This window comes from Xenopus laevis, chromosome 4S (assembly GCF_017654675.1).
Source record: "Xenopus laevis strain J_2021 chromosome 4S, Xenopus_laevis_v10.1, whole genome shotgun sequence".
Classification (NCBI taxonomy): Eukaryota; Metazoa; Chordata; class Amphibia; order Anura; family Pipidae; genus Xenopus; species Xenopus laevis.
Genome location: NC_054378.1, coordinates 51,057,195 through 51,118,142, shown reverse-complemented (window position 1 = coordinate 51,118,142; position 60,948 = coordinate 51,057,195). Strand labels below are relative to the sequence as shown.

General features: G+C 40.2%; 2 protein-coding genes, 2 long non-coding RNA genes and 2 pseudogenes across 8 annotated transcripts in view; 4 read left to right on the top strand and 2 right to left on the bottom strand.

Moving 5' to 3' along the window:
• The first annotated feature begins 404 nt into the window (after window positions 1–404).
• Window positions 405–4,502, top strand: LOC121393286. The gene is made up of 3 exons (XR_005960945.1): window positions 405–748; window positions 2,138–2,755; window positions 4,267–4,502. It is a non-coding gene; the product is annotated as an uncharacterized LOC121393286 (long non-coding RNA).
• Window positions 4,503–6,329: 1,827 nt separating this feature from the next.
• On the top strand, window positions 6,330–17,524 carry LOC121393279 (protein kinase C delta type-like). Of its 5 annotated transcripts, XR_005960938.1 has the most exons (10): window positions 6,330–6,660; window positions 9,336–9,448; window positions 10,505–10,663; window positions 12,584–12,675; window positions 14,307–14,369; window positions 14,506–14,644; window positions 15,751–15,942; window positions 16,430–16,558; window positions 16,894–17,018; window positions 17,193–17,503. XR_005960938.1 is itself a non-coding variant. In XM_041561231.1 (9 exons), exons 1-9 carry the CDS (start codon window positions 6,480–6,482, stop codon window positions 16,936–16,938), a joined length of 1,110 nt encoding a protein of 369 aa, XP_041417165.1. In that variant the 5' UTR covers window positions 6,330–6,479; the 3' UTR covers window positions 16,939–17,518. The 5 variants fall into 5 exon arrangements, 4 of the variants coding, with proteins under 4 accessions (XP_041417165.1, XP_041417164.1, XP_041417163.1 ...); XM_041561231.1 differs by having other exon boundaries at window positions 16,897–17,518; XM_041561230.1 differs by having other exon boundaries at window positions 16,894–17,510.
• A 504-nt stretch (window positions 17,525–18,028) lies between these two features.
• Window positions 18,029–19,085, top strand: LOC121393284. The gene is made up of 2 exons (XR_005960943.1): window positions 18,029–18,743; window positions 18,873–19,085. It is a non-coding gene; the product is annotated as an uncharacterized LOC121393284 (long non-coding RNA).
• Window positions 19,086–24,923: 5,838 nt separating this feature from the next.
• Window positions 24,924–29,102, bottom strand: LOC121403684 (annotated as a pseudogene).
• Window positions 29,103–34,611: 5,509 nt separating this feature from the next.
• LOC108705741 lies at window positions 34,612–47,547 on the bottom strand (annotated as a pseudogene).
• A 5,076-nt stretch (window positions 47,548–52,623) lies between these two features.
• The window catches only part of LOC121393281 (protein kinase C delta type-like), a 9,699-nt gene continuing 1,374 nt past the window's right edge, over window positions 52,624–60,948 (top strand). The window contains exons 1-6 of the mRNA XM_041561234.1: window positions 52,624–52,656; window positions 55,091–55,203; window positions 56,257–56,415; window positions 57,879–57,970; window positions 59,617–59,679; window positions 59,816–59,954. Of these exons, the coding sequence (XP_041417168.1) occupies window positions 55,132–55,203; window positions 56,257–56,415; window positions 57,879–57,970; window positions 59,617–59,679; window positions 59,816–59,954 (525 nt within the window). The 5' untranslated portion in view covers window positions 52,624–52,656; window positions 55,091–55,131. The remainder of the gene's footprint in view (window positions 52,657–55,090; window positions 55,204–56,256; window positions 56,416–57,878; window positions 57,971–59,616; window positions 59,680–59,815; window positions 59,955–60,948) is intronic.

Sequence of the window (60,948 nt, the reverse complement as noted above, 5' to 3'; positions counted from 1 at the left end):
ATTTTACACAACAGTTAAATATAGAACTTGTACAAAATGAAACATGTTAAAGAGCAAATATTTTGTGATTTCTCATCTGTTAAGGAGTAACTATGGTCAGCATAGTATTTATATCCACCGCTGCCCTAGGCTTGCGCACATAGACTGAAAACTCTTTGGAGCAGGCACTCAATAAAGGCAATCAAAGTAAAATAGTTTATTGTGTCCACAGCCTTACGCGTTCCTGTTACAAACACTTAGTCATAGCCTCTGACTAAAGCTCCTCATAGACGAGACGATTCTTCTTGCCAAACGACCGGTTTTAGGGAAGCCCGACCAATCCTTCGAAATTATCGTGCGGTTAGTGGGATTCGAACGATCGTACATCTTACGATTTTTCGGCCGACATCTGTCAGGAAATTGATCGGCCAGGTTAAAAAATCTTTGTCGGTCCCAATGCAATCTATCTATGTTTGCAGGGCCAAGCAGGCAGCTCCCCTGATGATGAGTGTGTGTGTCTCCTACATGGTGTGCGCATTTATTACAACAACAGCGCGTTCCCCTGGAAGAGAATGTAGATAAGTGGCTGCTTCCTGCAATGCACCAGTGACGTAATATGGCAGGCGGAGACTCCTGTTCCTGTTCTGGCTGATTTGAAATATGGCGCCTTTGATAGCGATAAGGCAGAGAAGCTATGTGTACAATTTAACCCATTGTGTGCAGTACTACAGGAGGATATGGAAACAAAGGCAGTTTTTTTTATTTAAGGGTAAGCCCACTGATTGTCAGCATAGCTTGTCTGTAGTACAGTGGTGGGAAAGTATTTGGGAAACCTACAGCCATTCGATCTTTTTCTGGACACCCCATAGTGCAGTGTTAATACAACTGTTTCATTCCATTGATGCAAAAGGCTGTAGTGGGCCTATTTTGTGAATTTTTGTGATTAATTTGACATCTGTAGCTCACATAATATGTCAAATTATGTAATCAAAACTGATATTCTACCTTAGCAATAAAGTATCTTCATAATGTCATATTCTCAAACACATAATTTACATAATTTGTGTTTGTTGTTGTTGTAATTGACACCGTACCATCTTGCTCAATGCCTTGTAAGGCTATACTTTTATTGCTATTGCTACATTTTTTTATTCAGGCTCTCTGCAATTCATATCCCAGTCTTTCATTCAAATCAATTTATAGTTGCTAGGGTAATTGGACCCTAGCAACCAGACTGCTGAAATTGAAAACTGGAGAGCTGCTGAATAAAAAGTTATATAATTAAAAGACAAATAATAAAAAATGAAAACCAATTGCAAATCGTTTCAGAATATCATTCTCTACATCATGCTAAAAGTTATTTTAAAGGTTAACAACCCCTTTAATGAACAGGGAGCTCCACAGTTTCACTACTCAGATTTATGTTTTCTCAGAGTTGCTTCTCTTGGCTCTGCTTTACTGCCAATCTGCCACAAGCACAGACAAGGTCACAGAGACTTTCTGTTCATTGGAAATGTTTTAGTCATCTTACTTACTTGTCTGGGATCAATGGAGTGCTCATTGGCCATTTCTACAGTGATTATACTGTAACAGCTAGGGTTAATATGCTAATTTTCCATTTTTTTGTAGTAAATGTATAGTCAGATCTGCGTACAATATCCTGATTATCCATTTAATACTGGCATGACAGAATAATGTTTTTTTAAATGGGTGTGGTATTTAGGGGTGTGGCCAAAAAGGGGTGTGGTTTAAAAATATTCAGCACGCTGCGCGCGCCATGTTTTTCCGCCCCTCCCCTAGAAGGGGGCCCTGTGGAAAGTGTAGCCTAGGGGCCTCGCATGTCCTTAATCCACCACTGGGGAACCCCTTGTTAAACTCTTGATTTATTTCTCAGAGGCAGCTTCAAGCTGTGATTACAAAGGAGGGAAAGCAGGAAAAGGTTATAAAACAGAGAAGGCAATAAGACAGCAGGTTGCCTGGACAGCCATGGGTGCCAAGACGATCCTATTTAGTAGGCATGCCGATATGTGACGCATACAACATCCAAAAATACAGCGGGAGAGAGGGACAAATTATCTTCCAAATGCTGTTACTGGTTCAGTCTGACCGGAGGCTTCTCTGGATCACATAGTACATAATAATTGCGCTTTCTATACAGGTCAACATGGCAATGCCTCCATCCATCCTCTCCGAAAATGTTCATCTGCCTAAATGAAAAATCCTGCGCTCCGTGACTTTCTCACACCCAAGACTATATTCAGGGCCTATTTTGAATCTCAGTCCCATCTGCAATTGTCTCACATGAAATTGAAAGGGGCAGAGAACACCTATTTATTTTTAGCATTACCAGATTTTGGGCTCTGTCCGACAGTCTCCTGTCACTCAGTGTTTTTCGGGCATAAATCCAATGTGCACATGGGCAGAACATTTTCAGTGACAACAGCGGAGTAATATGCGCAGTGCATAATCTTCAGGCTTCATGTGTGCATGTGCATGATGTTGCTTCCAATGACAAAATTATCAACAAGTCCCTCTGTGACAAATTAAGAAAGTTGAAAGATCTGCACACACACACCCAGGGCCACCATCAGGGGGACACAGGGAGTAACAGTTATACTGGGCCTAAAGGGGTGCTGCTCTTTCCGAATTAGCAGGCTCCCCTTGGCAGCCTTTAAGCTGAATCCGAAGTGCAATGTCCCAAAGACCTGGAAACCCGAAGACACAAAGTCCCGAAACCATGAAAGGAGGCAAAGGAAACAAGAAAAAAGAACCTGAGGTAAGTTCTAATGAACACCAATGTATTTTTTTAATTATTAGTTTTAGTTATTAAACCCTTGGCCACCAATGTAATATTTTAATACTCTATAGGCCCATGGCCACCAATGTTTATTTAAAATATTTTATGGGGCCCTTGAACACCAATGTTTGTTTTTTTGTAACCTGTAAGGGGAGGGCCTGGCCACCAATGTTTTTATTTTACCTCGTTGGGGGGGGCCCTGGTCACCAATGTTTTTTTTAACTTTTATGGAAGGCCCCTGACCAGCAATATTTTTTAACTTGTAGGGGGCGGCATGACCACCAGTGAAGTTTTTTTTTTAACTTTTATGGGGAGTCCCTGACCACCAATTTTTTTAATTAAATTTGTACCACCAATAAGTTTTTTGCGCCCATGTTTGTTTGGCTTTTTTACTGTGGTATAGGGGGGATGGGGTCAGGCCCAGACTGGCAATCTGTGGGTTCTGGCAAATGCCAGAGGGGCTGCTGTAAGATGCCATAGACAGTCATTATTTAGTGGGATGGTGGGGGGCTGTTTCGGCCTCTGTGTACCTGAAATGCCAGGGCCTGTTTTGAATCCCAGTCCAGTCCTGTGTGGGGTCTATGGTGAGGCTTGTGGTGGAGGGTAGATCCCAGAATTTTTGTTGTTGCTCGGGGGCCCTCTGATGGCAGCTCTGCACACATCCCAAGATCTCCTGTCCCCAGAGAGCAGTACAAGCTTGATGCTATAAAGGTGTCAATTAACAGTCAATAACTCATCACCCATGCAAATTTTCTTGCTCTAGAATTAACACCGTTGCAATGCAATAAGTCGCGTTATTTATACAAGCGGTTGAGTTATTTCTTGCAAATTGTAAGGTTTTTCGTGCAGGCAAAAGGAATAATCTGCTATAAATATTGTGAATTTTTCATGGTGCCACTGCAAATGCCCACACTTATGGGCAGCCATGGAAAATTTTCCAGTCATCAATCAAAAACAACTTGTTTTATTCTAGATCAACACTGTGGAATGCAGACCCGGCCTGGCAATCTGTGGATTCTGGCAAACTGAGCCGCTATCAGTGGGGTGCATGGGGAACAGTCCCGGGCCTGGTGGCTTTCGAGTCTTAAAGGGGCTGGTTCACCTTTAAGTTAACATTTAGTATGTTATAGAATGGACAATTCTAATCAACTCCTCAATTAGCCTTCATTATTTATTTTGTTATAGTTTTTTTAATAATGTGCCTTTCCCTTCTGACTCTTTCCAGTTTTCAAATGGGGGTCAAATGTATTGTTATTGCTAATTTTTATTACTCATTTATCTGTTCAGACCTCTCCTATTTATATTCCAGTCTGTTATTCAAATCAATGCATGGTTGCTAGGGTTATTTGGACCCTAGCAACCAGATGGCTGAAATTGCAAAATGGAGAGCTGCTGAATAAAAAGCTAAATAATTAAAAAACCACAAATAATAAAAATGAAAAACAACTGTAAATTGTCTCAGAATAACCCTCTCTACATCATACTAACAGTTAATTTAAAGGTGAACAACCCCTTTAAGGAGGTCCTGGTTGTGCTGCATTTGCCGGATTAGCCACCGGAGAGAGCGGAAGAAGAGGAGGAGAATGAAGAAGAACACACACCAAACTTTAAAGGTAATTTCCATTGAATGCCAATGGGCTTTTTTTTATTTAAACCCAGTTTATGTTGTTTTTTTTAAAACTTTTATGGGGGGACCCTGGCCACCAGTGTTTTTTTTAACTTTTATGGGGGGAAACTGGACACCAGTGTTTTTTTAAACTTTTATGGGGGGACCCTGGCCACCAGTGTTTTTTTTTTTTACTTTTATGGGGGGACCCTGGCCACCAGTGTTTTTTTAAACTTTTATTGGGGGACCCTGGCCACCAGTGATTTTTTTTTACTTTTATGGGGGGGACCCTGGCCACCAGTGTTTTTTTAAACTTTTATTGGGGGACCCTGGCCACCAGTGATTTTTTTTTAACTTTTATGGGGGGACCCTGGACACCAGTGTTTTTTTTTAACTTTTATGGGGGGACCCTGGACACCAGTGTTTTTTTTTTAACTTTTCTGGGGGGACCCTGGCCACCAATGTTTTTTTTTTACTTGTGGGAGGCACCCTGACCAATGCATTTTTTGGCTGCCACTGATCTTTTTTTAACTTTGAGGGTGGGCTAGCCACCAATGTTTTTTATAAATTAGGTGGGGGGGCTGGCCAACAAGTTTTTTCTCTTAATTACAGGGGGACCTAACCACTAATGGTTTTTTATAACTGGAGGGGAGGCTGACCACCAATGTTTTTTTCTTTTTGACCAATGGATTAAACCAAATGGCTCTTATTTGTATATTAGAAATAAAGACACAATTTAGAACTAAGTGCAATTTAGGTTAGTGTTGGTACCTGCCTAAAGAGTCTACCTGGACGCGGTGGCAGGCTTAATAATCCTTTGGCCAACTGTTTTTACTGTTTTAGTGCTCATGTTTGTGTGGCCTTTTTACAGTGGTGTGGGTGTGATCTAGGGCAGGGCTTGGGGACCAGGCTGGGGAGAGCGGGGCATAGAAAATGTTGTTGTATTGGGCCCTGTGGTTTCTGATGGCAGTCCTGCTGGCCCCTATTTCTAAACATCAATCCAATGGTGTAATTTGTATACTACAGACTGGGGGACCTGGACCTCCATTCTACCCAAACTACACCCCCTTCATTGTATTTGTGTTTGTGTGTCCCCAAAGTCTTGAGTGCTTGTCAGAAAACGATGTGCTGATACCGAGTGCCACTCCCACACCTTGTGTATTACTCCCTTCCCTTTAGAGTGTAAGCTCTTTCTGCATAGGGCCTTCCTCACCTTTTGTACCGATATTGATTGTGATGAATGTAACTCCAAATGTTCTATGCATATAATTCATGTGATTTAGTTGTATAATCACATTTACTTTACAGCGCTATGCAATATGTTGGCGCTTTATAAATACATGATTATAATAATAGTTTTCTGTCTTTTTTTTGTGGCTAATTCCATGAAGGAAATAATTTGTATAAAAAGAGTAAAAAAATGTCCCCTTGTTTTTTTATAAAGAAAATCCAAATAAATGGCCAACTGCTCATGATTAATGAGGCTATATACATTAAACATGGGAAGCTATGTAATACATGTCCCTGTATAACTGTCATTAAAGGAACAGTAACGTCAAAAAATAAAAGTGTTTTAAAATAATGAAAATATAATGCAGTGTTGCCCTACACTGGTAAAACTGCTGTGTTTGCTTCAGAAACACTATTATTGTTTATATAAATAAGCTGCTGTGTAGCAATGGGGGCAGCCATTCAAAGGAGAAAAGGCTCAGGTTACACAGCAGATAGCAGATAAACTCTGTCTGTCTAATGTTGTTATCTGTTTTCCATTAGTTAACCTGTGCCATATAGCCATTTTTCAATTACCGCCATTGCTCCACAGCAGCTTGTTAAAATGAACTATAGTAGTGTTTCTGAAGCAAACAGATCAGTTTTACCAGTGCAGGGCAACAGTACATGATATTTTCATTACTTTAAAACAATTTCATTTTGTTGTGTTACTGTTCCTTTAACAGTAGCGTGCACACGGCCAAATCACAGTTGCTGAATGACAGTTGACCATAGAGCTGTCTCAGTGAATGGTTCACTTTCACAGCGTCTCCCCAGTGAGAAGCGATTTTTCTATATTTTAGTCATTTTCAGGATATATCAACAGCTATGGTTAGATCCAAAAATTCTCCAGAATCCCGTGGGCTCACGAGGAAGAGAACCATCAAGGAGAAGACAGAAGGGGCACCTAAAAAGACCAAGCTTATGGGTAACAACATGGAGGAGAAAAGCTTGCGTCAAGTAGAGCAAGAGGTGCTGAAGAGAGAGAGAGAGCGAGAGCCAGCAGAAGGTAAGAAGTACCAGATTGGTCATAAACGTAATTCTCAAATGTTATCTGTAATATGACTATGAGGATTTTCATTCATAGTTATCTGTAACTCATCCTTCCAAGAAAGTTTCCCTGCACCCTGCTAGTTTGTCAGTTGGGCTCAACTTACAGTTGGGGGAGATCTATGGAGAATGCCCATTTGCTTTCCTAGTTACATCTGGAAACCCAACTGAAGGGATATTAGGCTATAATTTGAAGGACATTTACTGCTCTACTACTTAGAGGTTGGTTATCTGTCATTGATGTTAAAAAATCACCAAAATCCCATTTGCAAGTATGTTTAAACAGTCCACTATACGTTAGAAAAAGGAAACAAAGGTCTGATTATTTTTGTGGACAACAACACTGGTGACATTGCTATCTATGCTAAAAGTGCAGCCTCAAAAATATATCTATGGCAGTTAAACCTTTCTCACTGATCCACTCCAGCTTGTATCATTTACTAACCATATTTTCTGCATGTATGTATTTATAATTTGTTCATGTAAATAAAAAGCACAGCAAACAAGTGTCCGCCCCAAAACTCACTCTAATTGACCCTTAGAATGGACTTCCATAAGTAGCAACAGAGGTTATGTAAAAAAAAAGGTGCTAATAAAAAAGAAAGTCTAGTTATCTAAGACAACCAATCAGCAAATGGCATTTATTGGTCACCTGTTTAAAAGCAGACATCTTATTGGATACTATAGGTTACTTTGTGTATTTAATTATGTATATGGGTTTATAGGGTAAAGCTGTTGATATGAAGCATAAAACTAGTGTTGTACAGGCAATATCTTTATTGAATAACTAAAATGATAAACACAGCAAGCTTTCAGAATATTTCAATTCCTTTTTCAAAGCTGATTGCAAAGATGCTATGTTGGCTCCTACTGGTGTATTATATTGTGTGGTGAATGGTCCTTTTTCTGAGGCATTCTCCATCTTCTCCAATGTAAATGCCTTCACCAATAGGGTTTATTGCATAAAGCACATTTATTGCATAAAGCACATTTATTGCATAAAGCACATTGGTGGATGAGCAAGTGTAGTGGTCGTACCTCTGGTGTGCCAGGAATTGGCACATTATCTGAGAAGACGATGTGTGGGCATGTTTTGCATCTCTTCCTTCCACATGGGAGGGTTCCATTGCTCCTGGGTCTTTTTATAATAAGTCTCCTCAAGTTTGGAGGTTGTCTAAAAGTATGTAGGGTATTGGTATTGTCTTTGATATAAATCCAGAAAGGGCCGTGTAGGCTCATTTAAAGGGTGGTTCACCTTTAAGTTAACATTTAGTATGTTATAGAATGGCAAATTCTAAGCAACTTTCCAATTGGTCTTCATTTTTTATAGTTTTTTTAATTATTTAAGTTTTTCTTCTGACTCTGTCCAGCTTTCAAATGGGGGTCACTGACCCCTTCTAAAAACAAATGCTGTGTAAAGCTACACATTTTTTTGTTAATGGTACTTTTTATTGCTCATTTTTCTATTCAGACCTCTCCTATAAATACTCCAGTCCCTTATTCGAATCAGTGCATGTTTGCTAGGGTAATTTGTACCCTAGCAACCAGTTTGCTGAAACTGCTAACTGGAGAGCTGCTGAATAAAAAGCGAAATAACCCAACAACCATAATTAATAAAAAATGAGGACCAATTGCAAATTGTCTCAGAATATCACTCTCTACTTCATATTAAGTAAAGAGTGAACAACCCCTTTAAGGTTGGGTGAAAAGTATTTACTTGTTATTGGAACTGGATGAGCTTTTTCTCAGTGTCTGCCCAAATGATAAAATGTCATCAATGGTGCAGAGGTATGTTAGTGGTTTGGTGGTACTGTACAAATAGATAGGAAATCCAGTTCTAGTTTAGCCCTAAAAACTGCAGCATACTGGGGTGCAAACCGCATTCCAATCTGGTCCCATCTGCTGTAGGTACAATTTTTGGCCAAATGAGAAATAGTTATGTGTTAAAGGAGAAATAAAGCTTAAATAAAGAAATAGCTAGAAATGTACATTATGATTTGGATTTATGTACTAGCCCAAGGCAACCACAGTCCTTTAGCAGTAAAGATCTGTGTCTCCAAAGATGCCCCAGTAGCTTCCCATCTTCTTTTCTGCTGATTCACTGCACATGCTCTGTGCTGCTGTCACTTACTGAGCTTAGAGACCCACTCACAATATACAGTACACATAGAATAGAAATATCACAATATAAGGCTGATTAGTACTTAATACAGATAATTTACTACATGGCAGCACAAAAACCAGTGCAACTAGCATCAGAATTTAATAATCAGCCCTGTAGCATCAGCTTATATTTCAGTGAAACTCAATGAACTCTGGCAAGTAATGGTGGTGACATGGGGCATCACTAAGAATGCAGAAGGGACCATAGCCCTAAGACAACTTGTGAACCTTGTGAATGTTAGAAACATGGAATATATATATATACAAACAGGCCTGCACATCTTTTCATCTTATAAACCATGTGCCAATCAGATTTGGGGTTTCTGCAACTTTCCAATACATTTAAAGCAATGCACTGATGCTCAGAGGCTCATAAATAAAAAAATATCTTCTCGCATTAATTCAACACCACAGAAAGGTGTCTTCCAGGGTATGTTAACATTTTGAATGATTAATATTCTTTCCTCCCAGCAGGAAGAAGTGGAGCGAGTAGGCCTTGTGTTGAAGCTCAGATGCCTAAAAATCCTAAAAACATCACCAACTACAAGTTTCACAAGGAGCTGGGAAAAGGAAGCTTCGGAAAGGTGAGTGTTTGGCTTCCCAGGTACCGGTATATTTAGGTGTGTTTAGAAAATGCAAATTTGAAGCAACTCATGCAGAAGCTACTGATAAACATGTAAAAAATGTGCCAATTTTAGAGAAAGCAACAGGGAGCTATTGTATGTTACAGAAAACAATTCTGCCTATTTTGTGATGTTTTCCCTTAAAAATAAAATACAAAGCCATCAGAACAACTACAGACAATTTGTGTCTGTTCATATCTCCAGACATTTTGGAAATAAAAAGAGGGGAAAAAAACCACGCCCATTTTGTGGCCGCCCCCCCTAATTACCATGTTCATTTTACAAAATTTGGCAGGTTATGAAAGTTTGAACATATTTCTTATTACTGTTTTGCTAATGAAGGTGAATTGCCCTTTAAGCTGTGAGTGTAACTTCTTCCAAGAGACCTGTTATCTTATATTGTTACAATTACTCATTTGCTTATCTCAAAATTGTTGCAAAAGTATCTGCAGCTGTGGCTGTTCTGGGCTGTCTGACAAAAGCCAATTAAGTTAGAAACTTTGTTTCTTTTTCTGCCTGTTCAGTGCAGAGAAAATCGGGACTTTCCAGTACAAACGCGGGACTGCGGGTTGGGCTGTCAAAAGAGGGACTGTCCCTCTAAAAACGGGACAGTTGGGAGGTATGTCTGTTTAAGCCTGTAGCATAATTAACTCTATAACATCAAATTCAGAAACTTGGAGCTAAAGGAGAGGTACACTTTAATTCAAATAATGGCTTTTTTTTTTGTATAATTGTATAATAAAAGAGAATGTAAATTCCAGTGCATTACACACGTTATCCTCCATCTCAAGTCTGCTAATCACAAAACATTGAAAGTATGGTGAGAATCAGAGGCCCACCATACAACACAATTTTTCAGTGGTAGGGCAAGAGTTTGCAAGACAGACACTGCTTTAATAGTAATTATTAATAAAGTTACATTAATTAAAATGTGCAATTAATGTGTAGTTGTATGAGAATCATTTTGTAAGTGTATACTTAAAAAAACCCGCATATTGTTTATTTTGTCATTCTCAGGTTATGCTGGCGTCGCTTAACAACTGCAGAGATCAAGTGGCAATCAAAGTGATTCGGAAGACTACGAGTGTAGAGGACATCCTGACGGAGGCGCGCACTCTCAGAATCACTGGAGCTTGTCCCTTTCTCTGCCATGGATATGGAGCTTTCCAAACGCAGGTACAGCACAGAGCCAATAGTACCATGCAGTTTATGTTACTGTTTGCCTTATTTAAAAGCTGCTACTGACTTTACTTAAGACACCATATTATACTTCTTTTCTTAAAAGGAAATTGGGCACCCCAATGATTCTAGTCTCTCACCCCTTAGCCAGAGCTGCTGCTTCTCTGCTTCAAAAACTCAACTGTGGGTAGTGTCTGCTCCTGTTCTCCAAAAACTCAGCCCAGGGTAGTATCTGTTTAGTACTAGATCACTTTTAGGGGTTTATGTAATTAAAGGCATTAAGTTTGCCCAGGGGCAGTAACCTATAAAAAAACAATCAGCAGGTAGAATTCCCTGGTCACCTGTTTAAAAGCAAGCATCTTATTGGTTGCTACTGGACAAACTTTGTGCCATATATTACATATGGGAGTTAGTCTGATGTAGTGTGATATTCTGAGACAATTTGCAATTGGTTTTTATTTATTTATTTATGATTTGTGTTATTTAGCTTTTTATTCAGCAGATCTCCAATTTGCCATTTCAACACTCTGGTTGCTAGGCATAAAGTTACCCTAGCAACCATTTAGAATAAGAGCTATTTAGAATAAGAGACTGGAATATGAATAAGAGAGGGCCTGAATAGAAAGATGAGTAATTAAAGGTAGCAATAACAATACATTTTTAGCCTTGCAGAGCGTTTGTTTTTTAGACGGGGTCAGTGACCTCCTTTGGAAGGGAAATCAGAAGAAAAAGGCAAATAATTAAAAAACTATAAAAAATTGAAAAGTTGCTTAGAATTGGCCCTTCTATAACATACTAAAAGTTAACTTAAAGGTAACCCATAACATACCCATATCTGCCTGCAGCAGGATTAACCTCTCCTTGTTCCATACCAACCCTCAGCAGTGCAGGAGATCTTTGGGCAATACATTTTGGGAGTTGCTTAGGCGAATCATTCCTCATGTGCCGAGAGAAGGAGCAGAAGGCACAACTTCAAGACTAAGTAAAAGAAAAAGGGAGGAAAAAAGTTAGTCTTTTTTAGTCCTGTTAACTCCTGCCGGTCCTGCTTCAGTCTCTACAATGTAAAATTCCTTCATAAAGGAAAACGGATCAGCGCCTCTGACAACGGAGAGAACAAAACACAAAAGCAAAAAGCACAATATAGTGTAGTATTTTCAAAATAATCCAATTAGACCCCATGGGGCAGATTTATCAAAGGTCGAATTTCGAAGTGAAATATACTTCGAAATTCGCCCATCGAAGTCAAAGTTTTTTTTTAACAGAATTTGACCGTTTTGTTGTCGAAGTAAAATCGTTCGATCAAATGATTAAATCGTTCTAACTGATCGATTCAAACGATTTCTATGATCGATCGAGCAATTTTACTTCGACTACAAAAAACCTAGAAGAATGCATTAGAAGGTCCCCGTAGTCTAATATAGCACTTCGGCAGGTTTAATATGGCGAAGTATTGAAGTCGACGTTTTTTTAAAGAGACAGTACTTCGATTATCGAATGGTTGAATATTCAAACTATTTTTACTTCGAAGTAATTCGAAGTCGTACTATCCTATTCGATGGTCGAAGTATCCAAAAAATTACTTCGAATTTTGAATTTTTTTACTTCAAAAATTCCCTCGATTTCACTTCAACCCTTTATAAATCTGCCCCTATGTGTTAAAGCAGGGAAGTAGGGATATATTCTTTTATTTCCCCTTTACATATTGTTCTCCGTTGCCAGAGGCGCTGATCTGTTTTTATTTGTGAAACAACTTCAAGACTAGACAGAAAAAAATCCACTGCATTTTTGGAATTGTTTTGCTCTATGATGTTTAAATGTGATCCCTGTATTTGGTTCTGCTTTAAAATTGAATACAGTTGTGCTCTAGTAGTCTTGTTTTAACAGCTCCCATGTTTCGCTCTCTTCTCATTTAACCAGATGCATGCGTTTCTTATAATGGAGTTCATGAGTGGAGGGACCCTGGAACAGCTTATAAATAAGAGAGGTTGCCTGAACAGGGACATCATACAGTAAGTGACATCCCAAGATCTATATGGAGTTGCATGTTATTCCCAATCTTCCCTACCTGTTAGAGTATTTTTGCCACCCCAGGTTTTTTTATGTTTCATGTGAAAGGGAGATTTGAATGGGTGCAGTTTCTTGTGGGGTTTCTCCCTCCTTCAGAGCGAGAAAGAGGTGGTATGTCCCATCCCTCAAACTTTATATATCCGTATCAGCATCTTTGAATAGAGAGATTTGGGACACTTGGGCATTTAGGGACCACTAACCCCTGTGCTGATATTAGTTAGACACAGTATTGGGCACTGTTCAGGTGTTATGCTCCAACTCTTGGTGCATTTTACACGTAACTCACTTAATCTTATGTTGTTGGCACCACAGTGTTGTACCAAGGGAATGTCAGAGGGGGAAAAAAAAGCAAATTTGTTTATAGCAATGGCCTAGGCTGTTGCACAAGAAGCAATTAGCATTTCATAACTCTAATCTCCTCCTCAGCAATTTTTTAATAGAATCCAATATTGCGCGCACTTTCACGGATCAGCAGACAGTGATGGTTTTAAAATGGCTTTATTTCCCCAACAGATTACCTAACGCATTTCATGTGTCATTACACGTACTCATAGGCATAGACACTCATAGTGCCTGTGATCACGTGTGATGACACACGAAACGCGTAAGGTAATCTGTTGGGGAAATAAAGCCATTTTAAAACCACCACTGTCTGCAGATCCGTGAAATTGCGTGCAATATTGGATTCTATTGTCGTGTCTACCAAATCTGCGGGTTCAGGGCGATGTACCTGGGCCAGGGACTTCAAGCGGTGAGTGACCTGCAAATATTGAATGCCTGTGATCATAAATGGAATAAGCGAGAGGTCCAGGGCATTTGCACTTGGGCCCACCCAGGTGGCAACAATTAGCCCGATTAAATTAACTTCACAGAAGGGGGGAATAGAGTTTGCAACCAATTTTTTGTTGTATAGTTTATGTACTTTTCTTTTGAATACCTTATGTTTATTATATATACATATATATATATGCTCTAAATGAGTTACCCCCAGCACTCTCAAGCAGTGTCCATGCATCAGTCCTATCCAAGTGAAAAAATAAAATGTGTTATCTTTGGGGGGAGAAAGACCATACCTGATTTTCTCTTTATTTGGCATGATCTATAGCATGACCAAAGATGACCTTTATATGTGGGTGCTCCAGCGTTACCAAGGATTATATATATATATAGATATATATATATAAAATCACAAAAAGGGGATCAGCAATTAAAACTTAAACAGAATTTATTTAGTAAAATAGCAGCAGACTGACGTTTCGGCAGACTTCTCAGCCTTGACTGAGGAGTCAGCCGAAACGTCAGTCTGCTGCTATTTTACTAAATAAATTCTGTTTAATTTTTAAGACCTGACTAGTGCTGATCCCCTTGTATGGAGATGTTTGTTGATCGTGCACCCAGGCAACTTATTGCATCTTATCGAGAGTGCCGGCTCCACATGGCTTTATATATATATATATATTTTTTGAATTTTATATATATGTTAACTACTATTTGCTTATATATTGGATTAGAATCCAAGATTATATTATTAAAAAGATGCTTACATTATTCTTCTTTTTTTTTTTTTCCATAGATTCTATTCTGCAGAGATGATCATCGGTCTACAGTATCTGCATTCATGTGGTATTGTGCACCGGTAAGTACAAGTTTTCAGTCTTGGCCCTAATTCCTCACTACTTTTCCACTATTACATTCATCATTATTAATTACTACTACCCATAGCTGAATACAGTTGCCAGGCCTATGTCATGACTTTTGTTTCTTTATTCCAGAGATCTTAAACCACCAAACATCTTACTGAGCGCCGAGGGGCATATCAAGATCAGTGATTTCGGCCTAGCTGTAGAAGGGATTTTCGGCAACAAGAAGATGTACGATCTAGTAGGGTCCTACCACTACATGGCTCCAGAGGTGAGAAACTTCTTTTATTTACTATCAGGAATTCATTTACATCTGTAAATTAGCTTTGTTCAATTATTTTGTTTAAAGAAACAGTAATCAAAAAATGAAAGTGTTTTTAGTAATGAATAAATAATGTAGTGTTGCCCCGCACTAATAAAACTGGGGCGTTTGCTTCAGACACTCTATTATAGTTTATATAAACAAGCTGCTGTGTAACCACGGGGGCGACCATTCAAGCACAAGACAAATAGTAGATAACAGATAAGCAATATAGAATCGCATTGTATACTATAGAGCTTATCTGTTATCATCTGTTTATTCTGTGCCTTTTCTCCTTTTTCAGCTTTGAATGGCTGCCCCCATGGCTACACAGCAGCTTGTTTATATAAACTTTAGTAGTGTTTCTGAAGCAAACCCACCAGTTTAACAAGTGCAGGGCAACACTACATTATTTATTCATTACTTAAATCACTTTCATTTGCAGGCCTACAGTGCATTATAATTTAATTAATTTAATACACTTCCACTTGTTGGTGTTACTGTTCCTTTAATGTATGTTAGGTTTGCTTAAATGTTCAAACTATGCAAATATGTAACCAGTATGTGCTGTATTAGAATGCGTTGATTGAGCTTACCGCTGTACACACACGCTCCAGACCTTCAGCAAAGGGAGCAGATACCAGGAAACATCGAAAGAGGCTGGCACAAGCCTGGACCCATAAAGTAGTAAAGCCAGAGTCAGATTGTAAGAGGTTCTCCATAATTAAGAACCAATGCCTGACACGTTTCGTGTCTACCAGGGACACTTAGTCATGGGCTGTGTCCCCGGTAGACACGAAACGCGTCAGGCATTGGTTCTTAATTATGGAGAATAAAATTTAAGCCTTTTAACCTTTAATAATCTGACTCTGGCTTTACTACTTTGTGGGTCCAGGCTTGTGCCAGCCTCTTTTGTTTAAATGTTGTTTATCCTTGTCCGACACAAGGAAGGGATCTCCTGCCCAATGTAGCATCTCTGTTCCTAAGGCTTCTGTGAGAATGATGTACAAACTTATTCCAGGAATGCTTCCCTAAGAAATGTAATTATCTAACAAAAGATCTTTTTTATTCTCTAGATTCATCTGATGAGTGGATATGGCGCAGGAGTGGATTGGTGGGCATTTGCCATTATTCTGTGCCAAATGGCCGCCAGAAGATCTCCATTCCACGAAGGCTTGACACTGCTCAACATCATCGAATCAGTCACCTTGAAGCAGCCTTCCATTCCAGAGGATATCAGCCCTGATCTGAAAAGTCTGATGCAGGAGGTGTGTAGGAGCATGTGCCGGGAAATAACAGACCCTTAAAAAAAGGACAGAATCTAAGATATAAAAATGAATGGGCCAATGAGATGGTTATCTTTGCATTCCTACAGATTTTCATTTCAACTTTAATACAGGAAATCTTGGAAATGATACAAAACTGAGGTGGGATGGGATAGTTACGTGCAGAAATCCCAGATAAATGATAGAAATATTAACTTGAAGGAAATATTACGGAGTGATCATTTCTTAATGAGGACCCTGGGGGTGAGGAGCATAATATGAGCTGTGTATTCAGTATGGGAACAGCCTGCATGTCGCTAGTTATGTTACACAACAGCAGAGAAATTGCAGACACCCTCATCATACATATGTACTCACTGCTGACATAATTCCTACTATTTGCTGTGGAAAAACTTAGAATAAACCCTCCTGGTAATTGTGTAGCCACTTATCCATTTGAACATCTGTTAATGAGTTTTTTTCCATTTAGCTCTTTGAGAAGAATCCAGACAAGCGCCTGGGCACATCGGGGGATATAAGGAAACACCCGTTTTATAGATCGGTTGACTGGGCAGCATTGGAGAACAGGAAGATTCCACCTCCTTTCAAGCCACAATCTGTAAGTCCATCACTGCAGCAGCTCTATCTGGAGGAAACATCATTTTCTGCACACCAAGTATCAGGTTTATTCTGGTGGGATACGACCTGGGCATAGTAGGCATTTTACTTTAATGGAGAATTCAACCGTTTTCAAAAAAAACAAAAAAAACTACCAATTGAGTCTCAATGTATTCTTTCACCTTTTGCCCACTTCACCTATTGTATTTCCCCAGGTCCCTTTATTACAAGTTCAGTAAGTGTATTGTGCTCATGATGTGGCTTCCTTCCATTATAGAGACATTTTCATTTGCCTTCTCCTGAAGTAACCAATCATTGCTATTTTCTGTAATTCAGCAGGTCCTTTCTCCTTCAGTGCTGTGGCTGGAGGTATATTCTTGAAACGCCAAACCCCCATCCCCTTAGCCAGACTATGACAAATGTGGTTGGTGCTTGGCTGGTTCTGTTCTGGGCAAGGCAGGGTAAGAGTTAAGAAAGCCTCTTTTTTTAAGACACTGTACAGTACATGCAAATATACCCGCACACTCCTAGCTCAGTGCACCTGGGGCTGCCACTATATTGGTTTTTAGTCCGAACCCTACAAATAGTAAATAGTATGAGAGAGAGCAAACAAATGTGTATATTCCTTCTTGCAGATTCCGACTGTGGATGTCAGTGCAGTCTGTGAAGAGCCCCTGTCATTCATAGAAGAGCCAGGCTGCATCAACCCATCAGGTGGTATAAAAATGATTCAGGGTCTGTCATTCCTGAGTCCCAGTTGGGAAAGATCTGCGGGTCCCTTTTGCCTCCACCCTCTGCGCTCTCCACCTAGGGCCCCCGCCATCGGCCCTCCTATACTCAGACCTCTGCCATCAGCCTTCCCCACTTCTGCCCCCCCACCTCTGGCCCCCATCTTTCCCCCCCCATCATTCCCCCCCACCTCTGGCCCTCGCCATTTCCCCCCCCACCTCTGGCCCCCATCATTGCCTCCCCACTTCTGGCCCCCGCCATTCCCCCCACCACCTCTGGCCCCTGCCATTCCCCCCCGCCTCTGGCCCCCGCCATTTCCCCCCCCACCTCTGGCCCCCGTCATTCCCCCCCACCTCACCCCCGCCATTTCCCCCGCCCACCTCTGGCCCCCGCCATTGCCCCCCCACCTCTGGCCCCCGCCATTCCCCCCCCTCAGGCCCCCGCCTTTCCCCCCCTCGAGCCCCCGTCATTGCCCCCCACCTCACCCCCGCCATTTCCCCCGCCCACCTCTGGCCCCCGCCATTCCCCCCACCACCTCTGGCCCCTGCCATTCCCCCCACCTCTGGCCCCCGTCATTGCTCCCCCCACTTCGGGCTCCCATCACCCCCCACCACCTCTGGCCCCCGCCATTTCCCCCACCACCTCTGGCCCCCACCATTTCCCCCCCACTTCTGGCCTTCGCCATTTCCCCCCACCTCTGGCCCCTGCCATTTCCCCCCCACCTCTGGCCCCCGCCATTTACACCCACACCTCTGGCCCCCGCCATTTCCCCCCCCACCTCTGGCCCCCCCGCCATTTCCCCCCCACACCTCTGGCCCCGTCATTGCCCCGCCCACCTCTGGCCCCCGTCATTTCCCTCCCACCTCTGGCCCCCGTCATTGCCCCCCCCACCTCTGGCCCCCATCTTCGGCCCTCCCACCTTGGGTCACCTGCCATCGACCCTGAACTAAGGCTCTCTATCTCTGGGCCCCTGGCTTTTCCATCTCTAATTGTGGGTGGCACTTAGTATTGAGCTGGGGGCAGAGCTGACTGTGATGTCAGGTGACTAACAGGGCGCAGGATGAAACTTGTGGCGCGTGATGATTCCATGGGATGAATTCATCTCTACTGCTGATGCCACAAGCTTTAATGTCCCTGGCACCTCGAAGGCTCACCTTTCAGTTCACTTACTATGGGCTATCTGCATTATTTCTATCATACATTCTTTCTTATGCTTTTCAGCTGGTGTTTGATCTTAGGAAAATGTGGAGGTAAATATCTTCTTCATAAACGTGGTGCAGCCTTTGTATAGTTGCACATAAATAGTCACTGTGTTTTGTTACTTGTTTTTGAGATTTTGCTAAGAAATCTGTGAACCTATTTCTTTCCTTCAACGCCCAACCACGGACTTCTTTGAGGAATTGTGTCCAGAATTCAGCATATGGTAAAGCAAAGACGGTGCCTCTACATACCAAAAGGTAATGTTTGATTTGAGAGAACCTTTCATCTTGCTCCCGAGTCTGTTTTAGAAAAAAAGAATTGAAATGTACTGATTAATATTCTCTGTGTTTTACTCCCGGACTGCACTGAATCAACTCCACGTGGAGACCTGGGTCTCATGTTCCAGTTAGAAGAAGTAGGAAGCCATCGATCAAGACTAAGAAGCTGCTTGCACAGTGAATCCCACGCAAAACCCGTAGAACTGACTCTCCTAATACCACAGACAGAGATGGAAAATGGCTTCTCTGCTCTATTTTGCTCTTCTTTTTTTGCTGTAAAAACTTTGAAAAATGAATAAAAAAGGAATATATGAAAAAGTATATGAGTGACAGTTTCTTGGGGGGATAATAGTTACATGTTAGTTATATTGTAATAACCCACAGGCTTGTTTATTCATTTCACTGTGCTGTAATATTCTATATTCTGGGGGAGGGTCTCATGCACAAGAACAGTTGGTTCTCAATACATACTACTTTTGGATTTGGAAACATCCGGGCTTCCGGTAATTACAGTAAATAATATTTCTATGTAAAGAAACTTAAAATACATAGAAAGTTCTCAAAATGTTATTTATATTTCACACAAAATGCTCCAGTAAAATTACAATATTCAGTGTATAAAATAGGGATGCACCGAACCCAGCATTCAGTTCGGGATTCGGCCAGGATTCTGCCTATATTAGCAGGACTCGGATTTGGCCGAATCCTTCTGTCTGGCTGAACTGAATCGGAATCCTAATTTGCATATTAAAATTAGGGGCGGGGAGGGAAATTGTGTGACTTTTGTCACAAAACAAGGAAGTAAACAATGTTTTCCCCTTTCCACCATTAATTTCCATATGCAAATTAGGGTTCGGATTCGGTTCGGTATGCGGCTGAATCTTTCACAAAGGATTTGGGGGTTCGGCCGAATCCAAAATAGTGGATTCGGTGCATCCCTAATATAAAATAATAGATAATTTCCCTGGTTTTATACTTACCAATTACTTCAAGCAGAAGAGCTGAGTGGGTGTGGCGGGATGTCTGACACTGTGCTGTTTGGGATGGGAGTGGACATGCTGAGCAGTGGTGTAACTACCGGGGGAGCAGGGGGTGCAGTTGGGCCAGGGCCCCCCAGCAGCTCGCGCGCCACGGATTCCGGGCGTACGGAGGGGGCCCAGCTTCGCGTCCTGCGCCAGGGCCCGTTCCCCCTGTAGTTACGTTGCTGATGCTTAGGATCAGTGCTAGGGTAGCACCGGGCCAGATTTCTTCTTTTTTTTTGTTGCTTTTTCCCCCAAAAAATTAATAAAACACTCAGGGAAACAGGTGGCAGCAGAAATGGTGCAGAGTACATCCCAACATAGAAGATGCAACCCATACATAGTGAAATCGGGTTGAAAAAAAGACCAAAGTCCATCAAGTTCAACCCCTCCAAATGAAACCCCATAATCATCTTCCCCAGCCTTGGTTCTATGGGCAGTTTAACCAAAATTCTTCCTAGTGGAGATAACTCATAACTGGAGTCCAGTGCATCCAGTTCTCGTAGAGCAGTGATCCCCAACCAGTAGCTCGCGAGACACATGTTGCTCACCAACACGTTGGATGTTGCTCCCAGTGGTCTCAAAGCAGGTGCTTATTTTTGAATTCCTGGCTTAGAGGCAACTTTTGGTTACATAAAAACCAGGTGTACTGCCAAACAGAGACTCCTGTACCAGACCATATAAGGGCTACCAAACAGCCAATCACAGCTCTTATATGACATCCCCATGGACTTTTTTCATGTTTTTGTTGCTCTCCAACTCTCTTTTACATTTAAATGTGGCTCACAAGTAAAAAAGGTTGGGGACCCCTGTCGTAGAATATGCTCAGTTGTTATTACTGTACCCAAGGGGGAGGCCCTATAGCAGTGATCCCCAACCTGAGGCTCATGAACAACATGTTGCTCACTAACCCCAGGACTGGCAATCTGTGAGGCGCGTGTAGGCGCTGAACGCAGGTTGAGACGCAACATGCTGCATTTTTCCTGTGTTCGGCGCCTACACGCGCCTGTGTGAGTACAGCCCCATTGGAAAAAACTGTAATGTGTCTATTCCTGCGCTCCCCTGCGGCTGAACGCAGAAGAACGGAACGCAGGGGAACGCAGCTACAACCGCTCGTGAGTAAGATCCCTAAATTAGTCTTTCCAAATACTCTGTAAGGCTACAAATGTATTGTTATTGCTACTTTTTATTACTCGTCTTTCTATTCAGGCCTCACCTATTCATATTCCAGTCTCTCATTCAAATCAATGCATGGTTGCTAGAGTAATTCCGACCCTAGCAACCAGATTGAAACTGTAAACTGGAGAGCTGCTGAATAAAAAGCTAAATAACTCAAAAATCACAAATAATAAAAACCAATCACAAACTGCCTTAGAATATCACTCTCTCTACATCATACTAACAGTTAACTCAAAGGTGAACAACCTCTTTAAAGAGTCGGCAACCCCCCCCCCCCCCGAGCTGCTTTATAAGGTGAAAGACATGTGCCTCTTCTACCTCTACCCCTACTTCCAGCTCTGATTACCAGTCTCCTGTATCATAAATCTGATCTTCAGAAATATAAAGTGATCCCCTTTTCCCCTGGTTTGAAACCATGGCTTCTGTATAATCTGCACTCACTTAGAAAGATATATTACACTCATTTTGCATTTGATTATGTAAACATGACCTTATTTCCGTAAGAGGCATCAATGTAAAATGCAATTCATTTTATTGATATTTTCACTTCTAATAAATCAAAGATACTAGTGGCTTCTTTTTGGCACTTTCAATGTCAGAGCCAAGAAAAGCAATCTAGCAGCAAAATGGTAAAGAAAGTACAGTAGACTCCGAATGTTAACAGCCATGTCTGGGAACAACAACAAAAGAAAAATAATTGTTTCAAGTAATAAAACAGCAGTCATTTTGCTCTCAAAATTCTTGGCCATTAGGATAAATATTTCATGTTACTTTGCTGAATCCTGTAACCCAGTGTATCACTTACCCATTATTATTGCATTGTATGCATTTGTATAGCACTGCTGAGAGCATCAAATCATGGCACTTTAAGGTCACAAAACAGTCCCCTCTGTTATTGCCCTATAGGAAATTGTTACTCCTCTTACAATAATCACTGTTCTGCAGTTTCAATTAAAGCCCCAATTAGCTGTTTGTAGTAACACAATTGTACCTCCTTTTTGGAGCAACTGGCAGAGCAGAAGATAAGCTGAGCTTTAAATAGGTGGTTCACCTTTAAGTGAAATTTTGTATGTTGTGGAACATCTTATCCCTAGCAATTTTGCAATTGGTCTTCATTAATTATTTTTTATAGTATCTTCTGGCTTTCTCCAGCTTTCAAATGGGTCACTGACCCCCAGCAGTCAAAAATGATTGCTCTGCAAAACTACAATTTTATTGTTATTCTTACTTACTTTTTAGTTTACTTCCCAATCAGACCCTTCCTTCCTATCCCAGTCTCATTCAATACACTGCCTGGTTGCTATGTTAAATAAGACCCTAGCAACCATATAGCTGCTGAAACACCAAACTGGAAAGCTGCTGAAATTTACCTTTACTGACCAAGCTTAGGCTGCCTGTACTAAACTGCCAGTTCTGACACAACTGTGGTTTAGGGGCACTTTTGACAAAAGAATGGATATGCTGTTTCCTTTGTTTCCCCATTATTCTGTTTTTCATCCCTGCCCTCAGTTGGCAATAGGTGGTTTCTCAGCCTGTTGTGCTTGTACAAATGACTTTAATATCTGTTGATTTCAGAAAATAAACCAGTGTCCTGTAATTGTTCACACTGACATTTCAATACAAAATATAGGGGTTCATTTTAGGGACACGCCGAATCCAGAATTGGGTTCGGGATTCGGCCTTTTTCAGCAGGATTCGAATTCAGCTGAATCCTTCTGCCTGGCCAAACCGAATCTGAATCCTAATAGGGAGGGAAATTGCGTGACTTTTTGTCACACAAAAAGGAAGTAAAAAATGTTTTCCCCTTCCCACCCCTTTCTCAAAGGATTCGGGGGTTCGGCCGAATCCAAAACAGTGGATTCGGTGCATCCCTAGTTCATTTAATATATAGCAGCACTGAGAATTAGCAATATCATTGCTGTATTTCTCCTTCCCTGTCAAACATGGGCTGAAAGGAACTTAAAAAAAAAAGTGTTTTAAATGAATGACAATATAATGTATTGTTGACCTACACTGGTAAAACTGTTGTGTTTGCTACAGAAACTCTACTATAGTTTATATACACAAGCTTCTTTGTAGCCATGGGGGCAGCCATTCAAGCACAGGATAAACAGTAAATAACAGATAAGTTCTGAAGAATCCCATTGTATATAACAGAGCTTTTCTGTTACCTGCTATTCTGTGCCTTTTCTCTTTCTTCAGCTTTGAATGGCTGTCCCCACACATCAGCTTTTTTATATAAACTATAGTAGAGTTTCTGTAGCAAACACACCAGTGCAGCGCAATCTGTACATTATATTTTCATAACTTTTTGGTGTTACTGGATCTGGGCTATTATTTCCTGCATTGCAACAAATCACTGCCTTTCCTAAAAACCTTTCCCATTTTTCAACTGTCAATACTGATAGGGTTCAAACGGAAAGAATTGTTCCACAAAGGAAATTTTGAGACACGCTGGAGGATAATATTTTGGGCCTTTGTCACTAACGAATAAAGAAGTAGCAAGGTTATATGCTGGGAGGTTACCATTATAATCAGTAACCCAAGGAAATGAAAATGCCTTAGTGGCTTTAATACAAACAGTTAATTTATTTTATTTTATTATGTATAAGGGAAATATGCACCTTGTTTCAACTTAAACTATTCTGCTCTTTAATGATCTTGTCCAATTCAGCAGTAGGCTGATATATTTCCATGGATCTCACAAGTACTTGTTCCATTCTATGCATTGTTTCTCTCTCTCTCTCTTCTTGCTCCTCTTACTTTTCTTTGCCACAAGGATATCAATCAGCCAAAGATGTAGGGGAGTAAATAAAAATGAGGACAAGCACTGCATACATCAATACTGACAGATTTAAAGATGACAGTGAGAGATGTAGAGGGGCAAGTGATAGGCATGGGATTCAGTAATAATTAGGCAAAACTGCCGAGGCTGAATGATTGTGTCTGAGACAGGGTTATCATTTCTTCTCACCCAAGGATTTACCACCTTGAGGGCACACACTCAGATTCAGGGAGATTAGTTGCCTGGCGACAAATCTCCTTTTCTTTGGGGTGACTAATCACCCCGAACTGCCTCCCGCCGGCTAGAATGTAAATCGCCGGCGGGATAGCATTCTGAACGTTTCGTTTTCTGAAGTCGCCCGATGTTTCCTCGTGAAGGTGACAGTAGCTCTAGGTTTCCACAATGGCGTGCAATATGCACATTACTCTTTCTCCTAACGAACTGTGCGCAGATTTTATTTTAATGATGAACACCGGGAATGAAGATATCCCGAAAAGATTTCCAGGGTAATGCTGCAATTACACTTTTGGGTAAAAAGCACTGTGTCCCCTAAATAGCTGCACTTCTGCCGTCTAAATGAGCCTGTACTGTGTAAGCTTCATTTGACTATGTTTATCTTCAGGAATTTTTCATTTAAAAACTTTTTTTGAGCCTTTATGTTTTTTTTAACCAGGCCAAGCATAATAGACAGCAACTTTATATCTTTTTACAGTGTTAAAAGATTGGCATAATACTTTGAACTGTGTGAACGTGTGTTGAACTATTTGTCAGTGTATATTGATGCCAATTCTACCCCATCAAATTGTAGAGCCATGTGACTAATGTCTGTAAAAGTTCAAAGAAAGGCATAAATAGGACTGCAATAAACACTTGTGAATGAAACCAGATTTTAAAACGGTCACCTTTAGGCCTATGGCACGAGGGTGTTTTCACTGTTTGCTGCCCTCTAGTGGAGATCAGCAGTGGTCAAAATGGCCGTTTGGCACTTCTGCTAATGTTACTTAAAGTACCGTGTAATGAGCAGAACAAAACAGAATAAAAAATGCACAACATAGTATTGGTGACAGGGGTGTTGTGACCACTGCCTTTTACTGGTGGATGCCAGTTGCAAATGTCTCCCAAAGGCGTTACAGAGAAGAGCCTCAATGTAAACTCAATGTACAAAACAGAGTTCCCTGAAGTGAGTTTTGTTTTATTTTATCCCTGGGATGAAAGGCAAAGAGGCCAAATCTAAAACTTGCCATGCCAAAAGCAACATTCAGTGTCTGCAGACATTCAAAGGTTCTTCTTCTTTCCTGTCTGCCTGTTCACAGGTATTTAAGCTTTCTTCTAAGATTTGCAAATCCAAAACGCATAAGGAAACTGAGTGTTCTTTTTGCCATTCCAATATAAAGGATCAAAACCTACTCAACTTCTTGCCTCTTTTGACACCCATTATAGCTCCTCTTACAAACACACTTTTTATTTGTTCTTCGGGCTACTTGGAGAAATAGTTTTATCGCGCGGGACGGTAAAAGTGGCTTCGAAAAATAGGAACAAATCAGTTGGCCCACAGTGCACAGGATCATTAGGAAGCCATACCCTTATATTTATACATTTTATATATTATTACATATGGTATGTTAGCCTTGATATATATATATACAATTATAGGGATAATTTGTTTAAAACCAACAACTGAAATTCCATTTAACCTTGTTTTGCTGCCACGGGGCTACGCATAGCATTGGCCCTACTGGCAATTAAAGGGTTAAATATTACTGTGTGGAAAGTGCATGCATTGATTTTCGAGGTACCAAGGTTGGAATATTCTTTTCTTGATCACAAACAGTGACTTGACCTAAGTCCAGTTATGCAGATTCATTGAGTTCCTGACTCACTCACTGCACTCCATGCCCACACCCATTAGGTTGTCCAGGATTGCATATTTTGGAGCATTTCTTCAAAGGCTTCTAGCGATGGAGCTTCTGATTGCTGGAATCTGTCCCTCATCCGACTGTACAGGCTAAAAGATTTCAGCTCCAACCATATAAACCCGAAACGATCCTCATCAAATAATATGAATAGACCTGGGGTCCGTTCAGGACTGCTGAATCCATGTCCAGCAATGAGGCCAAAAACCATAAAAGCTTATGAAAGGTAAAAAATAAAATCAGAACAGAGATTATCATTAGAACAGAGTAATTCTTATTTATCCAAATAATCCAAATTTGTAAAGATTATTTACTTTTTACTTTTTATAATAATAATAATAATAAAAATAATAATAAAACAGTACCTTGTATTTGTTCCAAACTAAGATATAATTAATCCTTATCAGAAACAAAACCAGCTTATTGGATTTATTTAATGTTTACATGATTTTCTAGTAGACTCAGCGCCGGATTCGCTGGGCGGGCGCCCCTAGGCTGTGCACTCTGCGCGGTCCTAGCGCCTGCCCACACTACCACATGCTTGCGCAAAAGCGCCAGTGTGCGAGCGCCGGAGCACTGGGGAGCACAGGCTCCCCACAGAGCGGCTGGGCGGCATGCCGCCCCCAAAAATGTGCCGCCCTAGGCCTGGGCCTATGTGGCCTCGCCACAAATCCGGGCCTGAGTAGACTTAAGGTATGAAGAACCAAATTACAGAATGATCTGTTGTCCGGAAAACCCCAGGTCCAAAGCATTCTGGATAACAGGTCCCTTACCTCTACTCTTTTTGCACCTTGGAAAATATTTCTGAACAAAATTAAAGGCAAATCACTGTGCATATTATTTAATAGCGAAAGTCTTAAAAAAATAAGCTATATCATTAAAAGAATAAGAATATACAATATGTGTTTTGGTTACACAAATTTTTGTTTACCATGGCAATTGTCTGAAATATTACATTAAAATATATGTAAACCTTCTAAGAGCCTTCAAATGGTAAAATATTGTATGTTGGTTTAGCTTACTGTGTGCACAGGTGAACCAATATAAATGGTCAATGTTACTGTTCAAATGATGACAATGCATTACATTTGTGGAACAGTGTGTATCAGACTTGTCTGATGTTTACACAAAAGAGAGAATATTTTTTGGTGGTGTGCCACTTCCTTGATATTTACATATAAATATATATGTATGTACATAAATATCTCCACACAGGTTTGTATAGTGTACTTATTTTTATATAGTGTATTCTGTAATCAGTTGGTCACAGATGACTTGAAGCTGTTCATCAATTGAAGAACTTTAAATATATGAGCATGCGTCGTAGCTATTTATAAAGTATGAATGAACAGAAGCTGGCAGGAATTATTTCTTGGCTGGTGTTCTGCTAAGTGTCTGATGCCAAGCACAATCTTAGAGCATTTCTCTATCTTGTGTTGTATATAAACAATGGATAAAGCTGGGCCAGGAACTAAATCCACAATTGTGTGGTACAAAATAAACCATGTACTGTAATACTATACTGAAATCATAAACCGGTTACTTACCACATCTTACAGCTACGAGGGTATTCCTCATTCCTAGCCATCACCCCAGCAGGGAGTACAAAGGACTGTTCATTTGGGGGTTTTTGTTCTCCACCATCACCATCATCAGCTCCATTTGCATCTTCATTTGGGGGCCTAAGGAGAGGGGCAGGTTGTTGAGCAGGTTCTGCTTTGTCAGGGCCTGCCCCTCTTCCATCATCTTCTTCATTGTCTGTTTGTCTCTGCTCTCTGTAGATCTGTGCCTCGACATCCAGAATAAGACGGGACATCTCATCGAAATTCCGTAGGTGCTCCACATCAGGAAGCTGCACTGGCCGTGTCAGATCAATCTCTACTGTCTGTTGACCTGCTGGAACATTGGGATCTCCCTAGCGGTACATAAAAATACAATATTCAAATAAATTGTACATCCAAAGTAGCCATTCCTCAAAACATTATTTCTAATGTGTCATGTCAACTGAAGGAAATATTACTTTTGTAACTGCACTAGTCACTGCCCTGTGACAGTTAGGGGCAAGTCAGGTTAGTAAATTGGTAAAGGCCAATGTCAAGCACAGTTTGCCATGTTTTTGCCCACAAAATTGTTTTTCCCCACAATTCCATCATTGCATCTGAGCGCTAAATTGCAGTTTACACAGTGGCACCTGATGTGCTAAAAGGAACACAATTGCAAGTGTGTATGTTGATAAGTAAGATGCTATTGTGTACCTTTGTCGTAGTGGAGACTGTATTATTTCCTGTGCTCCAATTGCACAAGTTTGATGCATATACCGATGTAACATGCACAGGGTAAAGTAACACCAAAAATGAAGGTGTTTTATAGTAATTAGAATACAATGTAATGTTGCATTGCACTGGTACAACTGGTGTGTTTGCTGCAGAAACACTACTATAGTTCATATAAATAAGCTTCTGTTTAGACAGGGTGCAGCCATTTGAAGGAGAGAAGGCTCAGGTTACACAGCAGATAGCCGATAAACTCTGTAGAATATAATGAAGTTTATCTGTTACCCGCTATTTAACCTGTGCCATTTAGCGCTAATTCAGTTAGTGCCATTGCTACACAGCAGTGTTTATAAACACACAATAGTAGCGTTTCTGAAGTAAACAGACCAGTTGTACCAGTGCAGGGCAACAGAACATTATATTTTAATTACATTATATCACTTTAATTTTTTGGTTTTACTGTCCCTTTAAAGGTAGTGTCCAGTGTTCCCATCAGTGGTGTAACTAGAAGTTACTGGGCCCCACAGCAAATACATTTTTAAGCCCCCAACATATCCAGAAGTTGCCCTGTTTTACCAATAAATGTTAAAATGGCTCTTTATTTAGGTCTCATGGGGGCCCCCTATAACTCCTGGGCCCCCTTTACCTAATGCCCCCCCCCGCGGCAGCCGCTGGGTCTGCTTCCTCTGTAGTTAAGCCCCTGGTTCCCATATGTCAGTAGTCGTTTTTACACATGATTCAGAAGATTGTTACCACTGTGCTTAAGGTGTATTTGAGAGTAATTATTTATATTTGACATAATGTCATTGGAGAGTGTTTGCCATAAAAGCCTTTCTTCTGCTTGTTTGTGTAATATTGTCATACTCGGGATCGGACTGGCCCACTGGGATACTGGGAGAAATCCCTGTGGCCCCTCTCCAAAAGTCCCTTTGTATTTGGGTGTGAACCTTCAAAGATAAAATATTTGAGGGTTTTGTTGCGCAGTGACAAACCCATTGACATGACAGTTATTTTAAGTTAGGGTGAAATCCAGCAGCATCGATTGGGTGTCATGCACATGAGTTCATGAATTCCTTATCAGGAATCTGAGGGGATGAGCACACTGTTAGAAGTAGCAGGAGTTCCATAAAAGGTGCTGTTGCAGGAGATTGTCTCTGATTGCTGGCCATGCTGTATGAAAAAAGTTACCCAGCTATTCTGTTGGTAAAAATAAATGTTGGCCCAGGGCCCCCCCATAAAGGTTTTTTTTGAAAAAAAACATTGGTGCATGGGCCCCCCTTACAAAAAGAGTTAAAAAGAAACATTCGGGCCCCAGAGAATATTTTTTTTAAAAAAACATTGATGGAAAGGGGCCTATAGAGTATTAAAATAATACATTGGTGGCCAGGGGATAAAAAAACACACACATTGGTGTTCAGTATAACTGAACTCGCGGCTTCAGGACTTCTAGTGCGGCTTCTTTCGTGACTTTGGGTCTTTTCACAGATACTGGACTTCCATTTTGGCTCCTTTCATGGCTTCGGGACTTCAAATTCGTCTCCTTTCTTCGGGACTTCAACTTTGGCTGTTCAGCTCTTCTGGACTACAAAAGACGCAGCAGGGCTTCGTCGCTGTCAAGGGGGGCCCGGCAATTTCCAAAAGTGCAGCACAGCCGGGCCCCCCTTAACAGCGACGAAGCCCTGCTGCGTCTTTTGTAGTCCAGAAGAGCTGAACACAGTAGGCCCAGGCCCGGTACAGTAGACCCAGGCCCGGTACAGTAGTACCCCCTGTGCCCCCCTGATGGCGGCCCTGTTCACCAATCTATCTGGAAAATGGGTAGCAGTGGCGAAACTAGATATTACTGGGCCAGTCTTCCAGGCCATGGAAGCAAATTATTTTTCAGGCCCCCAAAATATCTAGAGTATGACCTGTTTTACCAATATGTATTGAAATTGTATTTGAATTAGGGCCTTATGGGGCCCCTATTCCTTCTGGGGCCCCCTGCAGTCGCAGGGTCTGCTTCTTCTGTAGTTACACCCATGGTTCCCTTCCTCCCTTCCCCTGTCTAGAATCTTGTAGCCCTCCCCTCACTGTACATAGCAATATTTCCTTTCATTTGCTCTACATCTGCCGCGTTGTCCTTCATCTATGGCCAGTCTTTAATAATACAACAAATGGAACGTTGTCTATTTGATTCCATAGTATAAATGTGCCATATTCTGTAACTGATATATGTTCTACTTTCTTTTTCTGGTACATAACATGAACAATATGTCCTTGGCACAGCCTTCTCTAAGCATCTGAAATAGTCATAACTGGTTTTAGTCTTTACAGTAACAAGGTCGACTTGTTTATTCTGAAATATTTAGTTTCAAGGCTGGATTCCCATGGCCTGGAAAGACTTTTCAGATTAGACACTTATATTTTTGTAATATGTTATTGTAATTGGTGATAATTTGGGTGGCAAATTCTCCAGAAAACATCCATGTTATTTTAGCTATGCTTTTGGGCCATAGACGGACACCATAGTGATGGATTATAGACTGAAGGTGTGTGGCTATTTAAGTAGTGAAATATCTTGATCATAATGTTGGTTGGGAAGTGATTTGCTTATTCATATGGGCTTTGTGCAAAATATCAGCACAATTTGTCATGTTTTTTCCTACTCAATGTAATGTTCTTATCAAGTAGTATTCAAGCACAGAACTTGTGTGTGCCTGTGTCAGATTTGTTAGTACAGGCATCATTCTTGTCATTTGTTTGGAAAATAAACCACACATTGTGCTGGCATTGATGGGGTGGGCAAATGTGTTGGTTGGCTATAGTGCCATTTGCACATCATTAAACAGATGCATATAGGAGCATCTATAGGTGCATGATACAAAGGGATTCTGCCCGCTTAAGTAGGGTTGCCACCTCTTCTGGGAAAAAATACCAGCCCTCCTATATTTTGCTATTTCTGCCCTAATTATTTATATATAACATTGGTATTAAACACCATTTTTTAAAATACCAACCAGCTGGCAAGCAACCCTACGCTTAAGGCAGATATAAAGTGTTGTCCAAATAAAGGGCCCCTTGTGCCGGAGTGTTGTACTCTTTTCTGAAAACAGGCAGTTCCTTGTATAGCACAACTTTAGATGAGCACAGACAGGCAATATAGTGCTTTGCTGAATGGTATTTTGCCTGATGAATTCTCTGCCCATTATTGCACCTATTGCTGCACATTCCAATCTTAAACAATAGCTTAAATGTTAGACTAGAAATAGTTATGAATGCAGGAAGCATCATTATTGTATGTATAGAGGAGCAACATTGTGGGAAATAGTCTAAGGTAGGCCCAGGGGTCTTTTTGTTACCCAGTGCACTTTCGGGTCAGACAATTGCCATTTGAAATGGCAATATAAATACAGCTTCTAGTTACACATTTTGTAGCCGAGAATTTATCTGAGCAGAGGTTGCTTTGCCAGTAAAAAAAAACATACAAAGGTGATAATTACCCAGGCTATGCAGGGGGCATGCCCAGGATTTCCAAGGGGAATTTGATCATTGCATGTCACCAAAATGTTTATTCTTTTTGGACTTTTGCTTAAAATGGACAGACTTTATATGTTCTGCAAAATGTACTGCCACCGCCCTGAAAAGAGGAGTTAATATTGACGCTTCTGCTGTGCCAAAAATGAATGGTCAGATAGAGCAGTGGTTCATATAGAGCAGTGATACCAAGCAAGATTCTTCTGTGGAAGTCATTTAGAATCTTTTTTCTCATGCACTGGTTGTAGTAAACATAATAAAGTGTTATATTTCCAAATAAGTATATGATACTGCACACAAGGTATTCAGTTAGCGATTATTGTTGCTTTAGAAGGCGAAAAATTAAACGTTACACTTCAATATTAGAAAAACAATCACAAACAGAAATTAATTGCAAAAAAGTCTTTATTTCTGGCGAACTTTCTGCACATGGTGACTTTAACAAATACTTTTTTTCCCTACATATTACGCTACACAATAAATATTGCATGGTGAACTAAGCTCTGCACTATTTGTGAAGCTGCAAAAACATTTTGAATTAAAAAATATTTTCCTTTCAGAGCAAACCTTTGTCGGCTGTGCGAAAGCATGTGTATGTGATGTGTAAGTGCTTGTCAAAAATCTATACAAAAATTCTCAATTGCAGCACAGGAAACAATATGCATTCTCGTCATTTGTTGATGCGTCCTCGGTTGCGCACGGTTACGCACAATTACGCACGCGCGTCCTCGGTTGCGCACGGTTACGCACAATTACGCACGCGCGTCCTCGGTTGCGCACGGTTACGCACAATTACGCACGCGCGTCCTCGGTTGCGCACTGTTACGCACAATTACGCACGTGAGTCCTCGGTTGTGCACGGTTACGCACAATTACGCACGTGGGTCCTCGGTTGCGCACAGCTGTGGCGGGGACCGAAGTTGCTAACTGCCAGCTGGGTTGCCTGGGGCAAGTGACAGACCTGGCCCAGCACTGGGATTTCTGTCAGAAAAACTGCCGTTACTGTGCCATCTTTTTCTAAATCAAGTCAATAGTAGATGGCAGAGGGCAATAACAGACTGAAAAATAATCTGCTTCATAGAGAGCAGATCTTTTTGTAAATTGAACAGTTTATTTTTCCCAAAGTGCATTAAATGTTATATTTGGTCATTTTGATTATACCTCTGCCTGTTCTGCCTTGGGTTCTACTCTCTAGCATTCCTCAGAGCAATTATTGTTTTCAGCATGCATTAAATGATGTAATGGATTGATTTGCTAAATTCTCCTGTGCCTTTGCGTTGGTTATTCTATCAGACCAGTTACATAGTCAATCCACCAGAGCTTCCTTTATGACTGGCCTCTTTATTTACTGAGACATTCTATTGTAAATTGTGGTGCAGTTGCACTTTTTTCAAACAATGCACCAGTTCTGACAGAAATTTGCTGAACATAACAATGCTAAGGTATTCACATACGTATTTCCTTTGCTTGCAAAGAAACAACAGGAAAAAATCTGGTACTTGCTTTATAGTATTCCACACACAAATCCTAAAATGGACTGGTGATTATTAACTGCTTGTTGTTCTTGCCATTCTCCAGGTGGAATATTAATAACTCCGAACACTATGCACTGCAGTATGTGGATGGGCACCAAGAATACGTCACTGAGTCGGTCAGGCTGTTGCACAGGGCTTCTCATTTGCTTAGGGGAAGAGTGCAGTGATACTACTGTTCTCTCTAGAAGTTCATAAAGGCTTCCTAAAGTTCCTAAAAGTTTTTATATATTTGAGGATTTATTCATTCCTGGCCCCAACATTTTTTGCCCTTGGCTACAGGCAACACACTAGGTTCTGTGATTTTCCCTGCTCTAATTAACATGCACTACTGACATGCAGTGTTGTTTGATTGATTGCTGTAGGGAAAATTTTAAGTTGACGAAGCAGACTAATAAAAATCATTAAAAAAAATAAAAGCTATAGTTAAAAAGAAAACAAAAACATTAAGCATCTACTTTATGGATTTTTTTAAGGTTTTTTTTTTCTCTAGATAAGAGGTGCTTGTGAGGGGACATGCACATGCTTTACAAATATATCAGATTATATTAGCCGGGGATCTTTTGTATACATAGGAAACAGCAGCAGACAAGAGGCCATATTTACTCCTACATGTAAGGATACATTTACTACTACATCCTTTATCTAATTTGTATGGAAAGAATCATTATATTGTATTTGTAAAGCACCAGTATTTTCCATAGTGCTGTACAATTGATGCATAGTGTAGCAATGGCCCTTTGCTCACAAAAATGTACAGTTCAGATGAGATGAGAGCTATGGCCCCATGATCAAAGAGAAGAGAATAAGAAATTTATAGAGACAATTCTTGTATGAATCCATATACATGAGGCAAAATTGTAATAACAACATTGGGAAAAAATGATATCATTGAATAGTAAAGTTATTCATTTTCATCTTTTTAATAAAGAACCGCCTTGCAATAAAAAATGGCAGCATCCTGAGGCTCACAACATCACCTGTAAGCTAAAAAGCCAAAAGCAATACATTTTCATTTCATAACATGCTAGTGAGATTGCTCTAAGTCTTGTTGTGGTGTATGTATGTATGTAATTCATTTAGAGTGCTTGCAACAAAACCCTTATATGACCGATGGCTGAATTCAGTGTCTTCCAGTATTTGAGGTACAGTTGGTTCCTGTTGGCTTAATATTCCATCCTGTTGATCTTATGTACGAATTTTTACCAATTATTTCTCTCAATGGATAGCTTCCCCATCACTTGCCTGGCCCTACATCACTTGTCAAGCAGAGAGCAAAAGGGGGGAACATTATCTTAAAAAATCAATAACTAGTATATAGATTCGATCACCCATTGTTAACTTGTGATTAAGCATTATAACCAATGCTTAACCAAAGACTCATATGACCCCTTGATTCTGTGTTTTTCACAGGACTCAGTGTTTTTAATTAAGGATTTTATGCTTTTTGAGCTGGCTACACTTTAATGATAAGTAGGTTTTCTTTCACTAATATTTCTTTGCTTGATGAGGAATTTTAGACTGTATGTATGTATGCAAACTGATATTTTAGGTTTGCAGAACTTGGGCTCTACAGCCCTCGGCTGCGCGCCTTTGCGCACGTGCGTCTTCAGTTGCACACGGTTACGCACCCTAGGTACATTTCACTTAACCCATATATGTCGTAAAATAACATTTACAAATAGATTCTGAAAATAGTTATATCTATATTTCAACATCCAACTTCTGTCACAACAACAGAACTGAGCAGCGAGGAATCCTTAACAGCAAAGAACTACAATTCTCATAAACCCAGAGTCAGCAGAACTCCGAGAATTTCCTGTAACTGCAACAACCAAGAGCCCTGATAATTACATTTCCCTCATCAAAGGATCCATAGCTCCCTTGTCTTTGCTTTCCTTGTCTGCACTCTTACCATGCTGCTTGCCCGCCAGTTGGTGTTAGAAGATAGGTTAGTAGCCTGTACAGGTCTGGCATCCTCATTCCCAGTGTTAATATGGATCTTTGATCGGAAATCCTGTGTCACAAAAAAAAAGAAATGCACAAACCTGTATAAAAATATCTCCATTCATATATCAAGTTTATCGACAGACTTGGAATTTACTTCATTTAATTCTCTGGTTTAAAGATTCTGAAGACTTGGTTAAATCAGGGAAGTTACAGTGAGAGCTGATGATTGTGCAAATAGTGGTAGTGTTTGGTGGCCTTTCCCTAGTATATACAATATATGATTTGTATCCGTACCCCTAAATGAGCACACATAATGTATGTTCCATTCTTACCTCCATGCCTTTCTCTAGGTCACACTCTTGCAAGTTTTGGAATGCGCTGGTAAAGACTTCAAGGGATCTAGCATGGAAAATCATTTCTACTGTCAGGAAGTCTGAGAAAATTTTCTGTAGATTTAAAAAAGATACATAAGTGCATCAGTAATTAGCAACTAGAAATATTCACAGCTAATTGAAAAAGCAAGGAGACATGTATCTAAGGTCACATGGGTGATTTTCTTGCAGTTTGTCTGTTTTATTGGGTGCCTGTCAAGAATTCAGTGGGTAGCAATTTGTAATTTCTCACGGAGCACCAGGCAACTTCGGGTCTTAAAAATCTTGTTTTTTTAAATACATTAATAATAGTTAATTATCCGCAGTACTGAAACAAAACCCCACACTTGACGCGTTTCGTGGCTTCACGCCACTTCCTCAGAAGCATAGGGAACAGCCCTGCTAACCACCCATAAATAGTGAGAAACCCCACCTATTAAAAACCTTTAACCCTTAGTGCTAATGCATACAAGGCCCTAATGCAAATAGAGAGATTCTTAGCCTGTGTATAAGAACACAGGTCTGGCATTAGCCTGAGACAACTACAACCTCAAATCAGTTTTGGTGGTATGCATATAGAAAACAAGCTTTTTTGTCTAGTTATCTGCAGGGGTTGTTTGCATCCACTCTTTTTCTTTTTGTAATACATACAGTTTTATTTGTATTTTTAAACCCATTATCTGTAAAGAGAGATTGATTCTACCCACTGACCCATATGTAAACTGTAACAACAGTGTTTACTTAAAGCAAGATGTCTGCTTTGAGTTTGCTGTTGGACTTGTACAGACTTGGTGCTGTCACTAAATGCCAAACAAAAATCTTTTATTGCATCCAAATATGAATCACATGCGAAGCAGAAGAAGAAGAAGAAAGCTATGTTTTACATAGAGTGAATGCATTTTCCCACTGGCTCCCAACTGATACTGGAAGCAGTAGTTCAGGTGGATGGCACAAGCAAAACCAGTGTAATATTTTTATGTAAGATATTATGTGAATGAGTACCTGTATGTCCTTGATCTTCTGCAGCTGGAAATTATCAATGACCTCCTCCAGCTGGAGTGGTACGTGCTGCATCAACTGAAGCTTTCTGAACATTGGATTCTGCCTGGAAAATTTGGGATGAAGCACATTTTTAAAAACATTTGAAACGTAACTTTCATTTTGAGGCTATTGAATGAGATTGAATGTGCACAACCTAGAAAATCCTTCCAGATCAGGCAGTAGCTCTACCATTTACTCAGTGCCTGTGTCAATAGGCACTCTGCGTTTGCTTCTAAAGAATCAGGTGCTTTAGGTGCTAAATTGTGCCTAAGTTGCTGTTTCCCATATGAATAAATTCATTTTATTTGACCCCACTACCAGTTAAAAAATGAAAGCATCTGATTGGATGTTATGGACAACTGCACTGGTGCAGTTTCTCATCTATCATTACAAATGAGTGATGAGTTTATGTGAATTTATTTTACTGAATGCCATTGTAGGCCTTATTTACGGTGCCCCCACAAAAGTGTGATCATTATTTGCAGTGCACTTCTGCCTGGGGACTGACAGTGAGGAGAGAATGAAAGGATGAGGAGGCACAGAGAGGAACAGGTGACAAATTCTGGTCACCCAAACATACTAATACACAGCAAAACAAATAAAAAGCTTCTCCCAAGTAGCTAACAATAGATTGCTCAGTTTAAATAGTGTCTCCTGAAAATAAATCATTTAAAACTTGTGCTGATTCCAAAGTTTTCTCATTGTTAACAGGCCATGGAACCAATTTAGCTGGCACCTTATTCCACCTTATTCCATGGCAAGATGGATTAGAGTTCATTAAAATAAATGAGTGACACATTGGTCTGTCAATGAAGTCTGGTACAAGCTGCACAATTAGAAAGTGTTTGCTTTCTCTGAGGGATATTGGAACAAATATGCATTGCTGGTGAATCTATAAGATGTATGTGCTCAGCCATCTAAAGTTTATGCTCTCAACAGTCTCTGTTCCTTGATGGACTTTAGTTCTGTTTTCTGCTATTGCAAACAGAGCTTACAGAATTATAAAGAAAAAAAGTTAAACATCATAGATATCTAGCCTAGGTGTATATAGGCTACACACATATATATATATATATATACAGCCACAGCCCTAGCCTACAATTAAGAAGTGCTGATTTCCACAGGTTGCCAATACATGTGACCTTAGGATACACAGCTGTTTCTCTTGTGACATCTCCTGGACCTAATATTTTGGGGATTGAACTTATATTTCCCCAAATCTCAATATTTTTTAGGGCTAGCCATTATAGCATCCTTCTCACTCTCCTAGACATATCAGACAGTAACCTGATTTCTATCACACAATTATAACTCCCAATTGTAGTTATTTTTGTGTAGCAGTTCCAAATTAAGAAAGGCAGGACTCACTTGAAAGGCAATGGTGTTTTAAGCAGAGGGGGCTTCAGAACATAACTGGCTGGTGTGGATCAGAGAATGGCCTAAATTATACAGAACCACAGAGCTGATTATTAGTTACAATAGACTGACTGGGAAACTTATTGTTCCATGTGTTGAATCACAATGATGGCCTGCCTGACTGATATTGGATTTGCCAGATACTACCTATAGGACAATTTTGAAAGTCACATTGAATGAAGATTGTATCAGGCCTTTGATGTGGTCTTCTCCTGATGGGTCTGCATTGGACCCTGTTATAATCTAAGCATTAGCCTGGGGGACAATGTTACATTATATGAATAGTAGTTGCTTCACCCTTGCAACATGCTGGTTATATTATCTAGTTATACTTTCCTTTTGTTTTATATGTAATTAAAATACTTTAAGACATGTAGTCCTGTAGGATACTCATCGGCAGACTCACCTGAGACTGGAAAAGAGAGTTAAGGAATAACCAGAAAGCTTTCCCCTGCTTTATATCCCATGAGACCTATAGCTGCATTGCTGTTAATGGTATCATTTACCCTAGAGTCTTCCTATTTAATTACTTCTAACTCATTCTAAACATGTTTTAATGGCTACAGGAAACAGGCAGTCAAAATATGATATATATATATATATATATATATATATATATATATATATATATATATAGATCAGTAAATATAAAGTGCATGATTAACACTACAATGTACAAATACAGTATATACATATATATCACATAACAGCCTTCTCTAAAAAGCATATATTTCCTTTGTAGAAGATTTAAAAACAAAAACATAATTCTACATGCAGCTCTCTAGCCTAGAGTAGTTAAATTACCCTCTGTTAATGGTTTCAGTGGAAGACATTTAAATTAAGAAAGTGAATTAATGAAGGCACTACAACTAGGCCAATTAAAGAGCATGGATGAGAAACATCATTCTACTTTTTAAAGTCAATGTTACACTTGCTGGACAATGCTACATCTAATGAGGATCTTTCAAATGTGCTGCCCAACAGTTTTACAGTAGATCTAAACTGATTTTCTAGACAGTGAGGCTTCAGAACATAATATATACATATAACATTAGCAACTTCACAAGGGCCTCCATCCCATTTCAAAATACAGTATATGCACTGTTAATGCACTTACACATTTTAAAGGAGAGTGAAACCCCTCTGACAACCCAGGCCATAGCCACAAACCTCCCTCCCACCTCCTGCACAGCACTACCAGGGACTCTCATGCATTTGGGAAGCAGCCTTTCAGCTTTTTTCTACTCCCATTAGCTATAAATTTGGTGTGGACAGGGTCGAACTTGACCACCAGGACACCCGGCCCTATTGGGCCCTTCCTGCAAACAGCTCTGCACTCTGCTACAAGGCATTCACTCTGGAACACACCACCATCATTCATTTTTAACTGCAAAGTAAGTAGCATCTTTGGTTGAAGGGGGAACAGAAGCAGCTAGTGCCAGTGGCTGGGTGGTGGTCCCTGGAGTCGTGTACCCGGTGGGGACCAGGTACACCAGTTCGACTCTGCGTATGGAACTTCCTTTGTTTAGCTTGTCTTTATCTCAGTTGTTCTGCTAACTAATCATATAAAAACAATGGTGCACAGCTTGGTAGCAAGCTGCTCCTCCATAGACTTTCATGGAAAATATCTGAACCTAACCAGTGGAATCAATTGTTTGAAATGCTGCCTGCTGTATGAGGTGGAGATCATGCAAAAAGCTCATTATATTGCTGTTTGCCAGTTCTCTAAAAGGGATCTGTACCCTGACAAACAATTAGACCTATTGCACATGTAACAATTCCCAAGAGTTTACCTACTGCTGTCATCTCTGCAGAAAAACCCCAGTTTACGGAAGCTGATCAATATTCAGGAATGGATTTTACACATATCAGATTTATATTATATATATATATATTTTTCAGTTGCCAAGGAAGGTTGCATTTTATGATCTACTATGTTAACTAACAAAATGTATCATTCTATATTTTCCTATTTTGATTTATGGCCAACATGGAGCAACTCTATGCTACTATGTCTATAATCAGTGAGAAACATTGTAAGGGTAACTGTATTGCAGTATTTTACAATGACAAGGATACAATAATATGGCGGTCACTGGGGCTCTGTGCCGTAATTTCTCCAGCTTCTCCAATTCCTTTATTTCTCTGTTCCTGACTGAGTTGAACTTTTTGATCTCTGCCTGATGGGAATATAGAAGAGAAAATAATTAATACATGTTACAAACCCCCATACACCCATATAGCACCAATTTGCTTCAAACTTTGCCTAATTTTCTTTTTGGAGTCTGTGACTGTCACACCTATATCAAGTTAATTAAGAACTATGGTTTAATGCTACAGGATGGTTTAAAAAATGCTTGACACATTTTACTTATTACAGACCTGATCTTAAATCTCCTGCTGACAAAATATAAATAACATGGAATGTGGATTTTACATGTTACTAGCCTAATATACAGCATATTGTGATGTGCAGTGGACACATTTCCAGAATACCTACTGCAAATGAGGCAGACACTCTACATACCCTTTTGTCTTTTATTAAGGTTCCATATAATTTCATTGGATTTACCACTTTTGTTTCCAGCCTCTCCACCTAAAAGTTAAACATAAAGGCACTAAACATAAAAATCTTTTAGCCAAACTAAATTATTATAAGGGTTTATGTCAGGACAAGATTAACAAGATTTTAAACAAATTATAATATTCATTGCATAACCTTAATATTGTTTTATTCAGGAAATACATTTGGATTTGGGAAATTCGGGAAGCTGGAAGTTGTCCTTCCCATACAGACTGGACATCCCTGCTGCAGAACAAGAGCTGGCCATAACATTATAGGATCTGCGGTTGCCAAACAAGTGGATCTTTCACCCATATGCCCACCTTGACATGGGAAATATCAAGCTAAACTGATCATTTAGCCTATGGGGCAACGATTGGACCATAATTGTTGTAATGCCGGTAGTCGGATTGAAGACCACATCAACGCAGAGATGCGGACCTTGATCCGGCAAGAAAAGCAAACTTGCCTAATCGATCTCATTGATTTGGTTGGTTTTCGGCCTGATGTGGGATGTCGGAGGGCCCCATACATGGGCAGATACAGGTCCCGACTGAGAATTAAAATAGGCCCTGGCATTTCAGGTACACAGAGGCCCAATCAGCCCACACAGAGGCCCAATCAGCCCACACCAGCCCACTAAATACTGACTTTCTATGGCACCTTATAGCAGCCCCTCTGGCATTTGCCAGTACCCACAGATTGCCAGTCCAAGCCTGGGCAGATAAGATGCCAAATTGGTCTGAAGGGCTCAAATCGGCAGCTTAATGAAATCTTCCCTTTACAACTACCTGTTGGAGTCTTCTATGCAAAGCATTCCAGTGAGATAATAAGCCCTGGCAAGGTTCACAAGCTCGCAAGTCATATGTAACGAGCAATTAATGTCTAAATAATTACCTCAGCAGCAGCTTCACGTCCCAGAAAAATAGCCTGATTAAAAGTTAATCCTTGCCTCTCCTATGATTTTCTTCTGCCTATACAGAGATCATTTAACTGCCAGCTCCGCCTGATTCATTAACGCTGCTTTGTGTTTCAAATTTTTTCAAATTACCCAGTAAAGGTCAGTTTTTCATGGGCTGAAGATGAAAATCCTTACATGCAGATTATTGCTTTGAGAACTAAGTAGCTATGAATATGGAAATGAAGCAGCCAGAGTCCAGGCGCAAAAGATACATACACTTTCAGATACATAGCTGTTTGTCAGACCTTTCTCTGATATTGGAATTACCTTTGAAGACTCCAGCTCCCCTTTTAATCATCATTCATATTCTTGGTGTGCAAAACCAGTAGCCACATGATAAATTAACACTTCCAACAAAAATAAATAACTTCCAGTTGTAAATACTTTCCCATATTATGGTTGGTTTAGCCAATCACAAATCTTCTATTATGCTATAGAAATCTTTCTAATATTCTCTGCTTAGGGAAGTGATTTTGTAAAGAAAATGGAGATGGATATGCCTTAAATTTAATTGAGCAATTATCTCATTATTTCTTGAGAGATTCTCTGATATATAATATATTATGATACCATACATATCTTTTATATCTTATAAAATCAATGCACCAGAACTGAAGCCCTACATATATCTGGAAATACTGATTCTTCTATAAGTTTAGTGTAGTGCCACACAGGGCTCATTCTTGGCCTGCATATAAATGTAAGCATCAGCCAATTAGCAGGCCTTCGTTCATTTGTACAGTATGTCTGCACTCTCAGGCATAGGTGTGGATTTCAGAACAGAAATGCGTGAGTTCAGTCCGTGTGTTGGGACCCACAGTGCCTATGAGTGCAGACACACAAGCGGAGGCCTGCAGATTCTTGGTGTCAGTTTATAAAGAGGCTGAGAATCAGCCCTGTATAGCACTAACATAAAATAGATTGAAGGTTAAAATTGCTGAGTGCATCCACAGTAAGTAAAATCACTTTCTCCTACAGCGTCTCTCTACCATCGTTTACCTCCTCACAAGTTTCTCTTGTACCAACTGAAGCTTGGCTCCATGCACAGTACAGCTATCGCTCTAGATTACTATAACTGCACATAAACCTGCTCAGGGTGGTACAAGAGAGAACTCAAAGATTAGTTAAAATGGTTAAAGAAAAAGGAGTGTTGGCCTTGGGTAAAAGGAAGGGCCAAACATCACCCCCTAGCGATATTAAAATTAGTTCTACTTTAAAAGAGTAAAGCATGCGCTATCCCTGAATAATATTTGTCTTGTGTGAAGCATGCACATAGTCTCTATATCTACTACTTGCTTGAAATGGCAAGATAGGTCTAAATCAGTGATCCCCAACCAGTAGCTCGTGAGCAACCTTTTGCTCTCCAACCCCTTGGAACTTGCTCCCAGTGGCCTCAAAGCAGGTGCTTATTTTTGAATTCCAGGCTTGGAGAAAAGTTTTGGTTGTATAAAAACCAGGTTTACTACCAAACAGAGCCTCAATGTAGGTTGAAAATCCACATAGGCGCTACCAAATGGCCAATCACAGCACTTAGTTTGCACCCCAAGAAACATTTTTCATGCTTGTGTTGCTCCCCAACTATCTTTTACTTCTGAATGTTGCTCACGGGTTCAAAAGCTTGGGGATCCCTGGTCTAAATGAAGCCTATGATTAGTATCTGAGTGATATGAAACGCGTAAGGCTGTATCCTTGTGTACTAAAATAAACTACTGAATGATTTCACAAGCCTGCCTAGAAGACTGGTCTCTGCTAGTGCCTGCCTTTTTCTGTATACAGTGGTTCGCTTCCCAAGCTGAGGGTTCAGGGCGGTGCACCTGGACAGGTCCGGACTGAGAATTCAAATAGGCCCTGGCATTTCAGGTACACAGAGGCCCAAACAGCCCCCACCAGCCCACTAAATACTGACTTTCTGTGGGACCTTATAGCAGCCCCTCTGGCATTTGCCAGAACCCACAGATTGCCAGTCCGGGCCTGCACCTGGACCACCCTTCACAACTGGTGAGTTCTACTAAGAAACCCAAAATTTTTCTACTGACTACTATCAACACAAGTAGGTCTAAATGAAGGTTTCCAAACTGAAAAGAAGGCTGCCATATGAGGGACCCTAGTAGGTGATGAGAGGCACCGATCAGTTAATCTGGGGTAATATTCAGGGGAAAATTTACTGTATTTGTTACCACTGATACCCGTGGAACACAACAGGATAATTTGTTTTTCCAAATTCTTATGAGATATGAGGGACATGGACAGTTGTTGACCTCAGTTAAGAGCTTGAACCTTAAAAGTTTAAAAATTATTTGCCAGAAGTTAGCAAACCAGTGCACTATAGTGAAAAGCACTATGAAATTGCCAATCCATATACACTCTTGCAAAATTGCAGTAAACTCTGTTTCTGTGTGCACAATACAGTTTTCAAAGCAACCTTTTCGGCATCAATCTTCTGTTCTTTTTCCGAAGTCTTCGTTTCCTCGTGAGGCAATTTCGGGTGACTTCGGAAAACGAATCACGCTGGGTGCCATCCCGTCGGCGATTTACATTCGGTTCGGGGAGATTAGTGACCCCAAAGAAGAGGAGATTTGTCGCCGGGCGACTAATCTCGCTGAATCTGCCTGTGTGCCCTGACCCTTAGGGATCCATTATTCTTAACTATTTAGTGTTAGTATTCTATTGTTAAACGTTAGCGTTTTCTTAAAATGATAGAAGGTTTATTGATAAGATTAGGCAATGGCATATACAGCCTTAAACTTGGAGACATCCTGTGAGGCTACTCTCTTTGCCATATACCAATTTTGCAGTCAATATAAATGAATTGAAATCTTTTGGAATGCTTTGTTCAACTGGTCAAACAGAAACTGGGTTATCAAAGAAAAAAAACCCAGGTTTTTTTAAAGTACACATCCAAGTTTCCTCCCAAAATTCACATACAGGCCTGCAGGCAATGCGATTGGTTCCTGATACAAGTAATGCTAGTAGGTGCGTAAATGTGATAAGGACTTAGACTGTAAGCTTCACCGGTGCAGGCACTGATGTGAATGATATAGCTGTAAAACACTGGTGAATAGCTTGGTGCTATATAAAATATAAAATTTATTCAAAATAATAATCATAAAGGAAAATACAGTTTCAGTATATCTCAGTTTCAGTATATCTCGGCCCTGACCACTTGTTGACATTTTATAAAAATAAAATCAAAGCCATCAGCAACAACTACAGACATGTTCAGTACTCTCATCTAAAGCTTGACCAGCAAATGATTTATTCTTAACTAATTAGTGTTAGTATTCTATTGTTAAACGTTAGCGTTTTCTTAAAATGATAGAAGGTTTATTGATAAGATTAGGCAATGGCATATACAGCCTTAAAACTTGGAGACATCCTATGAGGCTACTCTCTTGCCATATACCAATTTTGCAGTCAATATAAATGAATTGAAATCTTTGGAATGCTTTGTTCAACTGGTCAAACAGAAACTGGGTTATCAAAGAAAAAAAACCCAGGTTTTTTTAAAGTACACATCCAAGTTTCCTCCCACAATTCACATACAGGCCTGCAGGCAATGCGATTGGTTCCTGATACAAGTAATGCTAGTAGGTGCGTAAATGTGATAAGGACTTAGACTGTAAGCTTCACTGGTGCAGGCACTGATGTGAATGATATAGCTGTAAAACACTGGTGAATAGCTTGGTGCTATATAAAGAATAATAATATTTATTCAAAATAATAATCATAAAGGAAAATACAGTTTCAGTATATCTCAGTTTCAGTATATCTCAGGCCCTGACCACTTGTTGACATTTTATAACAAGGGAATCAAACCCCAAAAGAGCTGGCAAATAGTAAATACATGTTCATCACTCTCATCTAAAGCTTGACCAGCAAATGATGTTCATAATTTACATGGTGTTGGGACTCTAATTGAAACCAACTACAGAAATCCTCTATTTATCTCTAAATCAACTCTTAAGGGCGAATTTTCGCCAGGAAGGCTCTGCCACACTTGCCAGTTGTAAATTCGTTACCACTACACTAATTCACTGAAAATGCTAAGTTGCGCCACAGCAGCCATACGCTGGTGAAATTTCGCTAGTATTAATTCGTCAGCGCGACCATTTTATATCGATTTTTCACTCGTGTTCATTTCTACCTCGCAAACTTCATTATTACTTTTGCGCTTAGGTCAATTTGAATAGGACGGGTACATATAGGTTTGCCCTTTTAGTAAATCTGCCACATGTATCCAGCGCCATAAGGCGAGCACGTCAGCCTGCTTTATGGCGGAGCGCCCCTGCATGTATCAACCACTGAAATCCTTTGAGGGAAAATCCCAGTCTTCGATGCACCTTTTACACCTGCAGCTTCTTCTCGTTCATGTGAATGGGAAAGTCACTGCTTATGGCAGATCCAGAGGATAAATCACATTTGAAATGAGAAAGCACACTTCAGTGGTCACAACTCACAAGCCAAGCCTGACAACATCTATCCCTGGGAAAGGCCCTTTCTCCATTGCATTTTTCCTAGCATAACTGCTTTCCAGTCCATTACCAGATAATGGAGAAGCAACCAGTGAATAAAGTGCTGGACTCTGTGTAGCATAGTGCATAAGAAGGCTTGTTTTACTGCAGCTTGCCTGTGCAACAATGGCATTGTCACTTGAGTTAACTGTATGTATTTATATGGCACTAAGTATATGGAGTGGTGCTGTACATTTTTACAATCTATTAATAGCCCAAGTGGGGGATTTGCAATAAATATATACAATTATGCACAGTAAGTAAGATTCAGTGGCACAAGTTGAGAGCTATACGGTGAAGCCCTATGGCAGCTCCCTGCGCTATTAACCCTTTGCCCTCCCCAGTGCCCCTGGTTTCTGATCGTAGCTGTCTTACCGGGAGAGGACAATATTCATGCCTTCACATACCTCCCAACTGTCCCTTTTTCGGAGGGACAGTCCCTCTTTTGACAGCTCAACCCGCAGTCCCTCATTTGTACTGGAAAGTCCCTCTTTTCTCTGCCACTGAACAGCCAAAAAAAGAAACAACGTTTCTCACTTAATTGGCTTTTATCAGAGAGCCCAGAACAGCTAACAGGTGCAAATAAGATACTTTGTAACAGTTTTGAGACACAAAAACACAGTTGAGATAAGGAGAAATATTTTCAAACTTTCATAACCTGCTAAATTTTGTAAAACAAACATGGTAATTAGGGGGTGTGGCCACAGCAAGGGGTGTGGTCAAAAATTGCTGCGCTATGTGCGGAAAACATTTTTTTTTATCCCTCTTTTTACTTCCAAAAATGTTGGAGGTATGCCTTCAGATGAAGTGGATAGCAGATATTGAAGAAAAAGTGCTAGATACAAAGACAGCTAGAGCTCAATGGAAGTCCCAAGTAGCAGCCTTTCTTTCTTCTCTCCAGTGGTTGCTAGGTAACCCCACAACAAACCTATAGAGTCAGGGCGGGCCATCCCTGGTCTCCAGGCAGTCACTGTGGGAGTCGCAGATGCCTTTCCTGCTCCCAAGTTTACCTCCAGCCTCTCCTTTATTTTGACAGCACGGGATTAGTTCTTTATTAAAGGGTTAAGGCACGTAATGACCCCAGCTGACCTGCCAAATAACCAGTGTATTGCACACTAACTAACAACGTTTCAAACACAAATTCTGCTTTAGACAGACTAGACAGATTAATGGAATCAAATGCCATTCTCCTTACTACTGCTATCGTGGTTTTCTCGATATATAGTGAATAAAGTACCCCTCTTCTAAAATATAAGGATATTACAAGTTACCGAGGAGTTTTCATGACCACTTCGGCCTCGTGTTTTTATACAGGTCATGGAACTCAGAGGTAACTTCTAATATCTTTATATTTTGCAACTGGGGGTACTTTTTTATTATAATACACAAGTTTTAGGGAGTCATGTGACAGAAATGACATCAGAACTCACCGTTTATAACTGATGACATCAGAACTCACTGTTAATAAGGAAATCATTTACAAGATATTCATGGCTTTTTGTGTATTATAAAGATATAAAGCAGATGTATTGCCATTATGATGATATCATTTATTAATTAGACGTGGGCTGACTGGTACTTCTGACTTTTTTTCATCCAGTGCTCTCTCAGTGCTGTGCTTGGGACTCATCCAAAAGAGTTTCTGCTGCCAGAGTGGATGTTTATTGTGTAATTTTTCCACTGTGTCCTGGACTAAAGAGCACTGCCAGTCTCCTGGTTTGTATAGGTCTGTACCAGGACTCTCTCCACCTCTCATCTTGGACAGAATAGAATACTAATGGAATCCAACACAGGAACTTAATACTGATGTTCTTCCAGCTAAACACAGTTGTAGTGATAGGGTGATAGGCAAACTAAAGCAGCAGCACAAGCAGTGATCAGTGTCTCACCATTTGACCAATAGAAACAAACCTCTGCAGTGCTGAAGGTGGAGTGACAGCCAAACCATCAATCAGGCAGAAGGAAGGTGGCCATTACTGCAGCAAGGAGGAAATCGGCAATAAACAGCGTTACTATCTGACTTGCACTGTAGGGGCATATGGAGGCGGGGTCAGGCAGGAGGAATTCTTCCAAACTTCACAACACACAGCAACGGGGAAGGAGGCGGTGCACAGTCGTCTGTGACGTACAGAAGGAACTACATCTCCCAGAATGCATCGCTCACACAGAAACAAGGTGAGGGAGTGGGAGTGACGCAAAGAGCCTGGAAGAGGGGAGAGCAGTGAAATGGTCTAACACACTAACATTGACTCAAGCACATAACATTTTACAGTGTGCCAATGGTCTGCAAAATGAATAGTAGGGCACAAAACAAAGTATAGTAAATAGCCTCAGTGGCGTAACTAGCATTCATCCCCCCAAAAAATGTTAGAAGGGGCGTGGCAACCCCCTCACCCTCTTTATGTGCAGCAGACCCCACAGTCCTGGTCCCCTTGCATCTGTGTGGGTCTGTTTCTATAGTTACGCCACTGCTTAGCCTCATTATCTGCTGTTTTCTGATATATGTATAGGTGTGGTGACTGAGCTAGCATCCAGACATTATTTAATCAGCAGGGTATAAAGAAATCATATAGATGGGCAATAAAGGGAGAGAGACATTTAATGTTTAACCTCCCTTCTATTGGTCACCCTTCTCCCCAACCATAGCAAAGAAACCTGCTGTTTTTTTAGGGGAAGGAAATTTAAAATCACCAGGGGTGTCAAATGTTAACTTAAGGTCCCCATAGATGCAGAGATTTCTCTTGCCAAACGACCGATTTTAGCGAAGTCCGACCAATCCTTCGAAATTATCATGAAGTTAGTAGGATTCAAACGATCGCCTCTTCTTCAGGCAAACAAATCTCCCCTTCCCGCCAGCTAGAATCTAAATCGCCGTTGGGATGGCATGCGGGGTGCTTCGTTTTCTGAAGTCGCCTGAAGTTGCCTCACGAGGAAACTTTGGGCGACTTCGTAAAATGAAGCGCTCCGAGTGCTATCCCGCATTACACAACTGAACAAATGACCTACTGCAGGCTTTTTTTTTTTTTGCACTGTAGGCTGCGTACGGAAATAAGGCGCATATTTTTCTTTGCTGCGGTTGGGCTGAGGGGGGGGTGACTGGTAGAGCGAACCCCTTGTTAGGCATGCCGATGTGACGCATACAACATCCAAAAATACAGCAGGAGAGGGGGGCAAATTATCTTCTAAATGCTATGTTACTGGTTCACTCTGACTGGTGGCTTCTCTGGATCACACAGTACATAATAATTGCGCTTTCTATACAGGTCAACATGCAATGCAATGCAATGCCTCCATCCATCCTCTCTGAAAATGTTCATCTGCCTGATTGAAAACTCCTGCGCTCCGTGACTTTCTGACACCCAAGACTATATTCAGGGCCTATTTTAAATCTCAGTCCCGTCTGCAATTGCCTCACATGAAATTGAAAGGGGCAGAGAACACCTATTTATTTTTAGCGTTACCAGATTTTGGGCTCTGTCTGACAGTCTCCTGTTACTCATTAGCATTCCCCCGATTCTGGCAAAAATCCAATGTGCACATGGGCAGAACAGCGGAGTAATATGCGCAGTGCATAATCTTCAGGCTTCATGTGTGCATGTGCATGATGTTGCTTCCAATGACAAAATTATCAACAAGTCCCTCTGTGACAAATTAAGAAAGTTGAAAGATCTGCACACACACACCCAGGGCCATCATCAGGGGGACACAGGGAGTAACAGTTGTACTGGGCCTAAAGCAGTAGCGTCACTAGAGGGGGCGGGCCCTGGTGCGTGACGTGCAGCCGGGCCGCCGCCCTCCGTACGGCCGCATTTGTCAGTGGCACGTGAGCTGCCGGGGGCCCTGAGGGGGTGCGGGCCCTGGCCGCGCTCGCACCCCCTGCTCCCCCGTAGTTCCGCCACTGCCCTAAGGGGTGCTGCTCTTTCCGAATTAGCAGGCCCCCCTTGGCAGCCTGTAAGCTGAATCCGAAGTGCAATGTCCCAAAGACCTGGAAACCCAAAGACACAAAGTCCCGAAACCATGAAAGGAGGCAAAGGAAACAAGAAAAAGAACCTGAGGTAAGTTCTACTGAACACCAATGTATTTTTTTAATTATTAGTTTTAGTTATTAAACCCTTGGCCACCAATGTTATATTTTAATACTCTATAGGCCCATGGCCACCAATGTTTATTTAAAATATTCTATGGGGCCTTGAACACCAATGTTTGTTTTTTGTAACCTGTAAGGGGAGGGCCTGGCCACCAATGTTTTTATTTTACCTTGTTGGGGGGGGACCCTGGCCACCAATGTTTATTTTAACTTCTATGGGAGGCCCTGACCAGCAATATTTTTTAACTTGTAGGGAGCGGCATGGCCACCAGTGAAGTTTTTTTTTAACTTTTATGTTACTTTTATGTATTATGGGTAGTCCCTGACCACCAATTTCTTTATTAAATTTGTACCACCAATAGGTTTTTAGCGCCCATGTTTGTATGGGTGTGGGGTCAGGCTCAGACTGGCAATCTGTGGGTTTGGCAAATGCCAGAGGGGCTGCTGTAAAATGGCATAGACCCGTGCAGGCAAAGGAATAATCTGCTATAAATATTGTGAATTTTTCATGGCGCCACTGCAAATGCCCACACTTATGGGCAGCCATGGAAAATTTTCCAGTCATCAATCAAAAACAACTTGTTTTATTCTAGATCAACACTGTGGAATGCAGACCCGGCCTGTGGATTCTGGCAAACTGAGCCGCTATCAGTGGGGTGCATGGGGAACAGTCACGGGCCTGGTGGCTTTCAAGTCTTAAAGGGGCTGGTTCACCTTTAAGTTAACATTTAGTATGTTTAGCAAACTCCTCAATTAGCCTTCATTATTTATTTTGTTATAGTTTTTTTTAGTAATGTGCCTTTCCCTTCTGACTCTTTCCAGTTTTCAAATGGGGGTCAAATGTATTGTTATTGCTACTTTTTATTACTCATCTATCTATTCAGACCTCTCATATTCATATTCCAGCCTGTTATTCAAATCAATGCATGGTTGCTAGGGTTATTTGGACCCTAGCAACCAGATGGCTGAAATTGCAAAATGGAGAGCTGCTGAATAAAGAGCTAAATAATTAAAAAACTACAAATAATAAAAATGAAAACCAACTGTAAATTGTCTCAGAATAACCCTCTCTACATCATACTAACAGTTAATTTAAAGGTGAACAACCCCTTTAAGGAGGACCTGGTTGTGCTGCATTTCCCGGATTAGCCGGGCTCCCCTTGAGTCGCTAAAGCCACCGGAGAGAACGGAAGAAGAGGAAGGAGAATGAAAAGGAACACACAAACTTTAAAGTTAAGTTCCATTGAATGCCAATGGGCTTTTTTTTTTATTTAAACTCAGGCTATGATTTTTTTTTTAACTTTTATGGGGGACCCTGGCCACCAGTGATTTTTTGTAACTTTTATGGGGGGACCCTGGCCACCAGTGTTTTTTTTTACTTGTAGGAGGCACCCTGACCAATGCATTTTGTAGTGGGGGGGACTGCCACTGATCTTTTTTTTAACTTTAAGGGTGGGCTGGCCACCAATGTTTTTTATAAATTAGGTGGGGGGGCTAAAGGATGTGCTGATACCGAGTGCCTGTTTCACTGATATTAATAAATTGTCAGTCGAGCATTCTAATGTCAAAATGTGCTATTCATGCAGTGGATACTGTACCTTTGTTGTTATATATAGAAAACATACTAGAATGTGACCATGGAGTTCTGTGAGCATATAAAGGACAAAGACTGAGTGCTCTTATACACGTCATAAAAGTTTCCGCACGGGACAAAAAAACAGCATTTGAACAAGAAGGTGCTGAGAATTGTTCATATTAGTCAGTGAAATAAAAATGAAGCAGCTCATACATCCACCTACTAACGGGCAATGAAGTCAGAGGTGAAAACTACGAAAAGCAGGAGGGTTTAAGTAATGCAGAAATGTGTACATGAGAGTAAAGATGCAGGAGTTTTGCACTGGAAACAAAATGCTACCATGTTAGTAATCATTTGCTAGACATGAGGTGCATGGGCCAGATTCCCCAGTTCATATAGTCCCTTTCTCACTGATGCAATTTAGCTTGTAGTTTCCACATACAGTACCACATTTCTCTCCCACTTATTCGATCTTGCCCACTCCACACCTTGTGTATTACTCCCTTCCCTTTAGAGTGTAAGCTCTTTCTGCATAGGGCCTTCCTCACCTTTTGTACCGGTATTGATTGTGATGAATGTAACTCCATATGTTCTATGTATATAATTCATGTGATTTAGTTGTATAATCACATTTACTTTACAGCGCTACGCAATATGTTGGCACTTTATAAATACATAATTATAATAATAGTTTTCCTGTCTTTTTTTTGGCTAATTCCATGAAGGAATTTGTATAAAAAGAGTAAAAAAAAGTCCCCTTGTTTTTTATAAAGCAAATCCAAATAATGGCCAACTGCTCATGATTATGAGGCTATATACATTAAACATGGGAAGCTATGTAATACATGTCCCTGTATCAACTGTCATTAACAGTAGCGTGCACACGGCCAAATCACAGTTGCTGAATGACAGTTGACCATAGAGCTGTCTCAGTGAATGGTTCACTTTCACAGCGTCTCCCCAGTGAGAAGCGTTTTTTCTATATTTTAGTCATTTTTAGGGATATATATCAACCAACTATGGATAGATATAAAAATTCTCCCGAATCCCGTGGGCCTCACGAGGAAGAGAACCATCAGGAGAAGACAGAAGGGGCACCTAAAAAGACCAAGCTTATGGGCTAACAACATGGAGGAGAAAAGCTTGCGTCAAGTAGAGCAAGAAGGTGCTGAAGAGAGAGAGAGAGCGAGAGCCAGCAGAAGGTAAGAAGTACCAGATTGGTCATAAAACGTAATTTTCAAATGTTATCTGTAATATGACTATGAAGATTTTCATTCATAGTTATCTGTAACTCATCCTTCCAAGAAAGTTTCCCTGCACCCTGCTAGTTTGTCAGTTGGGCTCAACTTACAGTTGGGGGAGCATCTATGGAGAATGCCCATTTGCTTTCCTAGTTACATCTGGAACCCACTGAAGGGATATTAGGCTATAATTTGAAGGACATTTACTGCTCTACTACTTAGAGGTTGGTTATCTGTCATTGATGTTAAAAAAATCACCAAAAATCCCATCGGCAAGTATGTTTAAAACAGTCCCCTATACGTTAGAAAACGGAACAAAGGTCTGATTGATTTTTGTGGACAAACAACACTGGTGACATTGCTATCTATGCTAAAAGTGCAGCCTCAAACATATATCCATGGCAGTTAAACCTTTCTCACTGATCCACTCCAGCTTGTATCATTTACTAACCATATTTCTGCATGTATGTAATTATTATTTGCTCATGTAAATAAAAAGCACAGCAAACAAGTGTTCGCCCCAAACTCACTCTAATTGACCCTTAGAATGGACTTCCATAAGTAGCAACAGAGGTTATGTAAAAAAAAAGGTGCTAATAAAAAGAAAGTCTAGTTATCTAAGACAACCAATCAGCAAATGGCATTTAATTGGTCACCTGTTTAAAAAGCAGACATCTTATTGGATACTATAGGTTACTTTGTGTATTTAATTATGTATATGGGTTTATAGGGTAAAGCTGTTGATATGAAGCATAAAACTAGTGTTGTACAGGCAATATCTTTATTGAATAACTAAAATGATAAACACAGCAAGCTTTCAGAATATTTCAATTCCTTTTTTCAAAGCTGATTGCAAAGATGCTATGTTGGCTCCTACTGGTGTATTATATTGTTGTGGTGAATGGTCCCTTTTCTGAGGCATTCTTCATCTTCTCCAATGTAAATGCCTTCACCAATGGGTTTATTGTATGAAACACATTTATTGCATAAAGCACATCTATTGTATAAAAGCAGATTGGTGGATGAGCAAGTGTAGTGGTCGTACCTCTGGTGTGCCAGGAATTGTTGAAGAATGTGTGGGCAGGTTTTTGCATCTCTTCCTTCCACATGGGTGGGTTCCATTGCTCCTGGGTCTTTTTTATAATAAGTCTCCTCAAGTTTGGAGGTTGTCTCTAAAGCTACCACATTTTTTTTGTTGATGGTACTTTTTATTGCTCATTTTTCTATTCAGACCTCTCCTATAAATACTCCAGTCCCTTATTCGAATCAGTGAATGTTTGCTAGGGTAATTTGTACCCTAGCAACCAGTTTGCTGAAACTGCTAACTGAGAGCTGCTGAATAAAAAGCGAAATAACCCAACAACCATAATTAATAAAAAATGAGGACCAATTGCAAATTGTCTCAGAATATCACTCTCTACTTCATATTAAGTAAAGAGTGAACAACCCCTTTAAGGTTGGGTGAAAAGTATTTACTTGTTATTGGAACTGGATGAGCTTTTTCTCAGTGTCTGACCAATGATAAAATGTCATCAATGGTGCAGAGGTATGCTAGTTGGTTTGGTGGTACTGTACAAGTAGATAGGAAATCCAGTTCTAGTTTAGCCCTAAAAACTGCAGCATACTGGGGTGCAAACCGCATTCCAATCTGGTCCCATCTGCTGTAGGTACAATTTTTGGCCAAATGAGAAATAGTTATGTGTTAAAGGAGAAATAAAGCTTAAATAAAGAAATAGCTAGAAATGTACATTATGATTGGGATTTATGTACTAGCCCAAGGCAACCACAGTCCTTTAGCAGTAAAGATCTGTGTCTCCAAAGATGCCCCAGTAGCTCCCCATCTTCTTTTCTGCTGATTCACTGCAGATGCTCTGTGCTGCTGTCACTTACTGAGCTTAGAGACCCACTCACAATATACAGTACACATAGAATAGAAATATCACAATATAAGGCTGATTAGTACTTAATACAGATAATTTACTACATGGCAGCACAAAACCAGTGCAACTAGCATCAGAATTTAATAATCAGCCCTGTAGCATCAGCTTATATTTCAGTGAAACTCAATGAACTCTGGCAAGTAATGGTGGTGACATGGGGCATCACTAAGAATGCAGAAGGGACCCATAGCCCTAAGACAACTTGTGAACCTTGTGAATGTTAGAACATGGAATATATATATATATACAAACAGGCCTGCACATCTTTTCATCTTATAAACCATGTGCCAATCAGATTTGGGGTTTCTGCAACTTTCCAATACATTTAAAGCAATGCACTGATGCCTCAGAGGCTCATAAATAAAAAAATATCTTCTCGCATTAATTCAACACCACAGAAAGGTGTCTTCCAGGGTATGTTAACATTTTGAATGATTAATATTCTTTCCCCCCAGCAGGAAGAAGTGGAGCGAGTAGGCCTTGTGTTGAAGCTCAGATGCCTAAAAATCCTAAAAACATCACCAACTACAAGTTTCACAAGGAGCTGGGAAAAGGAAGCTTTGGAAAGGTGAGTGTTTGGCTTCCCAGGTACCGGTATATTTAGGTGTGTTTAGAAAATGCAAATTTGAAGCAACTCAGGCAGAAGCTACTGATAAACATGTAAAAAAATGTGCCAATTTTAGAGAAAGCAACAGGGAGCTATTGTATGTTACAGAAAACAATTCTGCCTATTTTGTGATGTTTTCCCTTAAAAATAAAATACAAAGCCATCAGAACAATTACAGATAATTTGTGTCTGTTCATATCTCCCAACATTTTGGAAATAAAAAGAGGGGGAAAAAACCACGCCCATTTTGTGGCCGCCCCCCCTAATTACCATGTTCATTTTACAAAATTTGGCAGGTTATGAAAGTTTGAACATATTTCTTATTACTGTTTTGCTAATGAAGGTGAATTGCCCTTTAAGCTGTGAGTGTAACTTCTTCCAAGAGACCTGTTATCTTATATTGTTACAATTACTCATTTGCTTATCTCAAAATTGTGGCAAAAGTATCTTATCTGCAGCTGTGGCTGTTCTGGGCTGTCTGACAAAAGCCAATTAAGTTAGAAACTTTGTTTCTTTTTCTGCCTGTTCAGTGCAGAGAAAATCGGGACTTTCCAGTACAAATGCGGGACTGCGGGTTGGGCTGTCAAAAGAGGGACTGTCCCTCTAAAAACGGGACAGTTAGGAGGTATGTCTGTTTAAGCCTGTAGCATAATTAACTCTATAACATCAAATTCAGAAACTTGGAGCTAAAGGAGAGGTACACTTTAATTCAAATAATGGCTTTTTTTTTTGTATAATTGTATAATAAAAGAGAATTTTAATTCCAGTGCATTACACACGTTATCCTCCTTTGCTAATCACAAAACATTGAAAGTATGGTGAGAATCAGAGGCCCACCATACAACACAATTTTTCAGTGGTAGGGCAAGAGTTTGCAAGACAGACACTGCTTTAATAGTAATTATTAATAAAGTTACATTAATTAAAATGTGCAATTAATGTGTAGTTGTATGAGAATCATTTTGTAAGTGTATACTTAAAAAACCCGCATATTGTTTATTTTGTCATTCTCAGGTTATGCTGGCGTCGCTTAACAACTGCAGAGATCAAGTGGCAATCAAAGTGATTCGGAAGACTACGAGTGTAGAGGACATCCTGACGGAGGCGCGCACTCTCAGAATCACTGGAGCTTGTCCCTTTCTCTGCCATGGATATGGAGCTTTCCAAACGCAGGTACAGCACAGAGCCAATAGTGCCCTGCAGTTTATGTTACTGTTTGCCTTATTTAAAAGCTGCTACTGACTTTACTTAAGACACCATATTATACTTCTTTTCTTAAAAGGAAATTGGGCACCCCAATGATTCTAGTCTCTCACCCCTTAGCCAGAGCTGCTGCTTCTCTGCTTCAAAAACTCACCTGTCGGTAGTGTCTGCTCCTGTTCTCCAAAAACTCAGCCCAGGGTAGTATCTGTTTAGTACTAGATCACTTTTAGGGGTTTATGTAATTAAAGGCATTAAGTTTGCCCAGGGGCAGTAACCTATAAAAAAACAATCAGCAGGTAGAATTCCCTGGTCACCTGTTTAAAAGCAAGCATCTTATTGGTTGCTACTGGACAAACTTTGTGCCTTTTATTACATATGGGAGTTAGTCTGATGTAGTGTGATATTCTGAGACAATTTGCAATTGGTTTTTATTTATTTATTTATGATTTGTGTTATTTAGCTTTTTATTCAGCAGCTCTCCAATTTGCCATTTCAACACTCTGGTTGCTAGGCATAAAGTTACCCTAGCAACCATTTAGAATAAGAGCTATTTAGAATAAGAGACTGGAATATGAATAAGAGAGGGCCTGAATAGAAAGATGAGTAGTTAAAGGTAGCAATAACAATACATTTTTAGCCTTGCAGAGCATTCGTTTTTTAGACGGGGTCAGTGACTTCCTTTGGAAAGGTGGAAAGAGAAGAAAAAGGCAAATAATTAAAAACTATAAAAAATTTAAAAGTTGCTTAGAATTGGCCCTTCTATAACATACTAAAAGTTAACTTAAAGGTAACCCATAACATACCCATATCTGCCTGTAGCAGGATTAACCTCTCCTTGTTCCATACCAACCCTCAGCAGTGCAGGAGCTCTTTGGGCAATACATTTTGGGAGTTGCTTAGGCGAATCATTCCTCATGTGCCGAGAGAAGGAGCAGAAGGCACAACTTCAAGACTAAGTAAAAGAAAAAGGGAGGAAAAAAGTTAGTCCTTTTTAGTCCTGTTAACTCCTGCAGGTCCTGCTTCAGTCTCTACACTGTAAAATTCCTTCACAAAGAAAAACGGATCATCGCCTCTGACAACGGAGAGAACAAAACAACAAAAGCAAAAAGCACAATATATTGTAGTATTTTCAAAATAATCCAATTAGACACCATGTGTTGAAGTAGGGAAATAGGGATATATTCTTTTATTTCCCCTTTAAATATTGTTTCACTCTTGTTCTCTCCGTTGCCAGAGGCGCTGATCTGTTTTTATTTGTGAAACAACTTTTAGACTAGACAGAAAAAAATCCACTACATTTTTTGGAATTGTTTTGCTCCATAATGTGTAAATGTGATCCCTGTATTTGGTTCTGCTTTAAAATCGAATACAGTTGTGCTCTAGTAGTCTTGTTTTAACAGCTCCCATGTTTCGCTCTCTTCTCATTTAACCAGATGCATGCGTTTCTTATAATGGAGTTCATGAGTGGAGGGACCCTGGAACAGCTTATAAATAAGAGAGGTTGCCTGAACAGGGACATCATACAGTAAGTGACATCCCAAGATCTATATGGAGTTGCATGTTATTCCCAATCTTCCCTACCTGTTAGAGTATTTTTGCCACCCCAGGTTTTTTTATGTTTCATGCGAAAGGGAGATTTGAATGGGTGCAGTTTCTTGTGGGGTTTCTCCCTCCTTCAGAGCGAGAAAGAGGTGGTATGTCCCATCCCTCAAACTTTATATATCCCTATCAGCATCTTTGAATAGAGAGATTTGGGACACTTGGGCATTTAGGGACCACTAACCCCTGTGCTGATATTAGTTAGACACAGTATTGGGCACTGTTCAGGTGTTATGCTCCAACTCTTGGTGCATTTTACATGTAACTCACTTTTTCTTATGTTGTTGGCACCACAGTGTTGTACCAAGGGAATGTCAGAGGGGAAAAAAAAAGCAAATTTGTTTATAGCAATGGCCTAGGCTGTTGCACAAGAAGCAATAAGCATTTCATAACTCTAATCTCCTCCTCAGCAATTTTTTAATAGTTTTTTCTTTGAATAGAATCCAATATTGCGCGCACTTTCACGGATCAGCAGACAGTGATGGTTTTAAAATGGCTTTGTTTCCCCAACAGATTACCTAACGCATTTCATGTGTCATTACACGTACTTATAGGCATAGACACTCATAGTGCCTATGATCACGTGTGATGACACACGAAACGCGTAAGGTAATCTGTTGTGGAAATAAAGCCATTTTAAAACCACAACTGTCTGCAGATCCGTGAAATTGCATGCAATATTGGATTCTATTGTCGTGTCTACCAAATCTGCGGGTTCAGGGCGATGTACCTGGGCCAGGGACTTCAAGCGGTGAGTGACCTGCAAATATTGAATGCCTGTGATCATAAATGGAGTAAGCGAGAGGTCCAGGGCATTTGCACTTGGGCCCACCCAGGTGGCAACAATTAGCCCGATTAAATTAACTTCACAGAAGGGGGGAATAGAGTTTGCAACCAATTTTTTGTTGTATAGTTTATGTACTTTTCTTTTGAATACCTTATGTTTATTATATATACATATATATATGCTCTAAATGAGTTACCCCCAGCACTCTCAAGCAGTGTCCATGCATCAGTCCTATCCAAGTGAAAAAATAAAATGTGTTATCTTTGGGGGGAGAAAGACCATATCTGTTTTTCTCTTTATTTGGCATGATCTATAGCATGACCAAAGATGACCTTTATATGTGGGTGCTCCAGCGTTACCAAGGATTATATATATATATAGATATATATATATAAAATCACAAAAAGGGGATCAGCAATTAAAACTTAAACAGAATTTATTTAGTAAAATAGCAGCAGACTGACGTTTCGGCAGACTTCTCAGCCTTGACTGAGGAGTCAGCCGAAACGTCAGTCTGCTGCTATTTTACTAAATAAATTCTGTTTAATTTTTAAGACCTGACTAGTGCTGATCCCCTTGTATGGAGATGTTTGTTGATCGTGCACCCAGGCAACTTATTGCATCTTATCGAGAGTGCCGGCTCCACATGGCTTTGTTTATATATATATATATATATTTTGAATTTTATATATATGTTAACTACTATTTGCTTATATATTGGATTAGAATCCAAGATTATATTATTAAAAAGATGCTTACATTATTCTTCTTTTTTTTTTCCATAGATTCTATTCTGCAGAGATGATCATCGGTCTACAGTATCTGCATTCATGTGGTATTGTGCACCGGTAAGTACAAGTTTTCAGTCTTGGCCCTAATTCCTCACTACTTTTCCACTATTACGTTCATCATTATTAATTACTACTACCCATAGCTGAATACAGTTGCCAGACCTATGTCATGACTTTTGTTTCTTTATTCCAGAGATCTTAAACCACCAAACATCTTACTGAGCGCCGAGGGGCATATCAAGATCAGTGATTTCGGCCTAGCTGTAGAAGGGATTTTCGGCAACAAGAAGATGTACGATCTAGTAGGGTCCTACCACTACATGGCTCCAGAGGTGAGAAACTTCTTTTATTTACTATCAGGAATTCATTTACATCTGTAAATTAGCTTTGTTCAATTATTTTGTTTAAAGAAACAGTAATCAAAAAATGAAAGTGTTTTTAGTAATGAATAAATAATGTAGTGTTGCCCCGCACTAATAAAATTGGGGCGTTTGCTTCAGACACTCTATTATAGTTTATATAAACAAGCTGCTGTGTAACCACGGGGGCGACCATTCAAGCACAAGACAAATAGTAGATAACAGATAAGCAATATAGAATCGCATTGTATACTATAGAGCTTATCTGTTATCATCTGTTTATTCTGTGCCTTTTCTCCTTTTTCAGCTTTGAATGGCTGCCCCCATGGCTACACAGCAGCTTGTTTATATAAACTTTAGTAGTGTTTCTGAAGCAAACCCACCAGTTTAACAAGTGCAGGGCAACACTACATTATTTATTCATTACTTAAATCACTTTCATTTGCAGGCCTATAGTGCATTATAATTTAATTAATTTAATACACTTCCATTTGTTGGTGTTACTGTTCCTTTAATGTATGTTAGGTTTGCTTAAATGTTCAAACTATACAAATATGTAACCAGTATGTGCTGTATTAGAATGCGTTGATTGAGCTTACCGCTGTACACACACGCTCCAGACCTTCAGCAAAGGGAGCAGATACCAGGAAACATCGAAAGAGGCTGGCACGAACCTGGACCCATAAAGTAGTAAAGCCAGAGTCAGATTGTAAGAGGTTCTCCATAATTAAGAACCAATGCCTGACACGTTTCGTGTCTACCAGGGACACTTAGTCATGGGCTGTGTCCCCGGTAGACACGAAACGCGTCAGGCATTGGTTCTTAATTATGGAGAATAAAATTTAAGCCTTTTAACCTTTAATAATCTGACTCTTGCTTTACTACTTTGTGGGTCCAGGCTTGTGCCAGCCTCTTATGTTTAAATGTTGTTTATCCTTGTCCGACACAAGGAAGGGATCTCCTGCCC

Excerpts from the sequence above, each read along its gene's own strand:
- LOC121393279 (XM_041561228.1), top strand. The coding sequence starts at position 6,480 with ATGGTTAGATCCAAAAATTCTCCAGAATCCCGTGGGCTCACGAGGAAG. Across the intron at positions 6,661-9,335 it reads AGAGCGAGAGCCAGCAGAAG|CAGGAAGAAGTGGAGCGAGT; the intron begins GTAAGAAGTACC and ends CTTTCCTCCCAG. Across the intron at positions 10,664-12,583 it reads ATGGAGCTTTCCAAACGCAG|ATGCATGCGTTTCTTATAAT; the intron begins GTACAGCACAGA and ends TCATTTAACCAG.